Source organism: Nomascus leucogenys, chromosome 10, assembly GCF_006542625.1.
Source record: "Nomascus leucogenys isolate Asia chromosome 10, Asia_NLE_v1, whole genome shotgun sequence".
NCBI classification, from domain to species: domain Eukaryota; kingdom Metazoa; phylum Chordata; class Mammalia; order Primates; family Hylobatidae; genus Nomascus; species Nomascus leucogenys.
Window position 1 is genome coordinate 61,487,349 of NC_044390.1, and position 60,948 is coordinate 61,548,296.

A 60,948-nucleotide genomic window follows, 5' to 3' on the forward strand; every position below is an offset into this window, starting at 1 on the left:
CCTTTGCTACATCTTCACAACTCATTGAACATATAAGAACTCACACTGGAGAGAAACCGTATATATGTAAGGAATGTGGGAAAACCTTCCGTGCTTCTTCACACCTACAGAAACATGTTAGAATTCACACTGGAGAGAAACCCTATATATGTAACGAATGTGGGAAAGCCTACAATAGATTTTATTTACTTACTAAACATTTAAAAACACACTGAAGAAAATCTCTGAATGTAAGGAATGTGGAAATCTTTTAGGAATTTCTCATACCATAATTACCACATTTGAATTCACACTGAAGAGAAATTTTATTGGTACAAAGAATGTGAGGAGGCCTTCAGTTATCCCCATTCACTTTGAAGACATGAAAGAACTCATACTCTATGTGTCCCCCATAAATTTTAGAAATGTTAGGGAGCCATTGGAATCTTATTTTATTTTATTTTATTTTTTTGAGACAGAGTTTCGCTCTTGTCATCACCCAGGCTGAAGTGCAATGGCATGATCCCAGCTCACTGCAACCTTTGCCTCCTGGGTTCAGGCGATTCTGCCTCAGCCTTTGAGTAGCTTGGATTACAGGTGCCCTCCACCATGCCCAGCTAATATTTGTATTTTTAGTAGAGATGGGGTTTCATCATGTTGGCCAGGCTGGTCTCGAGCTCCTGACCTCAGGTGATCCACCCGCCTTGGCCTCCCAAAGTGCTGGGATTACAGGAGTGAGCCCCTGCTCCTGGCCTTTTTTTTTTTTTTAAGTTGTTGCTAATACACATTCTTCTCTTCTCAAGACATTGGATTGTGGTCACAATCCAACATTTGAGAACTCACCCTGGGGCCATACGATGTAGAAAACACAGAAAGCCCTCATTATTTCCTTAGGCCTTTCTAAGTATGTAAGATGTTGCAATGGAGAGAAACCCTATTGATACAAGATACAGGCATCCCCTGTAGATACTGCAAGTTTTGTTCCAGACTACCACTATAAAGCGAATATCACAATAACATGAATCATACAAATGTTTTGGTTTCCCAGTGCATATAAGTTAGGTTTCACATCATATAGTAGTCTCTTGTGTGCAGTTGTGTTCTGTCTAAGTAAAGTACCTTAGTTTAAAATACTTTATTGCCAAAAAGTGCTAATGATCATGTGAGACTTTGGCGAGTTGTAATCTTTTTGCTTGTGGTAGGTCTTGCCTCAATGTTGATGGCTGTTGATCAGGGTGGCTGTGGCAGTTTCTTAAAATAAGACAGCAGTGAAGATTGCTGCATTGATTGACTCTTCATTACATGAACAACTTCTCTTTAGCATGCGATGCTGTTTGATAACATTTTACGCATAGTGGAACTTCTTTTAGAATTGGACTTAATCCTCTCAAACTTCGCCACTGCTTGATCAACTAAGTTGATGTAATATTCTAAGTCTGTTTTCATTTCAACAATGTTCACAGCATCTTTAGGAGTAGATTTCATTTCAGGAAATCACTTTCTTTGCTCATCTATACAAAGCAGCCTCTCATCTGTTCAAGTTTTTTCATGAGATTGAAACAATTCTGTCACATCTTCAGGCTCCACTTCTAATTCTAGTTCTCTTTTTTCCATCACATCCACAGTTACTTTTTCCACTGAAGACTTGAACCCCTCAGAGTCACCTATGAAGGTTGGAATCAACTTCTTCCAAACTCTGGTTAATGTTGGTTTTTATTTTTTTAATTAAAAAATTTTTTTTAGAGACAAGGTTTCGCTGTGTTGTTCATGCTGGAGTACAAGTGGGTATTCACCAGCATGATGAGAGCACACTCTAGCCTTGAACTCCTGGCCTCAAGTGATCCTCCTGCCTATGCCTCCTGAGTAGCCAAGACTCCAGGAACACACTACCACAGCTGCCTTAATGTTGATATTTTGACCTCCTTCCATGAATCATAAATGTTGTTAGTGGCATCTAGAATGGAGAATCCTTTCTGCAAGGTCTGCAACTTAATTTATCCAGATCCATCAGAAGAAGCATTATTAGTGGCAGCTATAGCCTTATGAAATGTATTTCTTAAATAATAAGACTTGAAAGTCAGAATTATTTCTTAATCCATGGGCTGCGGTTAGCAGGCATGAAAACGCCAATCTTGTTTATACCTCCATAAGAGCTCTTGGTTACTATGTGCATTATCAGCGGTAATATTTTGAAAGGAATCTCTGAACAGTATATGTTTTACAGTGGGCTTAAAATATTCAGTAAACCATGCTGTAAATAGATGTAAATAGATACCACAGGGAAAGTAGATGTAGCATAATTCTTAACTGGCCCTTGGATTTTTGGAAGGGTAATTGAATATTAGCATTCATTTAAAGTCACCAACTGCATTGGCCTCTAACAAGAAAGCCAGCCCAGGCTGGGAAAAGTGGCTTACACCTGTAATTCCAGTGCTTTGGGAGGCTGAGGTTGGAGGATCACTTGAGGTCAAGAGTTCAAGACCAGCCAGCACAACAGAGTGTGACCCTGTCTTGACAAAGTAAAGAGTCAGCCTGTCCTTTGAAGCTTTGAAGTCAGATATTAGCTTACCTAGAGCTATGAAAGTCCTAGATGGCATCTCCTGAAGTAAGGCTGTTTTGTCTCTGTTAAAACTCTAGTAGAGCTACCTCTGCCAGTTATCTAGATATTCTGGAAATGCCTGCTGCAACTTCCACATCAGCAATTGCTACTTCACTTTGTACTTTTATGTTATGGGAATGACTTGTTAAACCTCACAAACTGATCTTTGCCAGTTTCCAGCATTTCTTCTGCAGCTAACTCACCTCTCAGCCTTCATAGAATTGGAGTTAAGGCCTTGCTCTGGATTAGGTTTTGGCTTAAGGGTATGTTGTGGCTGGTCTGATCTTCTATCCAGACCACCAAAACTTATTCCGTGTTAGTGGTGAGGCTGTTTTCCTTTCTTATTATTTGTGTGTTCACTGGAGTAGCACTTTTAGTTTCCTTCAAGAACTTTGCATTCACAACTTGGCTAACTGGTGCAAGAGGCCTAGATTTTGGCCTATCCCAGTTTTTTTTTTTTTTTTTTTAAGAGACATGGTCTCCCTTTTGCCCAGGCTGGAGTGTAGTACAATTATAGCCCATTGCAGCCTCAAACTTACGGGTTCCAGTGATCTTCCTGTCTCCTGAGTAGCTAAGACTGCAGGTGTGCACCACCATGGCCAGCTAATTTTTTGTTTTTATTTTTTTAAAGAGGCAGGACTTTACTGTTTACCAGGCTGATCTTGAACTTAAAACCTCAAGTGATGCTCCCCTATCTGCCTGACAATACGCTGGGATTACAGGTATGAGCCACTGCACCTGGCCCTTGGCTTTTGACATGACTTTCTCACTAAGGTTAATCACTTCCAGCTTTTGGTCTAAAGTGAGAAATGTGCAACTCCTTCTTTCACTTGAACAGTTAGAGGCCATTGTGGGGTAATGAATTGGCCTAATTTCAATATTGTTGTACCTCCGGGAATTAGGAGGCCTGGGAAGAGGAGGAGAGAGGGGAGAGTGGCCAGTTGATGGAGCAGTGAGAACATAGCATTTATTAAGTTTGCTGTCTTCCAAGGTTGTGGTTTGTGGTACCCCAAAGCAATTACAATGGGAACATCAAAGATCACAGAGCAGCCGGGCACGGTGGCTCACACCTGTAATCCCAGCACTTTGAGAGGCTGAGGCAAGTGAATCACGAGGTCAGGAGTTCAGGACCAGCCTGGCCAACATGGTGAAACCCCATCTCTACTAAAAATACAAAAAATTAGCTGGGCGTGGTGGCGGGCACTTATAGTCCTAGCTATTCCGGAGGCTGAGGCAGGAGAATCACTTGAATCCAGGAGGCAGAGGTTAGAGTGAGCTAAGATTGCACCACTGCACTCCAGCCCAGGCGACAGAGTGAGATTCCGTCTCAAAAAAAAAAAAAAAAAAAAAAAAAAAAAAAAAAAAATCACAGAGTACCACAATAAGTATAATAATAAGGAAAATGTTTGAAATATTGTCAGAATTGCCAGGATGTGAGAGGCAAAGTAAGCACATTCTGTTGCAGAAAATGGTGTTACAGATTTATTAGACATGACATTGCCACAGGACTTCTACTTGTGAAAAATATCTGTAAAGTGTGATGAAGCAAAGTGAAGTAACATGAGGTACGTCTGTAGCTATTGCTGTAGTGGTTTCAAAATGGTGGTTTTCTTTTCCTTTTCTTTTTCTTCTTCTTTTTGTTGGTCTGCAATGGGGTCTTGCTCTGTTGCCTAGGGTGTGGAGTGCAGTGGCATGATCATGGCTCACTATAGCCTTGACCTCCTGGGCTCAAGCGATCCTCCCACCTCAGTCTCCTGAGTACCTGGGACCACAGGCACATGCTAACGCACCCAGTTAATTTTTTTATTCATAGAGCCAAGGTCTCACTATGTTGCCCAGACTGGTCTCAAGGTCTTGGGCTCAAGCAGTCCTCCCGCCTCAGCCTCCCAAAGTGCCAGGATTATAGGTGTGAGCCACCACACCCAGTCCAAAAAGTGATTTTCTAATTCCATAGTTTCTTTTACATTTCTTAACTGGAATTTTGTAAGGAAGAGTTATCCTTATTCATTTATTTACCCATTTACTTGTAGGAGCATGTATCATAAATTCTTACTCTATGGGGTGTAGTTAGCTACTGTAAATTTGATGCACATATTTTTCCAGATTCAATAAGTAGGATCCCCATCAAGCTATCTTCTGAATCTTTAAAAATGTATTCTCCTAATTTCATGGGTATATAATTATTTTCTGGGCAACAGTTTGTTCATGGTACATTTGTCTCCAGCCCTAGAATCAGAAAAATCTAGTTTCTTTTAATGGAGAATACCATTTAGAAGCTGCAATCTCTGTGTAGGGAGGTGTTCCTAGGTAATAGTGCCCTGGCTTTTAGGTCCTCTCTATGGAGGATATGGCAAAGACATACATAATTACATGTACGTATCCACACACATTAATAACTATATTTCTATATTAAAAACATGACTACAAGCCAACGCTTTTAATTCCACTGCAACACTACTGCGTTATTTCTTGCCTTCCAAGTTCCCTTGTCTGTAGCTATCTTTCATCACTTGCAAAAAATAGCGCGTGCTCAATCCTAGATTAAAATATAAGCTACTTTCAGAATTGATAACTCATACCACTCTTTAAAAATCTACTAACCAGAATTCAGTTTTTATTCACGGTTCTTATCTTTAAAAGCTCAGGGCATGATATAAAAGCACTAGGTTTAAAACTTACTTGGTCAGCAGCAATCCACTTCTAGGTACATGTCCAAAGGAACCGAAGAAAGCATCTCAATGTGTGAATGCCTGCCTGTGTTCATTGCAGCATTATTCAGAAGAGCCAAGAGGTGGAAGCAAAGTAAATGTCCATTGACAGATGAGTTGGTAAACAAAATGCATTATATACATAAAATGCAATATCATTTAGCCTTAAAAACAAAATTCTGCCATATGCTACAACAAGGATGCACCTTGAGGACATTATGCTAAGTGAAATAAACCAGTTGCAAAAGGACAGATACCACCCAATTCCACTTATATGGGGTATCTAACGTCAAACTCAGAAGAACAAAGTACTGCGGTATTTGCCACAAGCTGGTGGAGGAGAAAATGAGTTGTTCATTGGGTATTGAGTGTCAGCCATGCAAGATGGAAAAGCTTTTTGAGATTTGTTGTATAAAAATATGCCTATAGTTAACAATACTGTTCGGTACACACAAAGTATGTGAAAGGGTAAATTTTATGTGTTTTTATCACAATAAAAATTGTAATAAAAGAAGTTACTTGGGTCAGTTTTGTGTTTTTCCCCCTTCACTGTTGAATTTTTATCCATTTCATACAAAGTTCATTTCAGTAATTCCTGTTCGTTTTCCATTTTGTGTCACACCGTTACCCTTGTCAATTTTTTTTAAATTAGATATATAAAACAGGCCAGGCATGGTGGCTTATACCTGTAATCCCAGTACTTTGGGAGGCCGAGGTGGGCGGATCACCCGAGACTGGGAGTTGGAGACCAGCCTGGCCAACATGGTGAAACCCTGTCTCTACCATAAATACAAAAATTAGCCAGGCAGCTGGGTGCCGTGGCTCATGCCTGTTATCCCAGGACTTTGGGAGGCCGAGGCAGGCAGATCACAAGGTCAGGAGTTCAAGACCAGCCTGGCCAATGTGGTGAAACCCTGTCTCTACTAAAAATACAAAAATTATCTGGGTATGGTGGTAGGCGCCTATAGTCCCAGCTACTCAGGAGGCCGAGGCAGGAGAATCACTTGAACCCGGGAGGCAGAGGCTGTAGTGAGCCGAGATCGCGCCACTGCACTCCAGCCTGGGTGACAGAGTGGGACTCCATCTCAAAAAAAAAAAAAAAGATCAGGCGTGGTGGCTCATGCCCGTAATCCCAACACTTTGGGAGGCCTAAGTGGGCAGATCATGAGGTCAGGAGTTCAAGACCAGCCTGGCCAACATAGGGAAACCCCGTGTCCACTAAAAATACAAAAATTAGCTGGGCATGGTAGTGGGTGCGTGTAGTTACAGTTACTGGGGAGGCTGATGCAAGAGAATTGCTTGAACCCCAGAAGCAGAGGTTGCAGTGAGTCAAGATTGTACCACTGCACTCCAGCTTAAGTGACAGAGTGAGACTGTCTCAAAGAAAAAAAAAATAGGCCTCATGACACCCACCTGTAATACCAGCTACTTGGGAGGCTGAGGCAGAAGAATCGCTTGAACCTTGGAGGTGGAGGTTGCAGTGAGCTGAGATTGTGCCACTGTACTCCAGCCTGTTAGATAATGAGACTGTCTCAAAAAAATTAAGTAAATATGTGAAACAATAGTATGTTTTATTTTATACTGGTTTATCTTTTTTTTTTTGAGTCAGGATCTTGCTGTGTCACCTAGACTAGAGAGCAGTGGCATGATTGTACCTCACTGCAGCCTTATGCTCCTGAGCTCAAGCACTCCTCCCACTTTAGTGTCTCGAGGCTAGGAGTACAGGCATGCACCACCAGGTGCAGGCAGTTTTTAAATTTTTTACCCTTACTTTTTTTTGAGACAGGGTGTTGCTCTGTCACCCAGGTTGGAGCGCAGTGGTACAGTCATAGTTCCCTGCAGCCTCACACTTCTGAGATCAAGCAGTCCTCCCTCAGCCTCCTGAGTAGGTAGGACTACCAGCGTGCACCATCAGGACCGGCTAATTTTAAATTTTTGTAGAGAGGGGATGTGGCAATGTTGCCCAGGCTGGCCTCAAACTCCTGGTCTTAAGGGATCCTCCCATCCTGGCCTCCTAAAGTGCCGGTGTAACAGGCATTAGCCACCACGCCCACCTAATTGCATATTTTAAACATTAGAACTAAACATAAAAGTTTTCCTTGCTTTATCCTTTCCACTCTGTTCTAATCTCACTGTCCTTTACAACCTGTTCCTATCCATCACCTATAGGTAGTGAACCTTGTTTGCTGAATAATCCTGTGTTTTCTTCTTGTAAAAATGAACATATAAATATATATATTTGTTATTGCCTATTTAAAAAAAGATTTCAGGCAGGCACGGTGGCTCACGCCTCTAATCCCAGCACTTTGGGAGGCTGAGGCAGGCAGATCACGAGGTCAGGAGATCGAGACCATCCTGGGTAACACGGTGAAACCCCCTGTCTACTAAAACTAGAAAAAATTAGCTGGGTGTGGTGGCAGGTGCCTGTAGTCCCAGCTACTCGGGAGGCTGAGGCAGGAGAATGGCATGAACCCGGGAGGCGGAGCTTGCAGTGAGCTGAGATGGTGCCACTGCACTCCAGCCTGGGCAACAGAGCGAGGCTCCGTCTCCAAAAAAAATAAAAAGTTTCATACTATACTCTTGCAGTTTCTATTTTTGCCTAACAGTGTATCTTGATAACCACTCCATATAAATTCATAGATATATCTTCCCTTTTCACCTTCATTTTATAGCTGCATAATACTCCTTTTGTGGATGTACCATGTAATATTCAGCTGCTCTACTACATGTCATAAATTAGAGAATTCAAATTTGCAATTACTAACAGGGTTGCAGTTAGTATTCTTGAGCATGTGTATTTTTGTATATTTAGACATTTACAATCAGGACAAATTCCTAGAATTAGGATTGCTGATTTAAATAGGTAGCATGTTAGACATTGACAAATTCTCTGTGCTAGGCAGCCTCCAAACTGGCCTCCAGTCTCTGCTTCCTGGTATTTGAGGACTACCCTTGTGTAATCCTCTGTCCCCTGATTGATGTGTGTAACCACCAGAATATGGCAGAAGTTCTGGTAAGCCAGTTCTGAAATTAGGTTATGAAAGCCCACACATACCTGGAGCCCCAGTATTAAAAACAATTTTAAAAAAGAGCAGTTCATGCTTCCTGATGTCAAAAGTTACTATAAAACTACAGAAATCAGGCAGGGCATGGTGCCTCCTGCCTGTAATCCAAGCACTTTGGGAGGCCGAGGAGGGCAGATAAAAAAAAATGTGTTCATAAAAAAATGAACACAATTTTTTTTTTTTAGTTCACATGACAAGTCTTCGATAAATTAATTGGTTTTAAAGTTGTTGATAAAATTAGATATGTCTTCAAAATTGTCAGCATATATTTTTGTCTGGGTTTACTGGTCTGACTGTTATGTCTGTCTCTATTAGATATTTTAAGTTGATGAAGCTAAACCCAATCTAAAACAATGATCTTTGTGGAATTCTTTTATAAGTGAGATTTAATATTTTTGATTTAATAACAATAGCTATATCTTCTGGGTTATTGACAGAATAACCATGTATTTAGTGTAAGGTTTGAACTTTGGTAAACAATATTAACAGTATATAAAATTGGTTAATAAAAAATAATTTAAAACAATGACTAGGTGTGTCAAATCTTAATTTTAATAAGTAATCTAGGTATAATTAGAAATTAAAGTTGGCAACTGTAAATGGAATGTTTATAAATAAACTTTTCATGTAATTTAAAATCTTAAATTAAATAATACTCATTAAGTATTTGAGTCATATCCAAATAAGATACAAAGCAAACAAATTAATGAAAAAAAAATAAGTTCATTCTTGGCTTCTTAAAATTTCTTTCTTTTTTTTTTGAGATGGAGTTTCACTCATCACCCAGCTGGAGTGCAATGGCGTAATCTCGGCTAACTGCAACCTCTGCCTCCCATGTTCAAGCAATTCTGCCTCACCCTCCCAAGTAGCTGGGTTTACAGGTGCCTGGAACCACGACAGGCTAATTTTTGTATTATTAGTAGAGATGGGGTTTCACCATGTTGGCCAGGCTGGTCTTGAATTGCTGACCTCAGGTGATCCACCTGCCTTCGCCTCTCAAAGTGCTGGGATTACAGGCATGAGCCACCGTGCCCAGCTGGCTTCTTAAAATTTCTAAAAAGACTAGATATATTTTGGTCTATTACTCAAAATACAAATTTAGGAAAAAGTAATTTTTGTATGAGAATCTTATGTGGTAAATTTTTGTCTTAAGGGAAAATGATTGGTTGTACCAATATAAAAGGAGAAAACTGTAAGTCTAAGGCTGAAGGTTTAAGAAAATGATTAAACGTCTAAACAATTTGAGTAGGATTTATGAAAGATAGGCCTTATGGACGGTTTATTGTATGATTGTGTTGGCTAGGATTGAAAAGAAATTGTACATAGGTGTTTTTTTTTTTTTCCTAAAAATTAAACAGTGGTGTTGGGTGCACTGATACAGGACCAGAATCTGGTCCTCTATATTGAAAGGTTTTTTTTTTTTTGACATATTTATCTGCACTTAATAAATTTGCAAGACGTTTTGTTTGTTCATTCTAAAATCTGTTAGTAGCCGTCTTCTAAACTCTAGTTTCTATTTCTGCCACATTTTTTCCTGAGATCGATTTAATTTCTGTAGTTTTCAGGTTTTAAATGCTGTCCTTGTCATTTAAAACAGTAATTTTATTTATTGAGGTGGAATTTCATACAGTTAAAAAAAATTTGTAGAGATGATGATGTGGTTGGGATATGTGTCCCCACCCAAATCTCATGTTCAGCTGTAATTCCCAATGTTACAGGTAGGTCCTGGTGGGAGGTGACTTGATCATGGGGGGGTGGATTTCTCATAAGTGATTTAGCACTACCTGCCTTGGTACTGTCCTCGTGATAGATAGTGAGTTCTTGTCACTCGATTTGGTCGTTTAAAGGTGTGTAGCACCTCCCCCTCTCTCCTGCTCCTGCTTTGGCCATGTGACATGCCTGCTTCTCTGCATTCTGCTATGATTGTAAGTTTCCTGAGGCCTCCCCAGAAGCCAAGCAGAAAGCAGATGCCAGCAACATGCTTCCTGTCCAGCCTGAAGAACTGTGAGCCAATTAAACCTTTTTTCTTTATAAATTATCCACTGTTAGTTATTTCTTTATAGCAATGTGAGAACAGACTAATATAGATGGCGCCTTGCTATGTTGCCCAGGTTGGTCTCAAACTCCTGGCCTTAAGTTACTCTCCTGCCTCATCCTTCTGAAGTGCTGAGATTACAGGAATGAGCCACCAAAAACAAAACCAGCCAATTTGTTGAGGTAGAGTTTTGGTTTTCAGATTTCTCATTTCATGTCTCAGAGGCTCAACTTTACTTGCATCTCAATGTATGTCATTTGCAGGTCATACATCATTGCCTTCTTTTTTTCACATTGAGAAGGCCTGGGATGATGACTGTCTCCAACTTTTTTGTCTGCTCCTGTAAGTTTTTTCTTTGGTTCTAAATCGGCTATTATGGCCTGACACTGAAATATTTATCATGAAGGCCTAGAAAAGCAATGTGTTTCCTCTGTGTAACTTGATTCTGTACTATTAGCTTTTCATGATGTACCTACATTTTTACACTCATAGCCTTGGACATATTCCTAAATAAATCCAAGCACACTTTTCATCAGGTTCAACTTCCAGGTTATTTTTTATTTTATTTTTTGAGATGGATTCTTGCACTGTCACCCAGGCTGGAGTTCAGTGGCGCAATCTCAGCTCACTGCAACCTCTGCCTCCTGGGATCAAGTGATTCTCTGCCTCAGCCTCCTTGGTAGCTGGATCTACAGGTGTGTGCCACCACCCCTGGCTAATTTTTGTGTTTTTTAGTAGAGAAGGGGTTTCACCATGTTGGCCAGGCTGGTCTGGAACTCCGGCCCAAGTGATCCACTTGCCTCGGCCTCCCAAGTGCTGGGATTACAGGTGTGAGCCACCGTGCCTGGCCAACTTCCAGGTTATCTAAATGCGCTTCGCATAAGGAGAAATAATCACAATGTAGAAGGTTTTTCTTTACCTTTTTGGTAGCTGGTCTAAGAAAGGTTTTACAAGAAATTATCGAGATAATTTCCTGTGTTGCCTTTATTAAGTTTTTTATCACTTAAAAAAAAAAAAAAACCTGGTTGATTGGGCATGGTGTTTCATGCCTGAATCCCAGCACTTTGAGAGGCTGAGGTGGGAGGATCGCTTGAGTTCAGGAGTTCGAAACCAGCCTGGGCAACATGATGAAAGCCCATCTCTAAAAAAAAAAAAAAGACACACATACAAAAATTAGCTGGGTGTGGTAATGCGTGCCTGTAGTCTCAACTACTTGGGAGGCTGAGGTGGGAAGATCACTTAGGCCTGGGAGATCAAGCCTGCAGTGAGCTTTTGTGCTGCTGCACTCGAGCCTGGGCAACTGTGTGAGATGCTGTCCCACATCTACCCCCAAAATAAATAAAAAGAAACAACAAAAAACCCTGGGCTTTAAAAGGATTCATTTTTTCCCAGTAACTCTATACTCCTACTAATGACTTGATTAGCACTGTATTTACGTGGATTACTAACAAGTGAACTGTTATCTTGTTTTAATCAAATGTTTTGAGCCTTTTAACATCTTTGACAAACTTCCCCAAATGCAAATTCTTTTTATTTTATTTTATTTATTATTTTTTTGAGACGGAGTCTCACTCTGTCTCCCAGGCTGGAGTGCAATGGCACGATCTTGGCTCATTGCAACTTCTGCTTCCTGGGTTCAAGCGATTCTCCTGCCTCAGCCTCCCGAGTAGCTGGGATTACAGGTGTGCACTAAGATGCCTGGCTAATTTTTGTATTATTAGTAGAGGTGGGGTTTCACCATGTTGGTCAGTTTTGTCTTGAACTCCCGACCTCAGTTGATCCTCCTGCCTCGGCCTCCCAAAGTGTTGGGATTACAGGTGTGAGCCACCACACCTGGCCTTCTTTTTTATTTTTTTTTGAGATGGAGTCATGCGCTGTTGCTGAGGCTGGAGTGCAATGTCATGATCTCAGCTCACTGCAACCTCCGCCTCCCAGGTTCAAGCAATTCTCCTACTGCAGCCTCCCGAGTAGCTGGGATTACAGGCACCCACCACCATGTCCAGCTAATTTTTGTATTTTTTCTAGAGATGAGATTTCATCATGTTGGTCAGGCTGGTCTCAAACTCCTGACCTCAGTTGATCTACCTGCCTTAGCCTCCCAAAGTGCTGGGATTACAGGCATGAGCCACCACGCCTGGCTTGTTTTTATGACTTTTATTCAAAAGATTGTTCTTCACTCAAATGTTTTGTTTTCTTTGGAATTAAGGAACTGTTCTATCTTAACTTACCTCTAATATACCTCTGTCTGATAAAGTATATTTTTTGAGCCAGGGTCTCGCTCCATCACCCAGACTGGAGTGCACTCATGCTGCTGTAGGACAAAAAAGCTTCAAATTGGGACTTAGCCCATGAGGGTTTTTGGCTTTGGCCAGGAAATAATTCAGGGGGAGCTGGTGGTAGAAGAAAGAAGCTTTATCGAAGAAGCAGTGTTTCAGCTCTGGTGGTGGTACAGCTTTGTGACTACTCCTATGGGAAACCTCATAGGCAGTGTGCTGAGAGTAGCAGCTCAGGGCAGTTTTGCAGTCATATTTATACCTACTTTTAATTACATGTAGATTAAGGGGCAGTTTATGCAGAAATTTGTAGGAAAATGGTGGTAACTTTGGTCATCGGGTTGTTGCCATGGAAAGGGGTGGTAACTCCTGGGTGTTGCCATGACAATTGTAAACTGACATGGCTCACTGGTGGTCATGTCTTATGGAAAGCTGCTTCTGCCCCATCCCTGTTTTAGCTAGTCCTCAGTTTTGTCCAGGTCTGAGCCCCACCTCTGGAGTCAAATTCTTCCTCCTATCTCAGTGTGATCACTGTTCACTGCAGCTTCAGCCTGCTGGGCTCAGGCAATCCTCCTACCTCAGCCTCCTGAGTAGCTGGAACTACAGACATGCACCACTGTGCCTGGCTAATGTTTAATGCCTGCCCCAGCTGCCTGGCTTCTCCCTGCTGTCCACGCCCCCTCCTATCTTGGAGCAAAGTCAGGCCAAGCCGGGTCACCATGAACAGCAGGATAGACATGAGAGAGTCCCGGGGGAAAGGGGTAGGTCCCTGGTAAGTTTCCTCCTTCTGGCCAGGGAGGGCCTGAAGGCTGGTGGCTGGGCTGCCAGTCCCATGAACTGGAGTGGTAATTGGTGCCTTTTCCAGGCCCGTCCATGGCCACCCATGGGCCAATTGGCATGCACCTCCTGCCCTCTGAGGCTCACAAAATGCTCCTGGCTCAGCCAGAGCTGAGCAGACGGTGCCACTAGCAGAAGAGAGGAGCTAGTTTCTCTGCTGAGACCCTCAGAGACCTGCGGAGACCACAGAACAACTTGTCTGAGGAGAGGAGCTACCCTCTCTAGGGCCTCCTCTCTGCTGAGAGCTGAACACTCGACGAATGACCTGCCTGCCCACAGAGGGGAGCTACTCACTGTGGGTCTCCTCTGAGCTGTTTTTTTTTCTGGAGACAGAGTTTTGCTCTTGTTGCCTAGGCTAGAGTGCAATGGCACAATCTCAGCTCACCACAACCTCTGCCTCTTGGATTCAAGTGATTCTCCTGCCTCAGCCTCCCAGGTAGCTGGGATGAGAGGCATGTGCTACCATGCCTGGCCAATTTTATATTTTTAATAGAGATGGGGTTTCTCCATGTTGGTCAGGCTGGTCTTGAACTCTCAACCTCAGGTGATCCGCACACCTCGGCCTCCCAAAGTGCTGGGATTACAGGTGTGGGCCACCATACCCAGCTCCTCTGAGCTGCTCTAACACTAAATAAAGCTCCTCTTCTTCTTCTTCAACTTGGGTGAAGGTGCCACTAGCAACAGAGGATTTCCAGGGGAAGATAATTGACACCTCAAAGATCCCATAACAGTAATAGTCAACAAACATTGGCTACCCTTATATTTTTACAACTAAATATTAAAATTTGATATAAAACCATTGGAATCAAAAGAATATAATAAGATTGGTATGAGTAAATCTATGAATGGCACAGAAGGATCTAGAAGCTGATACAGGTATATATAAGAATTACTGTTAAAAAGGTGGATACAATTATGTGTCCATAATAATTCAAAAGTTTAATGTCATAAAATTAGGAGTAACAAAGTTTTAAAAACTTTAAGAATACAACTATTATGTATCCATAATGATAAAAAAAACCTGTTTTTTGAGATGGAGTCTCTCTCTGTCACCCAGGCTGGAGTACAGTGGTGCAATATTGGCTCGCTGCAACTTCTGCCTCCCGGGTTCAAGCAATTCTCCTGCCTCAGCCTCCCGAGTAGCTGGGATTACAGGTGCGTGCAACCACGCCCAGCTAATTTTTGTATATTTAGTAGAGACGGGGTTTCACCATGTTGGTCATGCTGGTCTTGAACTCATGACCTTGTGATCTGCCCACCTCAGCCTCCCAAAGTGCTGGGATTACAGGCTTGAGCCACTGCACCCGGCCCAATTAAAAAAAAAATTTAATGAGGTGGAATTTCATACCAGCAAGTCAAATGTAGTGCATTAGTCTGTTCTTGTACTGCTCTAATTATAAAGAAATGTATAAATAGAACAGGTTTAATTCCACAGGCTGTACAAGAAGCATGGCTGGGAGGCCTCAGGAAACTTTCAATCATGGTGGAAGGTGAAGGGGAAGCAGGCAGGACTTCACATGGTGGAGCAGGAGAGAGAGAGCAAAGCGGGAGGTGCTACACGCTTTTAAACAACCAGTTCTCCTGAGAACCCTATCACGAGACAGTGCTAGGGGGATGGTGATAAACCATTAGAAACCACCCCCGTGATCCAGTCACCTCCTACCAGGCCCCACTTCCAACATTGAGGATTACATTTGGGTGGGGACCCAGAGCCAAACCACATCAGGCAGTTTCTCTCAGTAAGTGGTGCTACAAAAATTGGCCCTCTTTTTGGATGAGATAAAATTGGATCCACTACTCCACACCACATGCCCAAATACATTCCATTAAATATATATATATATATATACACACACACACACACACACACACACACATATATGTGATCTGCTCACTTTGGCCTCTCAAAGTGCTGGGATTACAGGTGTGAGCCCCTGCACCCTAACAAAAGATATAAATTTTTAAAGTAATGCATTTCAAATGAAAAGATCAAAATCTCTGTCATCTAGAGTTTGAAAAGACTTTTTAGGCCAGGTGTGGTGGCTCATGCCTGTAATCCCAGCACTTTGGGAGGTGAAGGTGGGCAGATCACTTGAGGTCAGGAGTGTTACATGCGTCCGTGTGAAGAGACCACCAACAGGCTTCGTGTGAGCAACAAGGCTGTTTATTTACTTGGGTGCAAGTGGGCTGAGTCTGAGAAAGGAGTCAGCAAAGGGAGATAGGGGTGGGGCAGTTTTATAGGATTTGGGTAGGTAGTGGAAAGTTGCAGTTAAAGGTGGTTATCATTTGTGGGAAGGGGCAGGGGTCTCAAAGTGCTAGGTGGGGAGCTCCTGAGACTCATTGTCCAGGAGAAGAATGTCACAAGGTCAAGAGATCAGTTGGGGTGGGGTAGGAACAAATCACAATGGTGGAATGTCATCAATTAAGGCAGGAACTGGTTGTTTCACTTCTTTTGTGGTTCTTCAGTTGCTCCAGGCCATCTGGATATATACGTGCAGGTCACATGGGTTATGATGACTTAGCTTGGGCTTGGAGGCCTGACATTCCTGTCTTCTTATATCAGAAAAACAAAATAGTGGTGAAGTGTTGGGGGGGTGGTGAAAATTTTGGGGGGAGCTATGGAGAGATAATGGGCAATGTTTCTCAAGGCTGCTTCAAGAGGGATTAGGGGCAGCATGGGAACCCAGAGTGGGAGAGATTAAACTGAAGAAAGATTTTGAGATAAGGGGTGATATTGTGGGGTTGTTAAAAGGAGTTTTTGCTGTATAGAATGATTGGTGATGGCCTGGATGTGGTTTTGTATGAATTGAGAAACTAAACGGAACACACAAGGTCTGAATAAGAGAAGGAGAAAAACAGGTATTAGAGGACTAAGAATTGGGAGAAGCCAGGACATCCTATTAGAAAGTGCCCAGGGAGGTCCAGCATAACTGTGTGCCTGGTTGGTGCGTTTTTTGGGCTCTACCTTTGAGTTTTTTATGTAGTCTTATTCAGGGCACACTGATTCAGGTAAAAACAACATTCTTCTTTTAGAAATATGCAGAGTCCTCCTTTTTCAGCAGTGAGTAGGTGGAGGCCTCTTTCTGTCTTCTTATATTAATAAGAAAAACAAAACAGTAGTGAAGTGTTGGTGTCCTGAGGGGAACAGGAAGCTGTTAGTCCCATTTGCAAATTGATTTTTTGGAATAAGGAAAACTAATGTACATGTGCCTGTCCAATTAATAGGTAGACACATGTAGGTGGAGGAGTCACAGAGGAAAAAGAGACCTTGTGTAAGGCAAAATTGGAAATATGAAGTGAAAAGATGAGAGGGAGCACCAAAAGAGGTGTCTTGCACCCAGACTCCTAGGGATCCAGCTATGTCTGGAATTGGTGGGTTCTTGGTCTCACTGACTTCAAGAATGAAGCCGCAGACCCTCATGGTGAGTGTTACAATTCTTAAAGGTGGTGTGTCTGGAGTTTATTCCTTCTGATGTTCAGACGTGTTCAGAGTTTCTTCCTTCTGGTGGGTTCATTGTCTCGCTGGCTTCAGGAGTGAAGCTGCAGACCTTCGCAGTGAGTGTTACAGCTCTTAATGTGGTGAGTCTGGAGTCGTTCATTCCTCCTGTTTGGAGTTGTTCATTCCTCCTGGTGGGTTCATGGTCTTGCTGGCCTCAGGAGTGAAGCTGCAGACCTTCACGGTGAGTGTTACAGCTCATAAAGGCAGTGCAGACCCAAAGAGTGAGCAGCAGCAGATTTATTGCAAAGAGTGAAAGAACAAAGCTTCCACAGTGTAGAAGAGGACATGAGCAGGTTGCTGCTGCTGGCTCGGGCAGCCTGCTTTTATTCCCTTATCTGGCCCCACCCACATCCTGCTGATTGGTGCATTTTACAGAGAGCTGATTGGTCCTTTTCACAGAGAGCTCATTGGTCTGTTTTACAGAGAGCTGATTGGTCTGTTTTGACAGGGTGCTGACTTGTGCATTTACAATCCCTAAGCTAGACACAGAGTGCTGATTGGTGCATTTACAATCCTCTAGCTAGACATAAAAGTTCTCCAAGTCCCAACCCGACACAGGAGCCCAGCTGGCTTTGCCTAGTGGATCCCATGCCACAGCCGTGGGCAGAGCTGCCCACCAGTCCCATGCTGCATCTGCACTCCGCAGCCCTTGGGTGGTCAATGGGATCAGGCACCACAGAGCAGGGGGCAGCACCCATTGGGGAAGCTTGGGCCGTGTGGCAGCCCACCACAGGGGGGCTCAGGCATGGCGGGCTGCAGGTCCTGAGCCCTGCCCTGTGGGGAGGTGGTTGAGGCCTGGCAAGAATTCGAGGACAGTGCGGGTGGGCCGGCAGTGCTGGGGGATCTGGCGCACCCTCTGCAGCTGCTGGCCCAGGTGCTAAGCCCCTCACTGCCTGGGGCTGGTGGTGCCAGCCGGCCACTCTGAATGCGGGGCCCACCTGGAACTCATGCTGGCCCACAAGCACCAAGCGCAACCCCGGTTCCCACCCGCGCCTCTCCCTCCACACCTCCCTGCAAGCAGAGGGAGCTGGCTGCAGCCTCAGCCAGCCCAGAGAGGGGCTCCCACAGTGCAGTGGTGGGCGGAAGGGCTCCTCAAGTGTGGCCAGAGTGGACGCCAAGGCTGAGGAGGTGCTGGGAGCAAGTGAGGGCTGCCAGCACCTTGTCACCTTTCACAGCAAGGGCAGCAGCCGTTAGAGGTTGTAATGGAGATTGATAGGGCAACTGGATAGAGGGGGAGGTTCAATATTCATGGTGTATTAGAAAGTTTAGAGTCTACAAGCAACCTTTCATTGCTATTCATGGGGTTGGGTATAAGTAAACAAGAAGGGGGGCTGGGAGGAGTGTCTGAAGAACAAGGAGAAGGTAGCCAAGGATGGAGTGAAGTGCAGGACAAATATCTTCCTAAGTAATAGTAACTGCTAATGTTTTTAAGTTTACCAGTATTGATAGAGGGCTTATCTGTAATGTGGTGCTAAAAAGCCCCAATGGTTTTGGTAATATGTGTAGTTGGGCTTTGGAGATAAAGAGTGAAGAAGCATAGAGAAGGTGAAAGGTTACCTAGGGGAATTCCAGTGGGTCTTTGCCGAGAGATGCACAAAGGAGTGACAACAGGGATAGTAGTTTATGTTGTGAGGGGTTCAAATATGGGCGGAGTAGAACTGATATAAGGATAAAGGCTGTTGTTTTTTTATTTTTTGAGCCGGAGTCTCACTCTGTCACCCAGGATGGAGTGCAGTGGCACGATCTCAGCTCACTGCAAGCTCTACCTCCCAGATTCCCGTGATTCTCCTGCTTCAGCCTCCTGAGTAGCTGGGACTACAGGTGCCTGCAACCATGTCTGGCCAATTTTTTGTATTTTTAGTAGAGAAGGGTTTCACCATGTTAGCCAGGATGGCCTCAATCAAGGATAAAGGTTTTTTAAGTAGATGCGGAGAAGAGCATCAGCTTGCTGATATGAAATGTCTGAGGTTTTGCTAGACCTGTCTAGAAAGTAAAGAAGTTCTTCCGAAGGGTAAAGATGAGGGCTGTTAAAGGAGGTTCGGAGATGTAGGGAGACAGGAGATGTTGCCCAGTCGGTATGTAAGGTGGGGACAGCTGTGTAAGAGCAGGAAAAAAGGGAAATGCAAAGCCAGCAATTGTTCACTAAGGAGGGATTAGAAAGAGTGAGGAGGGAGTGAGCGAGATTGGTAGTATGTTGGAGGTAATTGGGGGGGTAGAGGATGGCAGGAGAACGGGAATGAGGAAAAGTAAAGAAAGGGACTTCATCAGGGTAAAAGAATCGGAGTGTGCCTTGCCAGCAAAGGTCACCTATCCACTCCAAGTGGGAGTTAAGAGTGGTGGTTAGGGGCTGAGACCAGGAGATATCAGCTATGATGGTTTGGAGAAAAAATGTAAACTGGCAGTGTAGACAAGGGCAGGACATTTATGGGTAGGTGAGAACGAAGAGTAGGAGTATGACTAGACAGAAGATAGCAGGGATGAAAAGTTTTGGGGTGCAGTCCAAGTAGTGGGGGTGACTGTGTGAAGCCCTCTTGTAAAGATCAGGGTAAGGAAGAATAGACCTAACAAAATGAAAGGGTGTATTAGGCTCATAAGTGTTACTACTGTTCTTCAGAAATGCGGGTGAGTTTAAGGGAAGTAGGGGTGAGTACTTGCAACTTCCAAGAGGAAGAGGAGAGATCAGGCTGGCTGTCTGATGGGCACAGCTTTATCCTGGAACGGTGAACCCAATGGGCAGGGTCCTGCAGATGCACGGCCATTGGAGTACTATAGATGACTAAGTGGGGTCCAGTCCACCGAGGTTGTAGGGTTTGAGAGGTCAGATTCTTAACAAGAACCGATTGTCCAGCTAGGGTGTCCTCATATGGCTGGGAATCTGGAGTAGGCAAAAGAAGATTAGCATCCTGGCGAATTTCCTGTCTAGCCTGCTGGAGGACTGGAAGATAGTCCCCCAGAGGGCTGGTGTCTGGAATGAGGTTGGGGCCCAGCAAGAAGGTATGTCCATATAAAAGTTCAAATGGACCATACCCTGTAGCATCCCGAGGACAGGCTCAAATTCTGAGGAGGGCAGGTGGTAAAAATACTGTCCAGTCCTTTTTAAGTTGGAGGCTGAGTTTGGTGAGGTGTGTTTTTAAAAGACCATTATTCCTTTCTACCTTTCCAGAAGACTGAGGGCAGTAGGGGGCATGAAGTTTCCATTGAATGCCCAGGGCCTGAGAGACTGCTTGAGTGACTTGACTAATGAAGGCCGGTCTGTTGTCGGACTGTATAGAGGTGGTAAGGCTAAATTGAGAAATTATGTCTGACAGAAGGGAGGAGATGACCACGCTGGCCTTCTCAGGACCTGAGAGAAAGGCCTCTACCCATCCAGTGAAAGTGTCTACCCAGACCAAGTGTATTTTAGTTTCCTGACTCAGGGCATGTGGATAAAGTCAATTTGCCACTCCTGGGCAGGGGTGAACCCCTGAGCTTGATGTGTAGGAAAGGGAGGGGGCCTGAGAAATCCCTGAGGAGTGGTAGAATAGCAAATAGAACACTGAGAAGTGATTTCCTTGAGGATAGATTTCCATGATGGAAAGGAAATGAGAGGGTCTAAGAGGTGGGCTACTGGCTTGTAACCCACATGGAAGAGGTCATGAAAGGAAGATAGAATGAAATGAGGCTCTGAAGGTGGAAGGAGGAATTTTCCTTGATCCAAGAACTATTTGTCTTGTGTGGGAAGAGATTGATAGGTGGAAGTTTCAGTGGGGAGTAGGTGGGACTGATGAGAAGGAGAAAAACTGGCCATGAAGGACAGAAGTTGGAAGGCTAGCTGCTTCTTTAGCTACCTTATCAGCATAATTGTTGCCCTGAGCCATGGGAGATCTGATGTCCTTTGATGGCCCTTGCAGTGAATGACCCTAGCTTCCTTGGAAGTACAGCAGCTTTAAGAAGAGTTTTTATTGAGGAGGTATTAATGATGGAAGACCCTTGTGTAGTAAGGAAACCTCTTTCTGCCCATATAACAGGATGGTGGTGAAGGATATGGAAGGCATACTTGGAATCAGTATAGATATTGACACGTATTCCTTTTGCAAGAGTGAGGGCTCGAGTTAAGGCAATGAGTTCAGCTTGTTGAGAGGTAGTGGAAGGGGGCAGGGCCATAGCCTCAATGATAGATATGGAAGACACTATAGCATAGCCTGCCTTTGCTGGTGATTGGTGATTGGGCCTGGGAGAACTACCATCAATAAACCAAGTGTGGTCTGGGTGGGGAACAGGAAAGAGGGAAATATGGGGAAATGGGGAGAATGTCATATGGATTAGAGAGATACAGTCATGGGGTTCCGATGTAGTATCAGGAATAAGATGAGAGGCCGAATTGAAGTCTGGGCCAGGAACAATGGTAACTGTGGGAAATTCAACAAATAGTGAGTACAGTTGAAGGAGCCAGGGGGCAGAAAGTATATGTGTCAAGTGTGAGGAAGAAAATAGATATTGAAAGTTATGGGAACTGTAGAGAGTAAGTGGAGAATAGCTTGTGGTTTTGAGGGCCTCTAAAAGTATTAAAGTGGTGGCAGCCACCACACGCAGACATGAGGGCCAGCCTAAAACAGGAAGGTCAAATTGTTTGGACAGAAAGGCTACAGGGCGCGGTCCCAGCTCTTGTGTAAGAATTCCAGCCACACAGTCCTGTACATTGGCTGTGTGTAATGAAAAGGGTTGGGATGAGTTAGGGACAGCTAGTGTGGAAGCAGCTTCTAGGGCTAATTTTAAGGAATGGAAAGAGGAGTGGGGAAAGGATTTATGATCTATGGGGCCAGCTAGGTTTCCTTGTGAGTTTATATAATGGTTTAGTCAGGATGGCAAAACCAGGTATCCAAATGCGAAAGCACCCAAGCATGCCTAGGAAGGAAAGGAGTTGTTGTTTTGTAGAAGGTGTTGGCGTTTGGGAGATTAGCCAGACACGATCAGCAGGGAAAGCACGTGTGTTTTTATGAAGAATTATGCCAAGATAGGTAAGTGATGAAGAAGAAATTTGGGCTTTCGAGGGGGATACGCGATATCCCTTTAAGAATAGATGTTGGAGGATCCGGAGGGTGTCCTGTTGTGAAGATTTGTAGAAGGGGCTATAAAGTAGGAGGTCACCAAAATATTGAATAAGTTGAAAAGCAGATGGATGGAAAGAAAGTAAATCATGAGAAAGTGCTTTGCTGAAGTAACGGGGGCTGTCCCTGAAGCCTCGAGGCAGTACAGCCCAGGTAAGTTGCTGAGACTGACGGGTGTCAGGGTCAGTCCAAGTGAAAGCGAAGAGAGGCTGGGATTAAGGGTGTAAAGGAATAGTAAAGAAAGCATCTTTGGCTGGGCGCGGTGGTTCACGCTTGTAATCCCAGCACTTTGGGAGGCCAAAGCGGGCAGATCACAAGGTCAGGAGATCGAGACCATGGCTAAACCCCGTCTCTACTAAAAAATACAAAAAATTAGCCGGGCGTGGTGGCAGGCGCCTGTAGTCCCAGCTACTCGGAGAGACTGAGGCAGGAGAATGGCATGAACCCAGGAGGCGGAGCTTGCAGTGAGCCGAGATTGGGCCACTGCACTCCAGCCTGGGCGACAGAGCGAGACTCCGTCTCAAAAAAAAAAAAAAAAAAAAAAAGCATCTTTGAGATCCAGAACAGAATAATGGGTTGTGGAGGGAGGTATTGAGCATAGGAGAGTATATGGGTTTGGCACCATGGGGTGGATAGGCAAGACAATTTGGTTGATAAGGAAAGATCCTGGACCAGCCTGTAAGACTTGTCCAGTTTTTGGACAGGTAGAATAGGAGGGTTGTAAGGAGAGTTTGTAGGCTTTAAAAGGTCATGCTGTAACAGGAAACTGATAACAGGCTTTAGTCCCCTCAAAGCCTGTTGTGGGATGGGATACTGGCATTAAGCAGGGTAAGAGTGATTAGGTTTTACCCCAGAGGGATTATAAGTGGTGCATGATCGGTTGCCAAGGAGGGAGTAGAGGTATCCCATACTTGTGGATTAAGGTAGTGAGACACAAGGGGAGGACGCGAAGGAGGCTTTGAACTGGGGAAAAGGGCGGCAATGAGATGTGGCTATAGCCCGGGAATAGTCAGGGAAGCAGAGAATTTAGTTAAAATGTCTTGACCTAATAAGAGACCTGGGCAGGTGGGGATAACTAAAAAGGAGTGCATAAAAGAATGTTGTCCGCCTGCCTGCCTGCTTTCCTTCCTTCTTTCCTTCCTTCCTTCCTTCCTTCCTTCCTTCCTTCTTTCCTTCCTTCCGTCCTTCCTTCCTTCCTTTCTCTTTATTTCTTCTTTCTTTCTTATCTTTCTTTTTTTGTTGAGACGGTCTCCTTCTGTTGCCCAGGCTGGAGTGCAGCGGCATAATCTCGGCTCACTGCAACCTCCCTGCCTCGGGCTCCCGTGATTCTCCTGCCTCGGCCTGCCGAATACCTGGGATTGCAGGCACACGCCACCACGCCTGGCTAGTTTTTGTGTTTTTGGTGGAGACGGGGTTTCGCCGTGTTGGCCGGGCTGGTCTCCAACTCCTGACCTCGAGTGATCTGCCTGCCTCGGCCTCCTGAAGTGCTGGGATTACAGAGGGAGTCTCGCTCACTCAATGCTCAATGTTGCCGAGGCTGGAGTGCAGTGGTGTGATCTCGGCTGGCTGCAACCTCCACCTCCCAGCCTCCTGCCTTGGCCTCCCAAAGTGCTAAGATTACAGCCTCTGCCTGGCCGCCACCCCATCTAGGAAGTAAGGAGCGTCTCTGCCTGGCCGCCCATCGTCTGGGATGTGAGGGCGCCTCTGCCTGGCCACACCGTCTTGGAAGTGAGGAGCGCCTCTGCCCGGCCACCCTGTCTGGGAAGTGAGGAGTGCCTCTGCCTGGCCGCCCTGTCTTGGAAGTGAGGAGCGCCTCTGCCCGGCCGCCACCCCGTCTAGGAAGTGAGGAGCATCTCTGCCCGGCTGCCCCATCTGGGAAGTGAGGAGTGCCTCTGCCCGGCTGCCCATCGTCTGGGATGTGAGGAGCACCTCTGCCCAGCTGCCCCATCTGGGAAGTGAGGAGCGCCTCTGCCCGGCCACCCCGTCAGGGAAGTGAGGAGCGCCTCTGCCTGGCCGCCACCCTGTCTAAGAAGTGAGGAGTGTCTCTGCCCGGCCGCCCCGTCTGGGAAGTGAGGAGCACCTCTGCCTGGCCGCCCCATCTGGGAAGTGAGGAGCACCTCTGCCCGGCCACCCATTGTCTGGGAAGTGAGGAGCGCCTCTGCCCGGCCGCCCCATCTGGGATGTGAGGAGTGCCTCTGCCCTGCCACCCCATCTGGGATGTGAGGAGCGCCTCTGCCCGGCTGCCCTGTCTGCGAACTGAGGAGCGCCTCTGCCCAGCCACCCCATCTGGGAAGTGAGGAGCGCCTCTGCCCGGCCGCCCCATCTGGGAAGTGAGGAGCGCCTCTGCCCGGCCACCATGTCTGGGATGTGAGTAGCGCCTCTGCCCAGCCGCCACCCCATCTAAGAAGTGAGGAAGGCCTCTGCCCAGCTGCCCCGTCTGGGAAGTGAGGAGCGCCTCTGCCCGGCCGACTCGTCTAGGAAGTGAGGAGCATCTCTGCCCGGCTGCCCCATCTGGGAAGTGAGGAGCGTCTCTGCCGGCCGCCCATCGTCTGGGAAGTAAGGAGCACCTCTGCCCGGCCACCCCATCTGGGAAGTGAGGAGCGCCTCTGCCCAGCCGCCCCATCTGGGAAGTGAGGAGTGCCTCTGCCCAGCCGCCCATTGTCTGGGAAGTGAGGAGCGCCTCTGCCCGGCCGCCCCATCTGGGAAGTGAGGAGCGCCTCTGCCCGGCCGCCCTGTCTGGGAAGTGAGGAGCGCCTCTGCCCGGCCGCCCATTGTCTGGGAAGTGAGGAGCGCCTCTGCCCGGCCGCCCCATCTGGGACTTGAAGAGCGCCTCTGCCCGGCCACCCCGTCTGGGACGTGAGGAGCGCCTCTGCCCGGCCGCCCTGTCTGGGAAGTGAGGGGCGCCTCTGCCTGGCCACCCCATCTGAGAAGTGAGGGGCGCCTCTGCCCCCCGCCCCATCTGGGAAGTGAGGGGCATCTCTGCCCGGCCGCCCCATCTGGGAAGTGAGGAGTGTCTCTGCCCAGCCGCCTATCATCTGGGAAGTAAGGAGCGCCTCTGCCCGGCCGCCCCATCTGGGAAGTGAGGAGCGCCTCTGCCCGGCCGCCCATTGTCTGGGACATGAGGAGCGCCTCTGCCTGGCCGCCCCGTCTGGGAAGTGAGGAGCGCCTCTGCCTGGCCGCCCATTGTCTGGGAAGTGAGGAGCACCTCTGCCTGGCCACTGTGCAACCTTCCAAGTGTGAAGTGACAGCCTTCATTGTAGAATGAATGAAGACACTGGCACTGATTATATAACACCTTGGCAGCTATCTCAAGTTGTTGATGGTGGAGGTATTGGAATTATAAAAGAAAGCAAACACACAAATTTGGCTAAAGGCGATTTTGTGACTTCTTTCTATTGGCCTGGCAAACCAAGGTTATTCTGGATGGAAATAGCCTTGAAAAGGTGATATATATATAAACATATCTGATTTTTTTCCCCCGTATAATTCTTACTATGTGCATTTGATATTCAGTTGTGTTTGTAATCACGGAAAAATAAAAGCATATATATATATATATATATATATATATAATGTTGTCCAAGTTGGCACCAGATTTGGGGAGTTTTAAGAGGTTTAGAAGCCTGACCATCAATACCCACAGCAGTTATGGAGGCAAGGGAAACAGGCCCTTGAAAAGAAGGTAATGTGGAGTGGGTAGCCTCCGTATTGATTAAGAAGGGGAAGGACTTGCCCTCCACTGTAAGAGTTACCCAAAGCATCTGTGATGGTCCAGGAGGCTTCTGAGGCGCTCAGGCAGTGTCAGTCTTCAGCTGCTAAGCCGAGAAGATCTGGGAAGGAGTCAGTCAGAGAGCCTTGGGCCAGAGTTCCAGGGTCTTTGGTAGTGGCTACTGGGCGAGTTGGACAGTCTGATTTCCAGTGGGGTCCCACAGATGGGACATGGCTTAGGAGGAATCCCGGGCTGTGGGCATTCCTTGGCCCAGTGGCCAGATTTCCAGCACTTAAAGCAAGAACCTGAGGGAGGAGGTCCTGGAGGAACACCTGGCCTCTGTGGTTTAGGTGTTTTGAAGTCCTTATGTGCTGGAGATGTGGCTAGGGTTTATGTCACAGCAAAGGCAATTAATTGCAACTCAGAAATACATTGCTGCTTGGCTGCCTCTTCTCTATTATTGTACACCTTGAAGGTGAGGTTAATTAAGTCCTGTTGTGGGGTTTGAGGGTTGGAATCTAATTTTTGGAGGTTTTTCTAATCTCAGGAGCAGATTGGGTAATAAAATGCATATTGAGAATAAGATGGCCTTCTGGTCTCTCTGGGTCTAAGGGTTGTTGCCAAACAGGCCATGAACTGGGCTGGGTTTTTATATTTGATGAAAAAGAGCCTAAATGCTAACTGACTTGGGAGAGGTCGGATGAAGAAAAAGGAGCATTAACCTCGACTATGCCTTAAGCTCCAGCCACTTCTCTAAGAGGAAATTGTTGGGCAGGTGGGGGACAGCTAGTCATGGAATGAAATTGTAAGCTGGACTGGGTGTGAGGATGGGAGGTGATAGAAAGATTACAGGGTAGGGAGCAGAGGCTGAGGAAGAATTAGGACCTGGCTCGGCTTGGTGAGGAGCAGCCTGGGGAGGGGGGGAGAGGTCAGATGGGTCTGTAGAAAAGGAGGATTCAAAGGACTCAGACAGGAAAGAACAAGAAAGATTTGGGATGAGTCGCATTGGGAGCAGAGACTAGGGAGGGATGATGTGTAAAGAATGCCTGGATGTCAGGCACCTCAGACCATTTGCCCATTTTATGACAAAAATTATCTAGATCTTGTAGGATGCAGAAATCAAAAGTGCCGTTTTCTGGCCATTTAGAACTATTGTCAACTTTGTATTGGGGCCAAGTGGTGTTGCAGAAGAAAATAAAGTGTTTAGGTTTTAGGTCAGATGTGAGTTGAATAGGTTTTAAGTTCTTGAGAACACAGGCTAAGGGAGAAGAACAGGGAATGGAAGGCAGAAGGTTGCCCATAGTGAAGGAGGTAAGTTTAAATAGAAAGGTAGAGACAGGCCGGGCGCGGTGGCTCACGCCTGTAATCCCAGCACTTTGGGAGGCCGAGGCAGGTGGATCATGACGTCAGGAGATTGAGACCATCCTGGCTAACACGGTGAAACCCCGTCTCTACTAAAAAATACAAAAAGTTAGCTGGGCGTCTTGGCGGGCACCTGTAGTCCTAGCTACTCAGGAGGCTGAGGCAGGAGAATGGTGTGAACCTGGGAGGCGGAGCTTGCAGTGAGCTGAGATCACGCCACTGCACTCCAGCCTGGGCAACAGAGCGAGACTCCGTCTCAAAAAAAAAAAAAAAAAAAAAGACAGAGAAAGGTAGAGACATGGAGAAGTTGGTGGAGTGGGGTGGGGGTGAGCAGCCCTGGGCTGTAATGTGAGTGAACAGCCAAAGCAGGCGTCCTTGCAATTGACTTGCCACTGAGGGAATGTGGGTGAATGACCAAGGCAGGTGTCCCTGCAGTGATCAGACACCAATGAAATGTAGGTGAATAATCAGGCAGGCATCCCCACAGTGATTAGCCATCAAGGAAAGACTGTCTTCCTGAGTCCGTGACTGGAGCCGGAGTTTTGGGTCCACAGGTAAAATGTGTCTCCTTTGTCTCTACTAGAGAGGAAAAAGAACTGGAATTGGAAGGACAGAGACATTGAAGGGTAGTGAGAGTGGCTGGAGAAGAGAGTGAAGAGACTGCTTATCCGATTTGAAATTGGTGAGATGTTCCTTGGGCTGGTCTGAGGACCCGAGGCAGTATGTGGAGCCCCTCACAGAGTGAGGGTGAGGACACGGGGCCGGTCTCTGAAGGGAGTCCCCCTGTCCCAAGTTTTGGAACCAAATGTTACACGCATCCGTGTGAAGAGCCCACCAACAAGCTTCGTGTGAGCAACAAGGCTGTTTATTCACTTGGGTGCAAGTGGGCTGAGTCCGAGAAAGGAGTCAGCAAAGGGAGATAGGGGTGGGGCAGTTTTATAGGATTTGCGTAGGTAGTGGAAAGTTACAGTTAAAGGTGGTTATCTTTTGCTGGCAGGGGCGGCGGTCACAAGGTGCTCGGTGGGGAACTCCTGAGACTCGTCCAGGAGAAGATGTCACAAGGTCAACAGATCAGTTGGGGTGGGGCAGGAACAAATCACAATGGTGGAACATCATCAGTTAAGGCAGGAACTGGTTGTTTCACTTCCTTTGTGGTTCTTCAGTTGCTCCAGGCCATCTGGATGTACATGTGCAGGTGACAGTGTTTATGATGGCTTAACATGGGCTCAGAGGCCTGACAAGTAGTTCAAGACCAGCCTAGCCAGCATGGCGAAACCCTGTCTCTACTAAAAATACAAAAATTAGCAGGGTGTGGTGGCATGCGCCTGTAATTCCAGCTACTTGGGAGGCTGAGGCAAGAGAATCGCTTGAACCTGGGAGGCAGAGGTTGCAGTGAGCTGAGATGGCTCCACTGAACTCCAGCCTTGGTGACAGAGTGAGACTTTGTCTCAAAAAAAAAAAAAAAAAAAAAAGAAAGAAAAGACGTTTTAAAGCAAGGCAGAAAACCTAGAAATTATTTTTAAAAACAATTCTTTTAGCTGCATAGAAAATGTTTTTAACATCAAATGTTGAAATAGTAACACAGCAAAATATGTAGTTACCTATTTTCTATATGCATAACACATTGGCTCCTTCCCCCATGGCCGCCGCGCTCTGGCCTCGCCCACAGGCCTGGCTACAACTTCAACCTTTTCCTCTTGGCCTGGCCCCACCTTCCTCCCCGCCCCCTGCCCGTAGCTCCGCCCACAGGCTTGACTCAAACCTCAACCTTGCCTTCTGGGCCCATTTCTGCCTGCAGCCCCCGCGCTGAGCCCACCCCAAAGTCCTCCGCAGCCAAGCAGGAGGAAACTAGAATTTTTCTGCCTCCAGGAGGTCTTACAGGGCAGAAACCCTAGTCCTGAAACCCCGCCTGGCCCAAGGCGGAGAGCGGAAGTGACGTCAGCGGCGCGCCGTTCATTTTGTGACGCCGGCTGTGAGTGCCTGAGAGTCTTTTTGCCTTTCAGAGTTAAGGCCTCTCTGGCCTTGGTGAGTTCCGAGGAGATGAAGTGGTTTTGGGGTGAAGGACGGGTTTGGCCCGGACGTTAGAGAGGCCTGGCCCGCTCTGCTCGCGTCCGCCGGGGCCGCTAGCGTCCGCTCGGACTGTGGCTCCTCGGGAGGAGTCGGGTTTCTAGTTACAGTGTCCGCAGGGTGTTTTCATCTGTGCGCTCCTCCCCAAAGGCCTCCAAAGCAGCGTTTGTGAATTTTTTTCCAGCAGGAAAATAATTGCCGCCTTTTGCATCCACGTTGGCTCCTTCCCCAGGGTCCTCCCGGTTCAGGGACCTGGTGATTTCTGAGTGTTCCGGTGAGCACTGGGTGAAAGTTGGTTCTAGGGGACCTTTTCTGTCTTCTCTTATGCAAATGAATGTTTCATCTGTAAGTTTGGTTTCGTCTTATTGCGTTGTGTTTTATTTTTGACCATTACTTCCATGGCGAAAGATAAAGATACTTTTTAGGTTTATAGGGTATGCATATTTGTGTATGTGAATATAAACGTTTGTAGACCGCAAGTCTTTCTGCTAAAGAATAATAACTCATTCTCTTCGAATGGAGTTCCTAGACCTGTACATACTAAGAGAGCTTCTTAATCAGACCTCCAGAAGGAAAAGATGAAGGCTTTATTATTCTAGTATCACAATAATCAAATTTACAATTAACACGATGGTTGGATTAAGGAGTTTGAAACCAGCCTGGCTAGGATGGTGAAACCCCGTCTCTACTAAAAATACAAAACAAATTAGCTGGGCGTAGTGGTGGGGTCTTGTAATCCCAGCTAGTTGGGAGACTAAGGCAGGAGAATCACTTGAACCCAGGAGGTGGAGGTTGCAGTGAGCCGAGATCGTGCCACTGCACTCCAGCCTGGGAGACAGAGTGAGCCTCCGTCTCAAAACAAAAAAAAAAGAAATGAAGGATGTGTGTATTTTAAGCTACATTGATTGTGTATCAATTAAAAAAAAAAAAAGCTAGCTGGGTACGGTGGCTCACACCTGTGATCCCAGCACTTTGAGAGGCTGAGGCAGGAAGATCTCTTGAGCCCAGGAGTTTAAGACCAGCGTGGGCAACATAGCAAGACTCCATCTCTCCAAAAAAAAAAAAACAAGAGAGTCAAATATTCTATACAGATGCCGCCAAACTGAATATTTGTGGGCCTAGTCAGCCCTAGGACCCCCAGTTTGAGACCCCTGGGAGTAGGTGTGATCTATACCAGGAGTCCAGAACTGTGGTTTCTGTGACTTTAGGGTTTTAGTCTTATTGGTAGAATGAGGCCTGTAGAGTTTTTGTGAATTTGGTTCATGGATAATGAACTGCGGAACTTGCACTGTTTATCATCATTTGACTCCCATTCTGTAGGTGATTGTTTGAGCCACTGTTTCATGTTTGATTTATTAATGATTGTCATTAATTTTTTTTTTTTCTTGAGACAGTCTTGCTCTGTCACCTAGGCTGGAGTGCAGTGGTGTGATCTCGGCTCACTGCAACTTCCACTTCCCAGGATCAAGCGATTCTCCTGCCTCAGCCTCCTGAGTAGCTGGGATTACAGGCGCACACCATGCCTGGCTAATTTTTTGTATTTTTAGTGGAGATGGGATTTCACCATGTTGATTAGGCTGGTCTTGAACTCCTGACCTCATGATCTGCTGGCCTTGGCCTCCCAAAGTGCTGGGATTACAGGCGTGAGCCACCCTGCCCAGCTAAATAAAACCAAACTTTGGTGGAAAAAAATTAACCAGATAAATACTATGAAAAGGTAGTTCTCTTTGAAGACCCATATAACAGACCAGTGTTAGGCACAGAGTGGTTTGGCCTTGCCTCTCTGACAGTGTGAGCTGGTGATGCAGATTTGATTTGAGTGTTTCCAATCAAGGCCCTGTTGAGGCTACCCAATACTTAAAAGTGTATTGTGAGATTATTTTTTCTATGTTTGTGTGCAAAACTTGTACTTGCATTCAGGTTCTGGTTTACCGCTTCATTTTATTATTTTTTTTAACTTATTTTTATTTTTGTTTCTTTAGAGATAGGGTCTTGCTATGTTGCCCAGGCTGGTCTCAAACTTCTGGGCTGAAGCATTCCTCCCACCCTGGCCTCCCAAAATGCTGGGATTACAGGCGTGAGCTACTGCCCCAGCCAGTGTATATGTTTGATGGCTGATGACTAAGTACTGCTTGTTGATTATTGATTAATACCAACAGGAATCCCAATAACCCTGTTTAAAGAGGAATGGAGATTGCCACTGTCCATTTAGATTAATGAAGTGTCCTGAAGTGATGGTGACGTCAATGAAAGGAGGGTTCTGGCACGTTCTCACCTCACAGGATGGCAGCTGTTGATTTGTCCCATGGTAAGTCCTGTTGCTCTTTTTCGGATATCCTGCTCTAGGTTCCCTGTACACAATATAGGGTCTAGTGGTTTGGGCAGCTGGTCACGTTGCTGATTCATTTGGGAGGTGCTGAGGGGGGCCAGAACATGCTGTTTTGTGAGTCAGCCCCTGCCTGTGAATTTTGGAAAGAGGTACTGCATAATCTCCTTCATGAATTTTAATCAGCATGATGGAGTCACATGCTCTGGGTATATGTTTCCTTATATGTGAAATGAGACTATTGTACTTTTCCTGACGGGCAGCACGGCTCATCATCACGTTTAGGACTGCTCTGGCATTGTATGGCAGTAGGTTGTATGTTTGTGTTTTCTTTCTTTCTTTCTTTTTTTTTTTTCTAATACAAAGTCTCGCTCTTTTGCCCAGGCTGGAATGCAGTGGTGCATTCATAGCTCACTGCAGCCTCAAATTTCTAGGCTCAAGCAATCCTCCCACCTCTGCCTCTCAAGTACCTGGGACTGCAGGCACATGCCACCATGCCTGGCTGATTAAAAAAAATTTTTTTTGTAGAGATGGGGGCTCTATGTTCACTATGTTGCCCAGGGCAGTCTTGAACTCCTAGGCTTAAGCAATCTTCTTGCCTCAGCCTCCCCAAGGAGGTGGGACTACAGGTGTGCGTTACCACACCAGGCTCATTTTAAAATTTTTTTGTAGAGACGGGGTCTCACTGTGTTGCCCAGCCTGATCTCAAACTTCTTGCCTCAAGCAATCCTCCCAACTCAACCTCCCAGAGCACTAGGATTACAGATGTGAGCCACTACAACTGGCCTTATGTGTGTTTTCCTGATTTTGCAGGAATATATGGAAATTTCATACTAGGAGGTAATGACCTCTAGGTAGGTAGATGTGGGGATTATGGTCAGCTCGGGGTTCTCATGCCTTCATTTTCTTACAGGACATTACCTTTCTGGGGACCCAGTTTGCCTTCATGAAGAAAAGACACCAGCAGGAAGAATAGTGGCTGACTGCCTAACAAATTGTTATCAGGTAAAGAGCAGCTATACTCTTATACATAGTGACATACTTGCATCCACCAGGTAGACACATTTCCCTCTAGACAGACTTGTCTCCTGACTTCTTTTTTTTTTTTTTTTTTTTTTTTTGAGGCAGAGTCTCACCATGTTGCCCAAGCTGGAGTGCAGTGCTATGATCTCGGCTCACTGCAAGCTCTGGTCTCCAGGCTTCTTAAAGGAAATAAAGTGTCACTCAAGGACTGAATCCCCATTTGAATTTCCCCAAGGATTGGGGCCTCCCATATAGGGAGGTGTTAACTTGGAAATCATCCCAGGCCGGGCGTGGTGGCTTACACCCATAATCCCAGCACTTTAGGAGGCTGAGGCAGGCAGATTGCTTGAGTACAGGAGCTAAAGACCAGCCTGAGCAACATAGTGAGACCCCGTCTCTACAAAAACTTTAAAAATTAGCTGGGCAAAGTGGTACATGACTGGACTCCCAGCTACTTTGGAGGCTGAAGTGGGAGGATCACTTGAGCCCTGGAGGTTGAGGCTGCAGTGAGCTGTGATTGCACCACTGCACTCTAGCCTGGGCAACAGAGCGAGACTCGGTCTCAAAAAAATTAAAAAAAAGTGTCTTTAACTTGTTTATCAGCATTGATCAGATGTCTGGAATGTGCTGAGCAATGTGCTCAAATAGATGGAAATAAGATGAGATCTTGGCCGGGCACAGTGGCTCATGCCTATAATCCCAGCACTTTGGGAGGCTGAAGGGGGCAGATCATGAGGTCAGGAGTTCGAGACCAGCCTAGCCAGTATGGTGAAACCCTATCTGTACTAAAAATACAAAAAATTAGCCGGTCATGGTGGCATGTGCCTGTAATTTCAGCTACTCAGGAGGCTGAGGCAGGAGAATTGCTTGAACCTGGGAGGCGGAGGTTGCAGTGAGCCAAGATTGCACCACTGCATTCCAGCCTGGGCAACAGAGTGTGACTCTGTTTCAAAAAAAAAAAAAAGATGAGATCTCTTAGTCTGGTTGTGCTGAGATAAATTAATATTCAAGAAGTGCCGTTAATGCACTATGAGTGGAGGAGATAACAGTGAGTATGTTTAGGGTGCGAGGAGTTTCTAGGACCCTTAAACCCTGGGGCTGGTCATTGCAGCCCTTGGAATCCTGCATAGGCATTGGGTCCCCCTTCCTCATTCTCCAGTGGACGCTGATGGACTTGTTACTTGGCTCCAACCAGCGTGTGTGTGATGCTTTAGGATTCAGTGACCTTTGACGATGTGGCTGTGGACTTCACCCAGGAGGAGTGGACTTTACTGGACTCAACTCAGAGAAGCCTCTACAGTGATGTGATGCTGGAGAACTACAAGAACCTGGCCACAGTGGGTAAGACTGGCCTCATCCCTTGCAGCCTTCTGTGGAACTGATATGTACTTACTGTTTTGCAGCATTGGCAACGTCAACTCTGAATACAAAGAGAAATAACAGAGACATAGTCCCTGTGCCAAATAGATTTCAATCTGTGACTATTCTCAAAATGTGGTCCAAGATTAATAGCAACACCATCTGCCTGTTAGAAATGTACATTTTCCTTCTCCACCCAGAAACCTGGAGTTGGAGCCCAATCATCTGTGTTTGAACAAGTTCTCTGGATGACTCTGATGCACAATAATGTTTTAAAAAACACTGGGGTAGTTGTTTCCCCAGAAGAATGAAGAACTCTGTTATACTTCCTTATTTCTTATTTTTTGTTGTTGTTGTTCTTGTTGTTTTGAGACAGTTTCACTCTGTCACGCAGGCTAGAGTGCATTGGCATGATCTCAGCTCACTGCAACCTCTGCCTCCTGGGTTCAAGCGATTCTTGGGCCTCAGCCTCCCGAGTAGCTGGGATTACTGGCATACACCACCACACCTGGCTAATTTTTTTTTTTTGTATATTTAGAAGAGATGGGGTTTCACCATGTTGGCCAGGCTGGTCTCGAACTCCTGACCTCAAGTGATCCGCCTGCCTCAGCCTTCCAAAGTCCTGGGATTACAGGCATGAGCCACCACACCCGGCCATTATTTTGTGTTTGAATAAAAGTCTTAGTGCTTTTTAAATGTGTACATAAGCCTGAATTTCGGTTTTAGGGGACAGAAGTAACCAGACTGTTTGGGGCACAGTCAGAGTTGTTATTTGCATTTTTAGCCCTTTTGAAATAGCTTCACCACTTTCATTACATCTGTAGTTCCTGAATCACAGAAAGGTTTGTAATCTCTTGTATGAGCCTCTTCCGTTAATGTATTTCTCTGTGCTCAGGAGGTCACATCATCAAACCCAGTCTGATCTCTTGGTTGGAACAAGAAGAGTCAAGGACAGTTAACGGAGGAGTTCTCCAAGGTGAGTGTTCATGAAGAACAAATCTGGTTGATGAGAAGTTCAGTATGTTTGGAAGCATAATTAGGAAACTTTTTAACATGTACTTTCTCCCTGCAGGTTTAGAGAAAGTTAGGAAATATTTAACTTCCCACATGCTTTTACTTACAGAACAGTTCCCCCTTGTCTGTGATTTCACTTTTCACGGTTTCAGTTATCTGCATTCAACCATGGTCCAAAAATATTAAATGGGAAACTCGGCCAGGCACGGTGGCCCACGCCTGTAATCCCCACACATTGGGAGGCCTAGGCAGGTGAATCATTGAGCCCAAGAGTTCAAGACCAGCCTGGGCAACATACCGAGAACCTTGTTTCTACAAAAAATATAAAAATTAGCTGAGGGTGGTGGGACGCACCTGCTGTCCCAGCAGTTCAGGAGACTGAGCTGTGAGGATTGATTGAGACTAGGAGGTCAAGGCTGTGGCGAGATGTGATTGCACCACTGTACTCCAGCCTGGGTGATAGAGTGAGACCCTGGCCACTGACCCCCACCCCACAAAAAAAAAAAAAAAGAAAAATTTCCAGAAATAAAACAATTCATAAGTTTTAAATTTCTCACCATTCTCAGTAGTATGATGAACTCTTATGTCATCCTGCCTGGGGTGTGAATCATCCTTTTTTCCAATATATCTACACTGTGTACACCACCTGTGAGTCACGTAGTGGTCATCTCAGTTACCAGATTGAAGAATCACAGTATGTACAGGGTTCAGAACTAGCCATGATTCAGGCATCCACCTGGGGTCTTAGAACATTTCTTTAAGTTAATTATGTTTTTTTGTTGGTTTGTTTTGCTTTTTGAGATGAAGTCTTGCTCTGTCACCCAGGCTGGAGTGCGGTGGTGCAATCTCAGCTCACTGCAAGCTCCACCTCCTGGGTTCATGCCATTCTCCTGCATCAGCCTCCCGAGTAGCTGGGACTACAGGTGCCCACCACCATGCCCGGCTAATTTTTTGTATTTTTAGTAGAGACGGGGTTTCACCATGTTAGCCAGGATGGTCTTGATCTCCTGACCTCGTGATCTGCCCGCCTTGGCCTCCCAAAGTGCTGGGAATAAAGGCATGAGCCACTGCACCTGGCCAAGTTCATTGTTTAGATATATGCTCTTTTTTCAGAAATTTCCTACTTTCATTCCCTGATACTCTCTATTCACTATCAGTTTTAATTTTCATAGCATCAATTTGTAATAAACGATCGAAAAGTTTTACCCCATGTCCTTGTCTTGGCCAATTTTTCCTCCTTTGGATCATTTACATCAAAACCAAATGTTTGATATAGCCCAAATCCCCAAATGTCTTTCTACTTTTTCTTGCCATGTTTAATTTGAAACAAATAGAAATAAGCCATATTGTTTTCAACTTTTTCCATTTCTTTCTCCAAATCCTTTCATTTGTTCTTGTTGTGGTTCACTCTGTTTGTTGCCAAGGCTGGAGTGCAGTGATGTGATCCCAGCTCCTTACAACCTCTGCCTCCCGTATTCAAGAGATTCTCCAGCCTCAGCCCCGCGAGTAGCTGGGATTACAGGTGCTCACCACCACACCCAGCTAACTTTTGTATTTTTGGTAGAGATGGGGTTTTGCCATGTTGGCCAGGCTGGTCTCAAACTCCTGACCTCAAGTGATCCACCCACCTTAGCCTCCCAAAGTGCTGGGATTTACAGGCATGAGCCACTGCGCCTAGCCTGAGTCCTTTTATTTGTTTGTCTGTTTTATTTCAGGATGGGAAATGCAACTTGAAGCCCAGTGGTCCACACTTCAGCAGGACTTTTTGAGGGGTCAGACATCCATCGGGATACAATTGGTAAGATTTGCACGGGATATTTTTTATTTTCCACCCTCAGAGAAAATCAGGAATTCTGTTATGGGAAGTCAGCAAAAATAAGAGATATTTGAGAGAAGTTGCATACACACAAGAGGGAGCAAAGAATTTGGGGATGCTCCAAATGTGAAACTTGTTTCTTCAGAGCTTTCACACATTCCCACATATGTAACTAGACATTGAGTTTCGTTTTGTTGTTTTTTTGAAATGAGATATTGCTCTGTCACCCAGGCTGGAATGCAGTGGTGCAATCATGGCTCAGTGTAGTCTTGACCTCCTGGGCTCAAGCGATCCTCCCACCTCAGCCTCCCTTAGTAGCTGGGACTACAGGCATGCACCACCACACCCAGCTAATTCTTTAAAATTTTTGTGGAGACAGGGTCTTGCTGTGTTGCCCAGGCTAGTCTCGAACTCTTGTGCTCAAGTGATCCTCTGCCTCAGTTTACAGAAGCACTGGGATTACAGGCATGAGCCACCACATCTGGCTTAGACTATGAATTTGTGGTTTTTTTTTTTCTTTTTTTTTTTTTTTGTCGAGACAAAGTCTTGCTGTGTCACCCAGGCTGGAGTGCAGTGGCACAAACATGGCTCACTGAAGCCTTGACCCCTTAGCTCAAGTGATCCTCCCACCTCAGCCTCCTATGTGGTTGGGACTACAGGAACACACCACCATGCCTAGCTAATTTTTCGATATTTTTTATAGAGATGGAGTTTCGCCATGTTGCCCAGGCTGGTCTCTAACTCCTGGGTTCAAACGATCCACCCACCTTTGCCTCCCAAAATGCTGGGATTACAAATGTGAGCTACTGCACCCATCTAGACGTTGAATTCTACAGCAATCTGTTATTATTATTATTATTTTTTTGAGGCGGAGTTTTGTTGGTTACCCAGGCTGGAGTGCAGTGGCGCAATCTCAGCTCACCGCAACCTCTGCCTCCTGGGTCCAAGCAATTCTCCTGCCTCAGCCTCCTGAGTAGCTGGGATTACAGGCATGTGCCACCACGCCTGGCTAATTTTTGTATTTTTAGTAGAGTCAGGGTTTCTCCATGTTGGTCAGGCTGGTCTCGAACTCCCGACCTCAGGTGATCCACCCACCTTGGCCTCCCAAAGTGCTGGGATTACAGGTGTGAGCCACCGTGCCCGGCAGAAATCTGTTATTATTACCATTATTATTATTTTGAGACGGAGTCTCAGTTTGTTGCCCAGGCTAGAGTGCAGTGGCGCGATCTTGGGTCACTGCAACCTCCGCCTCCCAGGTTCAAGCAATTCTTGTGTCTCAGCCCCCGAAGTAGCTGGGATTACAAGCACGTGCCACCAAGCCCAGCTAATTTTTGTATTTTTAGTAGAGACAGGGTTTCATCATGTTGGCCAAGCTGGTCTTGAACTCGTGACCTCAGGTGATCTGCCCCCCCCTTGGGCTCCCAAAGTGCTGGGATTACAGGTGTGAGATACCACGCCTAGCCAAGATTAAAGTAGACGGCACAACATTCTAGAATAAGAGTTAAGTCATACCACTTAAATCTACAGGGCAGGACCTGAATGCATGTAATAAAAATGGCATCAATTATAATCACCATTATAGTGTTTCTAGCTTCAGATGGGTAATGTTCTGTTAATAAGTTTGAGAAAAATCCTTAAAACATCATCATCCCTTCAACAGGAAGGAAAACATAATGGAGGGGAACTCTGTGACTGTGAGCAATGTGGAGAAGTCTTCAGTGAACACTCATGCCTGAAGACGCACATGAGAACTCAAAGTACAGGGAACACTCATGACTGTAATCAGTATGGAAAAGATTTCCTTACCCTGCATGAGAAAACCTCTACTGGTGAGAAACTTTCTGAGTTTAATCAGAGTGAAAAAATCTTCAGCCTGACACCAAATATTGTATACCAGAGAACTAGCACACAAGAAAAGTCATTTGAATGTCGTCACTGTGGAAAATCCTTCATTAATGAGTCATACCTTCAGGCACATATGAGAACTCACAATGGAGAAAAACTCTATGAATGGAGGGATTATGGGCCAGGTTTTATTGACTCCACAAGCCTTTCTATGCTTATAGAAACCCTCAATGCAAAAAAGCCTTACAAATGTAAGGAATGTGGAAAAGGCTATAGATACCCAGCCTACCTCAGTATTCACATGCGAACCCACACTGGGGAGAAACCATATGAATGTAAGGAATGTGGGAAAGCCTTCAATTATTCCAATTCATTTCAGATACATGGAAGAACTCACACTGGAGAGAAACCCTATGTATGTAAGGAATGTGGGAAAGCCTTCACTCAGTACTCGGGCCTTAGTATGCATGTACGATCTCACAGTGGAGACAAGCCCTATGAATGTAAGGAATGTGGGAAATCCTTCCTTACATCCTCACGCCTTATTCAACATATAAGAACTCACACTGGAGAGAAGCCTTTTGTGTGTGTTGAATGTGGGAAAGCCTTTGCAGTTTCCTCAAATCTTAGTGGACATTTGAGAACTCACACTGAAGAGAAGGCCTGTGAGTGTAAGATATGTGGGAAAGTATTTGGGTATCCCTCATGTCTTAATAATCACATGCGAACACACAGTGCCCAGAAACCATACACTTGTAAGGAATGTGGGAAGGCTTTTAACTATTCCACCCACCTTAAAATTCACATGCGAATCCACACTGGAGAAAAACCCTATGAGTGTAAACAATGTGGAAAGGCCTTCAGTCATTCCAGTTCATTTCAAATACATGAAAGGACTCACACTGGAGAGAAACCCTATGAATGTAAGGAGTGTGGGAAAGCCTTCACGTGTTCCAGTTCCTTTAGAATTCATGAAAAAACTCACACAGAAGAGAAACCCTATAAATGTCAGCAGTGCGGGAAAGCTTACAGTCATCCCCGTTCACTTCGAAGACATGAACAAATTCACTAGTGAGAAACTGTCCATGTAATAAATGTGGGAAAGCTCTCATTTGTTCCAGTTCACTTCAAAGACATGAATGAACTCACTCTGGAGAGGAGAAGCTCCATGAAAATTACTTAATTCCTGTAATCCCAGCATTTTGAGAGGCTGAGGTGGGTGGATCACTTGAGGTCAGGAGATTGAGACCACCCTGGCCAACATGGCAAAACCCTGTCTCTACTAAAAATACAAAAAATTTAGCCAGGTGTGGTGGTGGGCACCTGTAATCCCAGCTACTTGGGAGGCTGAGGCAAGTGAATCACTTGAACCCAGGAAGCAGAGGTTGCAGTGAGCAGAGATCGTGCCACTGTACTCCAGCCTGGGCGACAGAGTGAGACTCCATCTCAAAAAAAAAAAAAAAAATTATTAAATTGAGTCTGTTAGGGTACATCCCTAATCCGATATGATTGGTGTCCCTATAAGAAGAGAAAGACACAACTGGGACAACAAATAGAAGATGATGTGAAGTCATCAGATGATGGCCATCTGCAAGCCAAAGACAGAGGACTGAGACAGATCCTTCTATCAAAGCCACCAACCCTGCTGGCACCTTCATCTTGGGCTTCCAGAACTTTGAGCAAATAAAATTCTCTTGTTTGAGCCACCCAGTCTGTGGCATTTTGTTGTGGTGGCTCTAGCAAGTCAATACAGTAAGCAATAAGCAAAAACGTTTATAGATTGTCCAAAAGCCTTAATATTCACATGCAAAGCCACACTGGAGAGAAACTATATGAATGTAAGACATGGGAAAGCCTTCATTGAGTCTTCAGTCCTTTCTACATACAGGAGAAATTATGTAGGAGAGAAATTGTATGAATGTAAGGCATATGAAAAAGCCTGTGAATGTTCACTATATTTTAATATTCACATGCAAGTTGTCTGGTCATAGATCGTGTGAAAATAGAGGGGAAAAAAGGAAAGAAAATTTCTTTTACTGTGAAAGCAAGGAATGTGACCCTATACACCATATTGGAACTTGGAGTGGACCAAAACCCCGTTAGGATTGTGGAAAAGCTTACATTAATGTTTTCTACCTTCTAGAAGGCATAAGAAGTTGAACTGGAGAGAAGCCTTCTACCTGTAATGCATGTAGGAAGCCTTACATTAATTCCACAGAATTTTTTTCACACATGTAAAATTACCTCAGAACCCTGGGAAGGTAAGGAATATGGTATAGCCTTTAAATATTTCACATGCCATAATATTTACATGAATTCTCATAATACTGTACTGTTCTTGAGTAGTGTTAGTACCTTATACTATCAAAATAATCCTAAATCCTCCCTCTCAGACCTTCCATCATTACTATATTTCACTTATATGCCTAAACACACACACACAAATTAGCATATGTAATCTAATACATTGTAGCTATTTTTCAGAAGTTATCTATTAGATCAATTAAGAATTAGAAAAATAAACATTTTTATTTTACCTTCACTTCTTCCTTCTATGCTCAAAGTTGGATGTAATTCTTATACTTGATCCTCAGTACTTAAAGTGCTTCCCCTCCTCTGGCTTCTATGAAAATTTTTTGTTATCTTTGATATTCTGTTATTTTTAAATGATATGCCTAGGTATAGGTTTTTGGTGCTTGTCCTCTTGGTGTTTGCTTAGCCTCCTGGATTTGTGTTTTGGTGTCTGAGTTAATTTTGAGAAATTCTGTCATTGTTTCAAATATTTCTTTCCCTTTTTTTCCTTTCCATCTGGTATTTCCTTTATATGTAGGATACATCTTTTGTAGGTATCCCACAGTTCTTATATCTTGTTTTTTTATTCTTACTTCTCTTTGCTTTTCAGTTGTGGATGTTTCTGCTGATATAGTCTCAAGCTCTTTAGTTGGCTGTTTCTTGGCCAATAATAATCTTACCAAAGACATTCTTCATTTCTGTTACACTGTCTTCAATCTCTAGCATTTCTTTGTGGTTCTTAGAATTTCCATCTCTGTATTTACACTGCCTGTCTGTTCTTGGATGCTGTCTGCTTTATCCAGTAGAACCCATGGCATATCAATCATAATTGTTTTAAATTCCCAGTCTGATAATTTCGGCAATCCTGCTATATCTGGTTCTGGTTCTTACTCTTTCTCTTTAAACTAACTTTTGCCTTTTAGTATGCTTGTAATTTTTCTTTAGCTGGACATGGCATACTGGATAAGGGGAACTGCTGTAAGTAGGCCTCTAGTAATGGTGGTAAGCTGTGGGGAGAGGGGCAGCATTCTATTGTCCAGGAATTAGATGTCAGTCTTCCAGTGAGTCTGTGCTTCTGCACTGTGAAATTCACAGTTTTTCCCACCCTTTAGTTGGGTCAGGATGTATAGAGTTGGCTGGAGTTGGATATTTCCCTTCCTCCAGGTCACTGAAGCTCTGACTAAAAACCCCAGATGCTGTGGCTTATGCCTGTAATCCCAGAACTTTGGGAGGCCAAGGCAGGCGGATCACCTGAGGTTGGGAGTTCATGACCAGCCTGAATCGCTTGACTCCAGGAGGTGGAGGTCGCAGTGAGCTGAGATTGACACTGCACACTCCAGCCTGGGCAACAGTGAGACACTGTCTCAAAAAAAAAAAAAAAAAAGAAAAGGCTGGGCGCAGTGGCTCACCCCTGTAATCCCAGCACATTGGGAGGCAGAGGTGGGTGGATCACGAGGTCAGGAGATCAAGACCATCCTGGCCAACATGGTGAAACCCCGTCTCTACTAAAAATACAAAAAAATCAGCTGGGCGTGGTGGTGGGCACGTGCAGTCCCAGCTACTTGGGAGGCTGAGGCAGGAGAATGGCATGAACCCAGGAGGCAGAGCTTTCAGTGAGCTGAGATCACACCATTGCACTTCAGCCTGGGCGACAGAGTGAGACTCTGTCTCAAAACAAACAAACAAACAAAAAAACCAAAAACCCATCATCAATGCTCAGCCTTTCTTAAACATGAACTCATAGTGGACACAGCCCTGTGAATGTAAGGAATATGGAGAAGTTGTCACTAGTTACTCAGACCTTATTGAATATGTGAAAATTTACTCTGGAGAGATGCCATTTCAGCATAAGAAATGTTGGAAAGGATTTATATAATCCTTCCTTTTTAATATCCACATACAAACTCACTGAAGAAAAACCCTAAAAATGTAAAGCAATGTTGAAAAAACTACAGTTATTTAAATTCATTTCAAGTATACGAACTCACAGTGTAAAGAAACCCTGTGAATATAAGTAGTATGATAAATTCTTGAATTTTTTTTTTTTTTTTGAGGCGGAGTTTTGCTCTTGTTGCCCAGGCTGGAGTGCAATGGCTCAATCTTGGCTCACCACAACCTCCATCACCCAGGTTCAAGCAATTCTTCTGCTTCAGCCTCCCAAGTAGCTGGGATTACAGGCATGTACCACCACGCCTGGCAAATTTTGTATTTTTAGTGGAGGCAGGGATTCTCCATGTTGGTCAGGCTGGTCTCAAACTCCTGACCTCCAGTGATCTGCCTGGTTTGACCTCCCAAAGTGCTGAGATTACAGGCATGAGCCGTCACACCCAGCCAGTTCTTCAATTCTTACAGTCCCTTTCCATATCATTAAAGAACTCACACTGGAGAGAAACCTTATCCATGTTAGAATTGTGGTAAAGCTCTCTGTTGTTCCCATTTACATGAAAGATGTGAACAAAGTCACATTGTGGAAAAATGCTATGAGAGTTGGGTATCTGGAACTACTTCTTTATTATCTCAGGTCATAATGAACTTGTAAGAATTCACAGTGGCAGGAAACCCTACGCATATGGAAAATATGGGAAAGGCTTCATTTAATCCATAGGACTGATACCACAAAACTCCCACTAGGAGAAAACTTATGTTTATAAGGAATGTGGGAAAATCTTCACTTATTTCTCAAGCCTTAAGGTATATGTCAGGATTCCCAGTGGAGAGAAGCCATATTGATGTAAGGAATGTGGGAAAGCCCTTTCCTGCCACTTAGTCCTTGATAAACATTTTAGAACACAAACTGTACAGAAACTATGAATTCAAGGATTGTGGGAAAACCCTTTTATGTTCCACAAGCTTTAATATTCATATACCAATGTATGCTGGAGAATAACTTGATGAATATAATAAGTGGAATGGCCTAGATCCGGGATCCCCAAACCCCTGGGCCATGGACTGGTACTGGTCTGTGGCCTGTTAAGATCCAAGCTGCACAGCAGGAGGTGAATGTAGGGTAAGCAAACATTACTGCCTGAGCTCAACTTTCTGTCAGATCAGCAGTGGCCTTAGATTCTCATAGGATCATGAACTTTATTGTGAACTGCACATGCAAGGAATCTAGACTGCACACTCATGAGAATCTAATGCCTGATGATCTGAACTGGAACAGTTTAATCCCCAACTCCAGTCCATGGGAAAAATGTCTTCCATGAAACTGGCCCCTGGTGCCAAAAAGGGGACTGCTGATCTAGACTATGTCACATGTCCCATCCACCCATAAACATTAAGGCTTTCATCCCTGGGACCTCAAGATAATGGTGGTGTTTGGAGATGTGGTTTTTTAAAGAGGTGATTTTAAAATGAGGCAGTTAGAATGGGGCCCTCATTCAATATGACTGGTTTCCTTATAAGAAGTGAAAGAGATACCAGGGTAGCAGGAACAGAATTTTATGTTAAGTGACCAGAAATGGTTACCTCCAAGGCAAAGAGAGATTCCTGGAGGAGATCCTTCTTTTAAGGCTCATTATAGAGGAAATCATCCTTATCTACACTTTGATCCTGGACTTCCAGCCTCAAAAATTATGAGCAAATAAATTTCTGTGTTTAAGCCATCCAACGTGTGGGGTTCATTTTTTTAGTCAACTCTATGAAAATAATACAGTAAAGAATGTGAGAAAACCTTTAGATATTCTATAGTCTTTAATATTCATGTTCAGAGTTACAATGGAGAGAAACCTTATGAATGTAAGGAATGAAGTGTTTTCTGTCTGTGTAGTGTGTGTGTGTGTGTGTTTGAGACACAGTCTCCCTCTCTTGCCCAGGCTTGAGTACAATGGTATGATCTTGGCTCACTGCAACCTCTGCCTCCTGGGTTCAAGCATTTCTCCTGTCTCAGCTTCTGGAGTAGCTAGGATTACAGGCACGTACCACCATGCTCGGCTAATTTTTGTATGTTTAGTAGAGCTGGGGTTTCATCACGTTGGTCAGGGTGGTCTCGAACTCATGGTCTGAAGTCATCTGCCCACGTTGGCTTCCCAAAGTGCTGGGATTACAGGCATGAGCCACCACACCTGGCCTCTTTTCAATCTTTGGTCTGCTAAATGTCAGAAATCACACAGGAGACCATTTCAGTGAATCTAAGGGCACGTGAAAAACCATTTTATTATCCCTTAAAGCATCCAAACTCATCTGGTGAAAGAACTTATAAAACCCACATGAGAAAAAATAAAAGAATATAAAGAAGAGGTTTCTTGTAGTATGAAATCAAAGAACGTGATCTTGCACAAAATGGAAGAGCTTAGAGTGGATTGAAGCCCCATCATAAGGAATGTGGGCCAGGCACAGTGGCTCACACCTGTAATCCCAGCACTTTGGGAGGCTGAGGCGGGCAGATCACTTGAGCCCAGGAGTTCAAGACCAGCCTGGGCAACATGGTGAAACCTCATCTCTACAAAAGTACAAAAATTAGCTGGGCATGGTAGTGTGCATCTGTAGTCTAAGCTACTGAGGAGGCTGAGGTGGGAGGATCACTTGAACCCAAGAGGTGGAGGTTGCAGGGAGCCGAGATTGTGCCAGTGCACTCCAGCCTGGGTAACAGAATGAGACCCTGTCTCAAGAAAAAGTTGACTGAAAAATAAAAGAAAAAAAGGAATGTGGCAGGGCTTTTAAAAACTTCATACCTTATAGAAGGTGTAGAAACTCAGTGGAGAGAAACCTGCTTGTAAATCAAGTGGAACCACCTTTGTTCATTCATAAGGCTTCTTTTGTACATCGTAAATTGCTGTGAAGCCATGGGAAGGGGAAAAGTGGGATACAACCCTTAGATATTTCACATGCCATAATATCTGCCTGATGGAGCCACCAAGCATGTCCCTTCTTTAAAAGGTCAGGTAGGGGGCCTGGCATGGTGGCTCACACCTCTAATCCCAGCACTTTGGGAGGCCAAGGCGGGTGGATCACTGGAGGTCAGGAGTTGGAGTCCAGCCTGGTCAATATGGTGAAACCCCATCTCTACTAAAAATACAAAATTAGCCAGGTGTTGTGGTGCATGCCAGTAATCCCAGCTACTCGGGAGGCCAAGGCAGGAATTGAAGACCAGCCTGGCCAATGTGGCAAAACCCCATCTCTACTAAAAATACAAAAATTAGCCAGACATGATGGTGGGCACCTGTAATCCCAGCTACTCAGGAGGCTGAGGCAGGAAAGTTGTTTAAACCCAGGAGGTGGAGGTTGCAGTGAGCCAAGATTGTGCCACTGCACTCCAGCCTGGGTGAGAAGAGTGAAGCTCCATCTCAAAAAAAAAAAAAAAGGTGAGGTAGGGGCTGGGCCCAGTGGCTCACGCCTGTAATCTCAGCACTTTTGGAGGCCAAGACAGGAGGATCACCTGAACCCAGGAGTTCACAACCAGCCTGGGGCAACATAGCAACACTCTGCCTCTATTAAAAAAAAAAAAGAAAAAAGGTCAGATAGCGACCTGGTACTAATCTCTTTCTGAAACTGAATGCTTGACATCTCCAAAGAATTCAGTGACCAGCAAGGGAATGTCCCAGTAAGCTTCGCTGGTCACATAGAAATGGAGATGGAATGAGTGCAGCAGCCTGACATTAGCAGCCTTGTGGCTTTACCTATTGGCAGATACATCTTTTGGAAAAACTTTATCATAATTTTATCATGCATCCCTCTACCTGAAGCTAAGCTGCTGGCTCAAGGGGACCCTTATTGCCTGGCTGGGCCTCTTCAGTCATGATTGGAATAAGCTGAAAGCTGAATGTGTACACTGGGTTTCTCCAGGCATCCAGCCTTGGAATGCAATGGTGGGATCTTGGTTCACCGCAACCTCCACCTCCCAGGTTCAAGCGATTCTCCTGCCTCAGCCTCCTGAGTAGGATTACAGGCATGCGCCACCACACTTGGCTAATTTTTTTTTGTATTTTTAGTAGAGACCGGGTTTCTCCGTGTTGGTCAGGCTGGTCTCGAACTCCCAACCTCAGGTGATCCACCCACCTCAGCCTCCCAAAGTGCTGGGATTACAGACATAACCCACCGTGCCCAGCTGTGGAAGACTTTCTGTATCACTCTTGTTGCAAACAAGATAATTCATTTTGGGGGTACATTCAAATAAATGACATGAAGATGAAATTGTCTTTCTGTGTGTCCTATTCTCAGATAAGATGTTGGCCCCTTAGTTTTCTGTGGTGGTTTTATATGATTAAATTTGTTTTTGAAAGAGTTTCTGAATATATTACTTGTTCTGTTATGCACATTTTATAAATTAGCACTTTCTTCATGACTACAGTTGTAAACACTCTCATTTGCATTATATGTTCATTTAACAGTGAATGTGTGTTTAACTGCCAAGATAAGTTTTTTTCTTTTTTCATAAAATCCAGATTCTGCAAAACTTGGGGATTTTTTGTTTTTGTTTTGAGATGGAGTCTCCCTCTGTCACTCAGGCTGGAGTCCAGGGGTGCAACCTCTGCCCACTGCAACCTCTGCCACCTCACCTGGTTGTCATGAGGGATTATTAATAGATGCTTTTAGATAGTCCTCTCTAGTGTCGTTGATAATTGGTCATACCATGGGTCTACATGGAATTTCTTTTTTTTTTTTTTAAGGTGTTCACTTTCATTCAACTGGTGTCAAGTCAGTGTACAGGTAAGCCCTGGCTGCCTCCATTCCTCCACCCATCCCTAGGGAGACCAAAAGCCTTTATACATCTCAAGTTGGGGGACAAAAAATGGGGGACATGATGGCTGATCATTCAAAATTAAACAAAATAAAAATACAAAGGCAGAGATTTAAAAAATTCTGTATTATATAATTTACATGAAAGCAATATTATCACCACCCTATGTGAACTTGGGAGAGGACTGGGCATTCTCCTTAGAAATGGGGTGGCTTTTGGGAGGGTAAGGGACTTCCTGTAAGAATGCACCTCCCAGCAGGGCGCGGTGGCTCACGCCTGTAATGCCAGCATGGGAGGCTGAGGCGGGTGGATCATGAGGTCAGGAGTTCGAGACCATCCTTGCCAATATGGTGAAACCCCATCTCTACTAAAAATACAAAAATTAGCTGGGTGTGGTGGTGCACCTGTAATCCCAGCTACTTGGGAGGCTGAGGCAAAAGAATCGCTTGAACCTGGGAGGCAGAGGTTGTAGTGTGCCAATATTGCACCACTGCACTCCAGTCTGGGTGACAGAGCGAGACTCTGTCTCAAGAAAAACAAAAAACAAAAAAGAGAATGCATCTCCCAATATTTGGAATGACTATTAAAAAAAAGAACAATGTATAATCAAAGTCCTCAGCCACATTGTAGAACATTTGGGATTCCTCACTCCAACTGACTGCTGTCACCTTCACCATTCCAGGTTTTAAATCTTAAGCCAAAAAAAAAAAAAATGCCAATCTCATCTTATTTTCTGCATAAGTTAGGTTTTTGTCAAAAAAGGTTATAATGTAAGTCACCGTCCGCCTAGAAGTATTTGCGGTAGGGTGGACAATACAGAGGCCGGACTCCTCGTATTCCTGCTTGCTGACCCACATCTGCTGGAAGGGGGACAGCGAGGCCAAGATGGAGCCACTAATCCATACAGAATATTTGTGCTCAGGAGGAGCAATGATGTTGATCTTCTTCATGTTGGGAGCCATGATGGCGATCTCCTCTTCCATCCTGTCAGCAATGCTAGGGTACATGGTGGTGTTACTGGACAGCACTGGGTTAGCATACAGGTCTGTGCAGATGTCCATGTCACATTTCATGATGGAGTTGAAGGTAGTTTCGTGGATGCCACAGGATTCCATGCCCAGGAAGGAAGGGTGGAAGAGTGCAATGGGACAATGGGGACTGCTCGTTGCTGATGGTGATGACCTGGCCATCCGGCAGCTGGAATCTCTTCTTCAGGGAGAAGCTGGAGGCCACATGCAGAGACAGCAGATCCTGGATGGCTATGTACATGGATGGGGTGTTGAAGGTCTCAGACATGATCTGGGTCATCTTCTCATGGTTGGCCTTGGGGTTCAGGGGGGCCTCGGTAGCCACATGCAGCTCATTGTAGAAGATATGGTGCCAGGTCGGGCGCGGTGGCTCATGGCTGTAATCCCAGCACTTTGGGAGACCGAGGCGGGTGGATCACGAGGTCAGGAGATTGAGACCATCCTGGCTAAGACGGTGAAACTCCATCTCTGCTAAAAATACAAAAAATTAGCTGGGCTTGGTGGCGGGCGGCTGTAGTCCCAGCTACTCAGGAGGCTGAGCAGAATGGCGTGAGCCTGGGAGGTGGAGCGTGCAGTGAGCCGAGATTGCGCCACTGCTCTCCAGCCTGAGCAACAGAGCAAGACTCTGTCTCAAAACAAACAAACAAAAAAACCAAAAAGAAGGTGTGGTGCCAGATCTTCTCAATGTCATCCCAGTTGGTGACGATGCTGTGCTCAATGGGATATTTCAGGGTAGGTTGCTCTCTTGCTCTGGGCCTCGTCACCCACGTAAGAGTCCTTCTGACCCATGCCTACCATAACGCCCTGGTACTGCAGATGCCCCACGATGGACGGGAAGATGGCCTGGGGGGCATTGTCACCCGCGAAGTTGGCCTTGCCCAGGCCGGAGCCATTGTCAACTACAAGCACCCCAATATCATCATCCATGGTGAGCTGACAGTGGGTGTGTATAGGCTGCAGAGTGGGCGGGGGCAAGGTTTGTGCTCACGGGATAGATGCAGTCTCAGTGGTCACATTTCTTCTTTTAAGAAAAAATTAAAAAAAAAAAAAAAAGAGATGGGGGGCCGGGCACAGTGGCTCACGCCTGTAATCCCAGCACTTTGGGAGGCCGAGGCGGGCAGATCACGAGGTCAGGAGATTGAGACCATCTTGCTAACACAGTGAAACCCTGTCTTTACTAAAAAAATACAAAAAAATTAGGTGTTGTGGGGAGCCTGTAGTCTCAGCTACTCAGGAGGCTGAGGCAGGAGAATGGCGTGAACCCAGGAGGCTGAGCTAGCAGTGAGCCAATGTCACTCCACTGCACTCCAGCCTGGGCTACAGAGCGAGCCTCCATCTCAAAAAAAAAAAAAAAAAAATAGAGGTGGGGGTCTCACTATGTTGCCCAGGCTGGTCTAGAACCACTGGCCTCAAGACAGTCTCCTGCCTTGGCCTCCTAAAGTGCTGGAATTACAGGCATGAGCAACTGCACTTGGCCTTTATTTTATTTTATTTTATTTTAGACAGAGGCTCGCTCTGTTGTCCAGGCTGGAATGCAGTGGCACGATCTCAGCTCACTGCAGCCTCTGCCTCCCAGGTTCAAGTGATTTTCCTGCCTCAGCCTCCCGAGTAGCTGGTACTACAGGTGCCTACCACCGCACCTGGCTAATTTTTGTATTTTTAGTAGAGATGGGGTTTCACCATGTTGGTCAGGATGGTCTTGATCTCCTGATCTCGTGATCCACGCACCTCGGCCTCCCAATGTTCTGGAATTACAGGCATGAGCCACTGCGCCCGGCCCTTTATTTTTATTTATATATATTTTTTGAGACAGAGTTTTACTCTTATTGTCGAGGCTGGAGTGTAATGGCACACATGATCTCAGCTCACTGCAACCTCTGCCTCCTGGGTTCAAGTGATTCTCCTGCCTCAGCTTCCTGAATAGCTGGGATTAAAGGCACGTGCCACCATCCCTGTCTAATTTTTTGTATTTTTAGTAGAGATGGGGTTTCACCATATTGGACAGGCAGGTCTGGAACTCCTGAACTCAGGTGATCCACCCACCTCAGCCTCCCAAAGTGCTGGGATTACAGGCATGAACCATCGCACTCAGTTTTCTTATTCCTTTATTTATTTATTTTTGAGGCAGAATCTTGCTCTGTCGCCAGGCTGGAGTGCAGTGGCGCAATCTCGGCTCACTGCAACCTCCATCTCCTGGGTTCAAGCGATTCTCCTGACTCAACCTCCTGAGTAGCTGGAACTACAGCTACTACTAAAGGCATGCACGACCACGCCCAGGTAGTTTTAGTAGAGATGGGGTTTCACCATGTTGGCCAGGATGGTCTTGATCTCTTGACCTCGTGGTCCACCTGCCTTGTCCTCCGAAAGTGCTGGGATTATAGGCGTGAGCCACCACTCCTGGCCTCTTTATTCTTATTTATAAGAAAATTCTCTCTGACCTTGCACGTCAAATAATAGCTAGTTGTCTTCTCAATATTCATTCTCCCCTACTCACTTTTTTTTTTTGAGATGGAGTCTCACTCTTGTTGCCTAGGCTGGAGTGCAATGGTGCAATCTCGGCTCACCGCTACCTCCACCTCCCAGGTTTGAGCAATTCTACTGCCTCAGCCTCCCAAGTAGCTGGAATTACAGGCATGTGCCACCATGCCCAGCTAATTTTTTATTTTTAGTAGAGATGGAGTTTCTCCATGTTGGTCAGGCTGGTCTCAAACTCCCGGCCTCAGGTGATCCACCCACCTCAGCCTCCCAAAGTGCTGGGATTACAGGCATGCACCACCACGCCCAGCCACTGGATGAGTTTTTACAACATAGTGGAAAAATCAGGTCAACTATATGCTAGTGAAGCCATTAAAGCTTCTATCTAGAAGATGGTTCAGTGTCTGTGGGTAAAAGAGGAGAGAAGTGAATCATGGGGCAGATAATAAGAGGCTTCAAGAACATGTCTGAATTCCTGTCTTGAGTTTTCTTCCCTAGTGCTACCAGCCCATCCATTATCCTCCTGCGACATCCATCCTGGTGCATTCTTGAAGATGCTCATTGCCTGAGCCAGAATATATGTGTGATGTTTTAGAACTCCCCAACCTTCAAGTAACTGGCAGTAGACTTATCATTGGAGGAGTGGGCATTACTGGAGTTTGTTTGGGAAAACCTGTACAGAGACATGTTGCTGGAGAACTTTAGAAACTTAACCTTGATGAAGCAGGCTGGCCTCATTCCTTCTTCATTTGTAACGCAGCAAATAGTTGTTCTTAAGCATGTCTTGTGTTCCAAGATTTGCTATAATAATGGCAAGTTAGTGGTGAACACAAAATTGATGGTCCCTGTCCTTGTGAGGCAGTCTAGTGACTTCCCAGGAAAATAAAAATCTGTTCCTTGCATGGATTTCATTTTCTCTGTCATGGTTTTCAAGGATTAGTTCTATATGGGGTAGTGAGTGAGGGTATTTGCTTTTGAGTCCTTGTGAAAATTTTCTGCTCTTATTATTTTGCTGTTTCTAAAATTGGACTTGTCTATCTTCAGAATGCTTTAAATCCAAAGTGTTAGAATTCTTTTTGTGCAAAGTTCTTGTCTCCTACGCATTACTCCCACATCCTATGTCTTGTCCCATGAGCAGGGTATCAGCTCTGCAAATGTAGTGTGATTAAGAAGGCGTAGCACAAAAAGGTTAGGTCAGAGAAGAGAGGAATCCTTCAAGTCACCTGTGCATGTGAGCCCCAGGCAGAAAAGTGCCATTGTGTGGGGCAGCTCTGTCTAGTGAGAAGCCAGTGGAGAAAGATAGGAGAGAAATAAAGGAGAATAATTAAAATATGAAGAAATAATAGGTAAAACTTCCCAAATTTGATGAAAGGCATGAATCTTTAAATCCAAGAAGCTCAGCAAACTCCAAGTAAGAGAAACCCAGAGAGGCCCACAGTGAGCCACATTATCATCAAAATGTCAATTGGCAAAGACAAAGAGTGCTGAAAGAAGTAATTCCTTACATGAAAGAATTCTCTATAGTGAAAAATGTTGGGAGCTGAAAGCCTGAGGGTTGTGACCAACTCAGCATTCCATTGGAGGCTATATGATCAAACAGCAAACTGTTTATCATAAATGCAGCATGTGGGCAAACTCACATCCGTGCCTGCAACCAGAAGTTATGCCTAGGGCAATCACTCCCTGGTGCTGTGCTCCTTGAGGTTATCTACTGGAACATCTGGAGCCTACTGTTCAAAGAAAGCAGTCATGCAGGCCTGCACTAAATCAAACAGCTGACTGACAATCACCCCCTCCTCCCTATTTCCTTTACTCAATAAATACGAAGGGCTCTAGAAGCTCAGGGGCCTTGTTCACTAGAAGCAAGGAGCCCCCCGACCTTCTTTTAAAACACATATTTTTGTTTTTGTCTTTATTTCTGCATTCGTCCTGCTTTGTTCAGTCCACCAGGGTCTGTGGCAAAGTGGTGTCATGAACAGGGACTTCAAGGACGTGAATGAAGGTCTGCTGGAGCGGAGGAAGTGAAACTAACAAGATGAATGAGGACCCTGGGACAAATATGCCAGCAGGGAATATAAGATCAGTGCTCTAAAGAAGTACCGGGAATGGGAAGTTTCTGAATCAGGGTAACATAGGGCAGAATTTGTCTGTTGAAGAAAAACATTATGTGCAATTTCTTAAAGTTCTGTTGAAACAGTCTGGAGCTCAAGTTAATTCACAGACATTAACTAGGCTTCTGCAGGAGGTTATTACACATAACCCATGGTTTCTGCAGGCAGACATTCTCAATGTGGGAAATTGGGACAAAATAGAAGAGGGATTGAAACGGGCTCATCAAGAAGGTCTCAAAGTAGACCCTTCTGTTTTTTCTGCTTGGGTTTTTGTTCACACGGTCCTACTGCCATTGTCTTATTATTCTGTCAGACAGCAGGAGTCAGATTCTGAGTCTCAAGAATTAAAAACATCATTTGTTTCTCTGACAGCGCCTATTGAAAATAATGAGCAGGAGAAAGGGGAGGAGAATTGGCTGTTTGCTAAGCAGGAAATAGGAGAGGAGAATTGACCTCTGCCACCCCATCCAGTAACAGAAGTAGAAACCCATGTATGAAAAATTTTGCACGCTGCTGCTATGGCTGGGGAACCTTTAGGACCTTGCAGTTTTCCAATTACTGTAAGGCCTGATCTGAATGATCCGCAACATCTTTTTCAAGAGCACACTCCTGTAGAGTTTAAATTACTAAAATAATTAAAAGCTAGTGTGGTTAATAATGGGGTGCAAAGCCTGTTTACTATAAGGCTGTTAGAATCAATGTTCAGAGCCATGCGCCTCCCACCCTTTGATGTAAAACATTTGGCTTGCACTTGCTCATCTGTCAGTGCATATCTCACATGGAGTTTAGATTGACAAGAAATGTGCACAGACCAGGCTAGGCAGAATTGCACCTCTGGTCAAGGAAACACTACAGAGAAAATGCTGACAGGCAGTGACCCCTTTTCAGATCTGGTACAACAACTGACACTCCCAGAGGCCGCTTACCACCAGTCTGCCTTAGCCACCAAGCATACTTGGAGCACAATTCCTGAAGAGGGAGTTGCAGTGCATCTTTTCTACTTGTCATGCAGGGATCATGGGAACCTTATGCACAATTTATCACGTGGCTGCAAGAGGCAGTGTGGCATCAGGTCCCTCATGCCTCTTCTACAGAAATGCTTTCCATAACTCTAGCCTATGAAAACGAAAATGCAGATTGCGAGCATGCAATGGCTCCTGTGAGATCCACAAAGAACTTGGGGAATTACCTTAAAGCCTGTCAGGATGTAGGAACTGAATTTCATCATTCTACAATGTTAGCTTAAGCAATGGCTAGTTTAGTAGTTGACAAATCTAAAAGGAGCCAAGGGTCAAACCCCAAAGTGGGAAAATGTTATAATTGTGGAAAAACTGGACGTTTTAAAAAGGAATGCCACCAGATCTCAGAACAGAAAGAATTTTACAATGTGGTGCCCCTGCCAGCAGAAAAAATGCCAGGACTCTGTCCTCGCTGTAACAAAGGAAATCATTTGGCTATACAATGCCACTCAAAATTTCATCAGAATGGCACCCCACCTGTTGGGAAACGATAAGGGGGCCTGGACCCGGGCCCCTCAGACAATGAGGGCATTCCCAGTTCAGACCACAACCCCACTTCAGGGGTGGGTCCCAGGACAAATATTGATTCCCTCGCCCCAGGAACACCAGGAAGTGCAGGATTAGATCTCCCTGCCAGAGAAAGAATTACACTAGTTGGAGGACACAAACCTACAAAAGTTCCCACTGGCATTTGGGGACATTTACCAGCTGGATACATGGGACTAATTTTAGGCAAAGCTGCCTTAACTTGCAAGGCATCAGTGTAGCCCACAGAGTAGTTGACTCCGATTATGAAGGAGAAATTGAAGTAGTTTTAATGTCACAAGCTCTTTGGGTTTTTGAACTGGGGGAATATATAGTGAAATTACTGCCTATCCCCTGCAAATTACACCCTTCTCCATGAAAGGAGAAATGAGGAAATAAAGGATTTGAGAGCACAACTACATGAGAAATCTATTTATCACAACCCATGGCCTCTAACAGACCCATCTGTGTAGTGCAAATTAAAGGAAAAAAATTTTTATAAGCTTATAGACACAGGAGCTGATATGTCAGTAATATCTAGTAAGGATTGGCCTCCATCTTGGCCCCTCAGACGAACATCCACATCCCTAGTGGGAGTAGGAGCTGCTCAAAGCATTCAACAGAGTGCTGAAATTTTATCTTGTCTTGGTCCGGATGGACAATCATGTACTTTCCAGCCTTATGTTGCAAATATAGCTATCAATTTATGGGGTCGAGACTTACTTACAGCTTGGGATATGAGATTTTCAAATGAAAACTTTGATAACCCAGGATTTAAAATGTTGAAAGACATGGGATATCAGAGTGGGAAAGGTTTAGAAAAATTCCTACAAGGAAATCCTAACCTGATATCAATAACTGGAAAGACAGACAGAAAAAGATAGAGACATCAGGATTTATGATTGTGGTCATTAATATTTCTCCTCTACCGACTGCTTTGCTGCTAGAATGGCTGACTGACAAACCTGTGTGGGTGGATCAATGGCCCCTATCACAGGAGAAACTAGCTCAATTCCATCAGCTAGTAAAAGAGCAATTGGATGCGTGACATATTGAGGAGTCAGTTAGCTTCTGGAATTCACCAGTATTTGTAATTCCACAGAAGTCAGGAAAATGGTGATTGCTACATGATTTGAGAGTTATTAATGCACAGATTAAACCAATGGGTGCATTACAGCAAGGTCTGCCATCCCTGGCAGCCATTCCAAGGGACTGGCCTCTTGTAGTAATAGATCTTAAAGATTGTTTCTTAACTATACCATTACATGAGAAAGATAAGCCTCGATTCGCCTTCTCTGTGCCTTCTATTAATAAAAAATAACGTGTTTCTCATTATCAATGGAGAGTTTTACCTCAAGACATGCTTAACAGTCCCACATTATGTCAGCATTTTGTGCAAAGAGCATTAAAAGAGCCTCAAAATATGTTTCCCACTGCATATGTCACTCATTACATGGATGATATTCTTTTGGCTGCTCCTACAAATCAAATATTGCATCAATTATTCAGAGAAGTAAAGTGAGCTCTTGTTAAATGGAAGCTCAAAATTGCGCCAGAGAAAGTGCAAACAACTTCCCCATACCATTACTTACGAATTATTGTCATGGAGAGGAGTGTATGGCCTCAGAAAATTGTTCTCTGTAAAGACAAGTTACAGAGTTTAAATTATTTTTGACAATTGTTAGGGGACATTAATTGGTTGTGTCCAATGCTAGGTATTGCTACTTATCAACTTACACATCTTTATCAAACCCCACAAGGAGATTCTTCTTTAAATTCCCTGCAGCAGCTTACAAAAGAGGCAGAAGCTGTTACAATTGAGCAAATGCTTCAACAACGACATGCCTCATGGCTGCAGCCGCAAAAACCTTTGCTTTTGTTTATTTTTCCTACCCCCTATTCTCCAACAGGACTCATGGGCCAATAATTAGAGAAATCTGTAACAGTGATAGAATGGCTATTTTTATCTAATCAAACAGAGAAAACTTTGCAAGTCTATCTTTCCTTAATTACACAAATAGTGACTATGGGCAGGCATAGGTCAAAAATGCTTACAGGTGTAGGGAAAAGAGAGATCAGACTGTTACTGTGTCTATGTAGAAAGGGAAGACATAAGAGACTCCATTTTGAAAAAGACCTATACTTTAAACAATTGCTTCGCTGAGATGTTGTTAATTTGTAGCTTTGCCCCAGCCACTTTGCCCCAACCTGGAGCTCACAAAAACATGTGTTGTATGAAATCAGGGTTTAAGGGATCTAGGGCTGTGCAGGACGTGCCTTTTTTTTTTTTTTTTTTTTTTTTTTTGAGACGGAGTCTCGCTCTGTCGCCCAGGCTGGAGTGCAGTGGCGCGATCTCGGCTCACTGCAAGCTCCGCCTCCCGGGTTCACGCCATTCTCCTGCCTCAGCCTCTCCGAGTAGCTGGGACTACAGGGGCCCGCCACCACGCCCAGATAATTTTTTGTATTTTTAGTAGATACGGGGTTTCACTGTGGTCTCGATCTCCTGATCTCGTGATCTGCCCGCCTCAGCCTCCCAAAGTGCTGGGATTACAAGTGTGAGCCACCGCGCCCAGCCTAGGATGTGCCTTGTTAACAAAATGTTTACAAGCAGTATACTTGGTAAAAGTCATTGCCATTCTCTAGTCTCAATAAACCAGGGGCACAATGCACTGCAGAAAGCCGCAGGGACCTCTGCCCTTGAAAGCGGGGTATTGTCCAAGGTTTCTCCCCATGTGATAGTCTGAAATATGGCCTTGTGGGATGAGAAAGACCTGACTGTCCCCCAGCCTGACACCCATAAATGGTCTGTGCTGAGGTGGATTAGTAAAAGAGGAAAGCCTCTTGCAGTTGAGATAGAGGAAGGCCACTGTCTCCTGCCTGCTCCTGGGAACTGAATGTCTTGGTATAAAACCCGATTGTACATTTGTTCAGTTCTGAGATAGGAGAAAAACCGCCCTATGGTGGGAGGTGAGACATGTTTGCAGTAATGTGCTTTGTTATTCTTTACTCCACTGAGATGTTTGGGTGGAGAGAAACAAATCTGGCCTATGTGCACATCCAGGCATAGTACCTTCCCTTGAACTTAATTATGACATAGATTCTTTTGCTCACATGTTTTTTGCTGACCTTCTCCTTATTATCACTCTGCTCTCCTACTACATTCCTTTTTGCTAAAATAATGAAAATAATAATCAATAAAAACTGAGGGAATTCAGAGGCCGGTGCCGGTGCAGGTCCTTGGTATGTTGAGCGCCGGTCTGCTGGGCCCACTGTTGTTTCTCTATACTTTGTCTCTGTGTCTTATTTCTTTTCTCAGACTCTCATCCCACCTGACTAGAAATACCCACAGGTGTGGAGGGGCAGGCCACACCTTCAAGAGGATATGACCCTGATAAGATTATTGTTCCTTTCGACTCCCAGCAACAGGCCTCAGCATAGGAAATATCGAGTGAATGGCAAACTGCTCTCACAGATTTTGTAGGTGCAATAGATAATCATTATCCCTCAGACAAAATTTTGCAGTTTTATAAAGTCCATTCTTTCATTCTTCCTGTGATCACTCTTCACAAGCCTATTCCAGATGGAAAAACTTATTTTACTGATGGCTCTTCCAAAGGTCGCGCAGCTATTTATGGACCTAAACATATTCGAACAATAAGGACCTCTGGGGTTTCAGCTTAATGCTCAGAATTAATTGAGTCATTCTAGTTTTAGAGATTACAGCTTCAACTCCTATTAATATTGTCTGTGATTCAGCTTATGTTGTAAATGTAGCCAGTCACATAGAAACTGCTACAATTAAAAGTACATTAGAGCCAGAATTGCTTAACTTGTTCCTAAGACTTCAACAAGCTGTTAATTCTCATGCTGCTCCTTTTCATATTTCTCATATCCATTCTCACACCCATCTCCCTGGACCATTATCTTTAGGCAGTGACAAAGCAGATAAATTGATTCGTTCTCATGCATTACTGCATCCTCGGATGTTTCATCTGCCTCACAGCCAGTCTCGAGCTGTTGTGCAAGCTTGTCCCACTTGTCAGCATGTCACTGGTGTTATACCCATGGAAGGATGAAATCCCTCAGGCTTGGCTCCAGATGAAATATGGCAAATGGATGTTACACCTATAGCAGTCTTTGGCAAGCTTAGCTATTTTCATGTGACTATAGACACTTATTCTCATATGCTGCATGCTACATGCCAAACAGGTGAGATAGCTGGTCATGTATGGTGACATTGTCATCATTTGCTCATATGGGGGTCCCTAAACAATTAAAAACTGACAATGGATGTTTGGAACAGACCCCGCAAAATCTGGCTATAAACTGGCCCCAAAGCTGGCCATAAACAAAATCTCTGAAGCACTGTGACATGTTCGTGATGGCCATGACTCCCACACTGGAAGGTTGTGGGTTTACCGGAATGAGGGCAAGGAACACCTGGCCCACCCAGGGCAGAAAACCACTTAAAGGCATTCTTAAACCACAAACAATAGCGTGAGCAATCTGTGCCTTAAGGACATGCTCCTGCTGCAGATAACTAGCGAGACCCATCCCTTTATTTCGGCCCATCCCTTTGTTTCCCATAAGGAATACTTTTAGTTAATCTATAATCTATAGAAACAATACTTATCACTGGCTTGCTGTTAATAAATATGGAAGGACAATGGAAAGCTCCAGTGGGTTTACTGACATGGGGATGAGGGTATGCTTGTGTTTTTACAGGAGATGGACAAACCATTTGGGTGCCCTCGAGGTGCATGCAACCATGGAATGAGAGACTGGAGGGATCCAAGGTGGCCAACCATGGGCCCAGTCCCTCTGGTATGGGCCATCAGTCAGCTGAGCCTGAGTGTGAAGATGGAGAGAAGGCTCATCAGAGTCATGATGACATCAACCCCCATAACCTGAGGGCAACTCAAGAAAAACACGCAGGAAGCTGAGAAAATGCTGGAGTGTCAGGGCCAGGCAAAAACCCCTGAATCCATGTCCTTCGACATGTTAGCCATAATGTCCTGTGCAGTATATTTTCTCTGTGCAGAGGTAGAAACATATTTGGCATATGTTCCTAATCTCCCAGTAGTATGGCCTGTTCTTTGGATCGACACTCCCCCTGAGATCTATCATGATCAGGGAGCATGCAATCCAGGACCCCTAACTCCCCCTGATGTATAACAGTTAGACTCTCAGAACAATGTCATCAATTATATGGCCCCACTGGAAGGGACTCCCCTGGTGTATCACTACAAAGACGTTGCTCAACTGTAGTAGCTGTCTTACAATTCAAGCTCAAGCACGATTGAGTCACCATGGAAGAGTCATGTGCTTATTAGGTCTTAGTTCTATTAATGTAACTGGTGTGCTAACCAACCATTCCCAGCCCCATCACCCCAATTGTGTTCACTATATGGAATGGATTCCTTTCAATAGTTCCTACTCCCTCCATGGACCCACTGTCTTGGCCCACTGGCTAGAAGACAATCTATGTTAACTGGAGACATCGTGGATTGGGGACCTAAAGGTCAACTAGATGGTAAACATGAAAATCAGACATCATGGCACAAACTTCACTGACATTGGTAGCAGGCTTTTAATGCTTCTTCTTTATACCACACTGGGATCCAATCCCATTCTGCTGCCTGGGTTGCTTGGCATGGAACAGGCTTTAGCCTGCCTCTTCTTCAGTGGCAATAACTAGGTAGGAAACGTCCAATTCAAGAAACAATATGGAAAGCAGCAGTCCTATTTACAAATGGTAGTATCTGGATAGGGGTACTCTCTAATACTAGTACTGCTACTTGACATAGTTTTGATGTTACATTTGTAAAGAGTATCACCACTAAATTTACGGTTTGTGTTTTTAATCCTTATGTCTTTATGGCAGCTAAGAAGGACCAGCTCCAGGTAAACAATACCCAATTGACCTGTAAATCTCGTCAGCTATATCACTGCATTAATCATAGCACATTGTAAACACATCTCTACCTTGATGATTATGGGTCACATCCCTAGGGTATGGATTCCTGTTAATCTGTCTGAGCCTTGGGCTGCCACCCCTGCTTTGCACTTCATGAAACTTCTTCTAACTCAGCTTACTCATTGTACCCGTAAAGCCTTAGGCATGATAATTTTTGCTATTATTTCCTTGATCACATTAATAACATCTGTAGTAATGTCCTGTGTAGCTTTGCATAGTTCTGTTCAAACAGCTCAGTA

General features: G+C 45.0%; 2 protein-coding genes, 1 long non-coding RNA gene and 1 pseudogene across 6 annotated transcripts in view; 2 read left to right on the forward strand and 2 right to left on the reverse strand.

The window, feature by feature from the left end:
* The window catches only part of ZNF121 (zinc finger protein 121), a 20,808-nt gene extending 18,346 nt beyond the window's left edge, over positions 1-2,462 (forward strand). The window contains exon 5 of one of the 2 annotated variants that reach the window (XM_030820924.1): positions 1,605-2,462. In XM_030820924.1, the coding sequence (XP_030676784.1) occupies positions 1,605-1,628 (24 nt within the window). In that variant the 3' untranslated portion in view covers positions 1,629-2,462. Of the gene's footprint in view, positions 524-1,604 lie in introns of those variants that run through there. The other variant, XM_012509576.1, reaches the window with a different exon arrangement.
* Positions 2,463-28,004: 25,542 nt separating this feature from the next.
* Positions 28,005-29,085, reverse strand: LOC105740342. The gene is made up of 2 exons (XR_001116380.2): positions 28,755-29,085; positions 28,005-28,600 (listed from the first exon to the last, which is right to left on the reverse strand). It is a non-coding gene; the product is annotated as an uncharacterized LOC105740342 (long non-coding RNA).
* A 29-nt stretch (positions 29,086-29,114) lies between these two features.
* Positions 29,115-47,565, forward strand: ZNF426 (zinc finger protein 426). 3 transcript variants are annotated; one of them, XR_004032018.1, is made up of 8 exons: positions 29,115-29,494; positions 31,380-31,528; positions 32,460-32,551; positions 33,784-33,910; positions 34,824-34,904; positions 36,658-36,740; positions 38,419-40,864; positions 47,504-47,565. XR_004032018.1 is itself a non-coding variant. In XM_030820918.1 (7 exons), the coding sequence occupies exons 2-7, from the start codon at positions 31,504-31,506 to the stop codon at positions 39,673-39,675; spliced, it is 1,665 nt and encodes a 554-aa protein (XP_030676778.1). In that variant the 5' UTR covers positions 29,115-29,494; positions 31,380-31,503; the 3' UTR covers positions 39,676-41,768. The 3 variants fall into 3 exon arrangements, 2 of the variants coding, with proteins under 2 accessions (XP_030676778.1, XP_030676779.1); XM_030820918.1 differs by lacking the exon at positions 47,504-47,565 and having other exon boundaries at positions 38,419-41,768; XM_030820919.1 differs by lacking the exon at positions 47,504-47,565 and having other exon boundaries at positions 29,134-29,178; positions 38,419-40,051.
* Positions 47,566-48,266: 701 nt separating this feature from the next.
* Positions 48,267-49,529, reverse strand: LOC100584109 (annotated as a pseudogene).
* Between the last annotated feature and the right edge of the window lie 11,419 nt (positions 49,530-60,948).

What these genes read in the sequence shown, in the direction of transcription:
- ZNF426 (XM_030820918.1), top strand. Translation starts at nt 31,504, where the DNA reads ATGGCAGCTGTTGATTTGTCCCATG. An exon ending in TAACGGAGGAGTTCTCCAAG is followed by an intron (nt 34,905 to 36,657) that starts GTGAGTGTTCAT and finishes GTTTTATTTCAG; the next exon opens with GATGGGAAATGCAACTTGAA. An exon ending in CATCCATCGGGATACAATTG is followed by an intron (nt 36,741 to 38,418) that starts GTAAGATTTGCA and finishes TCCCTTCAACAG; the next exon opens with GAAGGAAAACATAATGGAGG.